Raw genomic sequence first — 72089 nt, 5'->3', positions numbered from 1 at the left:
GATATTTACTTCCAGAAAATATAAAATAGATAAAATTTTAGTTTATTATTTATTTTATCAAAAAATTTCAGAAAAATAGAGAAAATTTTGGGGGTGAAATATCTTGTCCAAACTTTGATTTATGATTTTGATCAATTTAGGGAACCAAATCAGACGTTCTAGTAATCAAAACAATCCTTGTTTCAAGCCCTATCCATTGATACCAAAATCAAGATCTGAGAGTAAGTTTTGTGAAAAATCGATTTTGGTGTTCTTGAGTTGAATTTAGCTTTTTAAATTTTGTTGATTGTTGGATGATTTTGAGTTTATAATAAGATTTAACATGATTGTTATTATCGATTTATGTTATTAAATCGTGTGTTTTAGTCCAGGAAGTATACCACTGAGTTCTTCATTTTTCGGATTTTAGATTCGACTTTTCTAGAATTATGATTAAAGGACTGTTGATTTTGATTATTTGTAATGGTTATGTTGATCTTAAGCTTCATTTTGCATTAAGAATCATTGAATTTGATGTTCAATCGGAGAAAATCGAGTTTTGGTCGGTTGTTCTTGAAATCAGTCGGAGTTATGGCTGGTTTTGATCGGAATAATCGATTCAGGTTGCGTTTGTTATCGTTATGACTTAATATGGATTGTAGGGTATGTGTTTGTCAGAATTGTGTTGGAAAAACGATGCAAGGAAGTCTTTTCAGGGTGAACTGAGATCACCATAGTCCGGTCTCGAGCCGCCCGCGTCGGTCAGACTCGCCGGAATCTGGGATTTTCCCAAAACCGGTCGGAGTTCATCCCGACCCGGTTCGTTCTTCCCCAACCCGTAAACAGGCCTGGTTTCAACCCGATTGAAACCCGAGTTTGATTTTCAGAAACCCTAACCCCCATTCCCAATTCTGTTTCTGCCATTTTCTTTTTATTTTTAATTCAAAATTCAAATTCTATTTTCAAAATACATTTCTTTTATTCCAAATATCATTTCTTTAAATTTCAAAAATCATTTAGTTGGTATTTTTAAATTATTTACTTAATTATCTTAAAGTCCAAAAAATTATTTTCTTTTAATATTTCCAAAAATCCAATTTGAATTAATTATTTTTAATTTATTTTAGTTAATTATTTATAAATTTAATTAATTGATTAAATCATTTAATCAATTAATTTTATTTATAAATAGTTAAATAAAATGTAAATTATTTATAATTAATTCAAATAATTCCTAAAAATTACTTGTAAGCTCTTAAAAATTATATTTTGGTATTTAAAAATTAATTAATATTATTATTAATTGATTTATTCCTATTTAATTCTTATTTTATTCGTAATAAATAAACTGTTCGTCCATTTAATACGAAACGAACGCGTATAGACTCAGAAAAATATACTGCTTTCATTAAAAATACTTTGGAGACCCAAAACCTTTTGTTCCGAAAGGTCGCTTATTTTGTAAATCGATTCTAAGTCGCGTAGTGACTGAAAAATCATATTTTTGACCCGATTTTAGTTTTAAACGTACCGAGTCGAATGTTTTGACGAGATAGGTCATATGTGATATGAATTATATGATACGTGGATTATGTATTTATAAGTATGTGAATTACGTGCGTACGTGGGTCAAGAATCCTGTATTCGACTGTTATAATTATGTGTGGGTTATCGTATGGGTAGACGATAGGGTTTTGACGCGTAGTTCGTTGAGTAATTATCGTTTAGACGATTAAAGTGTGATCTTTTAATTATGAATACGAGTCTTTAAAGATGATCAGGACCAGATGGAATGGATAAAGACTAGAGTTGAATAGTATGGAATAATGGGTTGCAGCACTGCATGAGCAGCAGATCAGAGACTTACCGAAGTAAAGGACGGTAGTGCTTTAAGATGCCAGACTGAGATAATCGCGTTTTTACGAGTGTGACTAACTGCTAAAAACCCAAAGGCAAGTATCCCTATCATCACTTATTGTTCAAGTGATATTTATTTTTAAATCTTCTTATGCAAGTATTGCTTTCCCTATTCTCAGTTCAGAATAGATAAATATTTTACGTATCACTGAATTAAATGATTCTGTTTATGCAAGCACTCTTCTGCTATTCTCTGTACAGAATAGCTAAGTGATTTTACTTATCAAATTACTGGATTTATAAATGTTTTGGATTTTGAGAAAGATGATTTTGTTGCGAGTATTTCTGCCCAAGTGAATGGGGGAATAAAATTATTTAGGATGTCGATTGATTCAGATCCTTTTTCAATAAAAAGGTGTTAAGATTGGAATGGTTACTGGTTACTGGTTACAGTGTAGGTGCTCGAGATATCGGTCCAGCTGTAATATCTTTCAAGGCGAGTATATGCCTTTTCTGGCACCCTATAGGTACCGTATGGCTGCGGGATACGGGTAGTACCTATATTTACGGTATGGCTGTGGGATACCGGTGTTATTTCACGACTGATCATCGGGAACAGCATGAAATATAATTGGTTCCAGTCTAAACTATTGTTTCTAAATTGTTTTGATACTCATAGAATAAATAATTTATCAACTGTAAATGTTTTGGATTAATGGTAAAATGCAGTTTTGATTCAGTTTCTGATTTATGGTGATACTTACTTTGTTGTTAAATATTAAAGGTGGTATTAGTATAGATGATTGATGTTGACTTCAGTATGGGATGTTGTGAGCATCAAAGTTCGTATTGTTATCTAATTTGATATGACAACAAAATGAGTATTAATATCAAGAGTTCGGTTTTGAGTAAAAGTTTATGATTCAATCCATAATCATTATTTCTTGTTATTGTTATTTACGATTTCCGTAAACACTGTTTTACGAGTTTTATTCTCGTCAAGATTCAAAGTATTGCTGAAGTATTTCGCTCCAAAATATCAAAAAGAGTTTTGAATACAGTGAGGAACAATTATCTGATTCTTTAAAAAAAAAATTGTTTCAGCAATTATGATTTTAAAATGTTCTGCTCTAATGCATATGTCAGTTTTATATCAAAATGACCCTATATATATGCTATAATGAACTTGCTGAGCATTTCTTTCGCTCATACTTGCCTGTTTTCAAATTTAACCTCCAGTGAGGATTAACTTGTGCCGTTTAGCCGCATAATTCAAGAAAGCAAAGAAGAAGCTTTTAAAAGGTGGTTGGTCCAGGGTTTGCGAACTAGTGTAAGTTTTATTGTGTAAAGTTGTTTAAATAGTTGTGTATTTTATTTGGGCCTAGTATACTTCATTTTGAAGTTATACTAGTGGATTTAGTTTTGAGTTAGAATTTATTGAAAAGAGTTTTAAAAGAAAGTGAAAAATTATTTATGGAATTTGGATATCTTGTTTCTAGAACTGTAACCTTAAAAGATCTTGGATTGGTTTGGGGTCATAGATTCTTAATATCTTCCGTTGGCATTTAATTATTGATTTAACAGGTTATTTTGGATTGAGATTTCATAGTGACGACCAAATCCTCTGACACCAGATTTGGGGGCGTTACACTACCTATATATTAGGGATCAATATCTATAGAGATAGATTAAAAAGATTAATCGACCTAGTCAGAGTACATACATTGATAAAATATTGCATCATTTTAGGATGCAGGAGATAAAGAAAGGATATGTTTCGATGTCTCATGGGATAGTGATCTCAAAAGATAATTGCCACCTAAATCATTAGATGATAAGGGCCATTTGAGAAAGCTTCATATGCTTTAGCAATTGGATCTATAAAGTGTACAATGATATGTATTTATCCTGATATTTCGTATGCTTTGAGTATAACGAGCAGATACCAGTCTAATCCAGGTGAGGGTCACTGGATAATTTTCAAGAATATTCTTAAGTACTTAAAGAGGACTAAAGATTTATTTTTGGTGTATGGAGAAGATAGGGAACTGGTTGCAAAGGGTTACACTAATACTAGTTTCTTAATTTAATTTATGGAGAGACAAGGGTGATTATGTGTCTATGTCTAGTTTGTGTTTTATCTAAATATAAGTTATGTTAGCTGGAATGGTTCACAGTAAGAACATTGATGATTCTATAATGGAAGCCGAATATATTGATACTTTTAAAACGGCCAAGAAGACTATTTAGGCATGTCCTTAAGCAATATCACCTTGTTAATGAGATTAATGATCAAGGAGATATAAATGTAAAGTGCATAGTAATGATAGTGTTGCAGACCCACTGACTAAGGCTTTGTCACAACAGAAGCACGATTGTCATACTAGTTCCATGATTATTAGATACATGGGTGATTGTCTCTAGTGCAAGTGAGAGATTGTTAGTGTTTGTGCCCTAGAGACAACACTATGATGTTTTAGTTTAAGACATTTGGATTATTAGTGTTTATGTTCTATCAATTATTCCCTTTATAATTTATTAATTCTTAATTTACTGCGATATAAATGTTAGATTAATAAAGATCCTTGGAATATGATATGCAATTTTATATCTTTAAGTACATGTCTTAGAAATGAGATTATGAGAATAGTATCAATATTCCTAAAGGTCCCTGGTCGAGTATTATTATTAGGGGACAATAATAATGCATTAAGACTGGTGTGTTTGTTGACTGATGATCACATCTCATTGATTCTGTTAAAAGTTATCCTTGACCGGGTAATGATAAAAGTGGACATTGGGTATATTATGAATCGTATGAGAAATATGAATGATCTAGATGGGATTTAACATCCTATTTTATGAGTGATATTATTGGCCTCTTGTGTGAGCTAGACTATGAAATGAGTGGCCACGCTAAAATGTTGATTTATATGATAGTCTACTCATTGATCAAGGAAACTTGGATTAAACTATGATGAGGATGACACATTACACGCCTCTAGTTTAATCTATAATATTTGGTTAAAGGGATTATATTACATTGTACATTATTCACGAAAGGTTAAGTCGATCACTGATTGAATTACTATTACTTGGGTAGCAATGATGTATTATTAGAGGCCGCTCATTGTTTACGATTTTAAATTAGATTTAAAATTCACTGCCAGCGTAATAATAACCTGTAGGGTCACCCACAAAGAATACTTGAAGGATTATTTAATTTAAATTGGATTTAAATTATATTAAGTAATTCGAATTATTTATAATATTAATTAAGTATGACTTAATTAATTAAATAAATATTGATATTCGAATTTACTAATATTAATTATGAAATTCATTTGTTAAATAATTAAGTGTGACTTAATTATTATACAAATAGAAATTTCGAATTAATAATAACTCCTAATTAGTTAAGAGTTATAATTCTTATTATACTCTCTATATAATATCTCTTGTGTGGCTGATTTTGTATGCAAGACTTTTACTAAAATCCTAGCCACCAAGGGAGAAGATGGAGAGAGCAAGAAGAAACGAGTTTATGCTAGTACACATTCAATCCTTGCGTCCAAGCATTCGTGTGGATACCGATAGAGCGTAGGTCGCGAGAGCGGGATATGTGGTGATTTAACAAGCTTTGGATCTCTATTAGTCAACCAATTTATAAAGCTTCTTAAGGTAAATAATCTGATCTACGAATTAAATATGTATTTTTCGCATGGATCCTGCGGTGGGTTTCAAAAATTATGATTTTTCACATTTTTAATTACTGTTTTCGTTGCGTTTATGTGCTCGAAACCCTTCAGTCATAACATTCATGTTGCATGGAATACAATCAAACTTGTCACAAAAAGAGTAGGGGTCATCTGATTGAGCTTCATTGTACTTGCATGTCCCATACTTGGGATCACTAACAATATTTTTACAAAGATGAGTTATGTGATTTATTGAGCCATATCTTTGACATTGCTTTTCTAGGGGCATCTGCAACATAAGCATAATTGTTGTTTTTGTCGCCTCCTATCTTTCTATTTATGTTCTTCTTTTTCTCTACCATGCTTTCAATTCTTGTTTTAGTTTCCGGTGTCTTGGTGACTGGACTAGTCTCAGACTTTTTCTAACTTTCAGTGTTGACAGTTGATTTGACATTTTTCTTTCCGTCATCTTCATCTGCAATCTCCTGCTTGATGATGAGCTCCTCTTCACTGAAATTCACCTCACATGCTTTGAACAAGGGTATATTTACTTTTTGAAGCACAACAGTAACTTCCTTGTTCACACTTTCTTTGCCTTTGTCAACTTAACTTTTCTTTTTAGATGAACCAGACTCATAGTCCAGACCAATTGCTATGTTAGCACAGGGTTTGTTCTTTTCATGATATTGGCCAACTAGATGAGAAGCATTTTTAAATGACTTAAGTTTAAGTTCATTTTTCTCAATTTTCTCTCTCAGTACAACCTCTATTTCCTCTGCACATTTTAGCTTATTTTTAAGATATTCATTTTTTTGCCTAACCTACTCTAGGCTCACAAGCTGCAGCTCTAGTTCTTATTTCTCAATTTCCAATTTTTCATTCACTTTTGATAGTATATTCATTTCCTCAGTTGCCGCCACCATGCTTGTGTGAATGTGAAACATTTTAATACTCATCTTTTCAACCGTTTCCTTATATTGCGAGATATTCAAATCAATGGTGGTTAGGATAGGTACCTCAGACTTTGATGTAGATGGTTCTCCTTCCTCCAAGGCCATGAGAGCATAGTTTCCATATTCTTCATTGTCATTTTCATCATCTATGTCTTCCCAAACTTTTTCCCTCAGTAATATAAGCTTTTCATTGTTGTTTCTTCAGATATGCTTCATACTTAGCCTCAAGCTCCAAGTATGCCTTATCTTTCTTTACCCTTTTTGGTTTTCTGCATTCTGTGGAAAAATGGCCAAGCTCATCACACTTAAAGCACCTAATCTTAAGTCTGTCCACAGATCATGATTTATAGCCACCTTTTCCAGTTGCACTTGTCTGAGTTTTTCCCTTTCAGTTGTTATTATAGGATGTTTGACCTTTATCTTTGAAAGATCTTGGCTTCTTGAATCTTAAATTTGAAAATTTTCTTGCCAAGTAAGCCATGGATTGGTCCATTTCATCCAATTTCTCAACAGTATAAAACTCTTCTTCTCCTACTTCCAGAATGACTTACTTTTGAGGTTCCTTGATCTTCTGCTCAACAGGTTGTACAACTTGAGTCTAAGATTCAGTTTCATCTTCAATTATTTTCTTATCATTAGTTATCAAGGCACTTAAAACATCCACAACATTTCCTTGACTCAATTTTAATGATTTTCTCTGCATCATCTCAAGCTCATAGGTTTTAAGAATACCATATAAAATCTTCAAAGTTATTCTCCCTAGATCTATCCCTTCTCTTATTACAGAGATCTTTTGTTCCAAATAGTCAGGAAGAGTGACCAAGAATTTTAGGTTGACCTCCCCAGCTTTATAGAACTTGTCATGCAGCTGCAAGTCATTTATAAATTTGTTGAACCTTTTAAAAATCTCAGTATTTCTTTCTTTAGGTTTAGCCATGAAACCCTCATATTGTAAGATCAAAATTCTTCTCTAGTTTGACCTCACTTCTTCATCCCCTTCACACAGAATCTCTATCTTCTCCCAGATCTGCTCGGCTAACTCACCGTTGATAATGTTGTTATACATGACATTATCAAGAGATTCAATTAGAATGAGTTGCAAGCTATTGTCAAGTGAAACTTTCTTATTTTTTGGCTCAGTGTATATAGATCGATCTTTAAGAGTATAGTGACTAGGAATGACTATATCACCTTTAGTTTCTTCAAGTACCCTTACCATAGGAATGAAGGGTCCATGCTTGAGAATTTCAATATATAGTGGATGAGCCATCCTGATGAAAAATATCATCTTCTTTTTCCATAGAGTGTAGTTCACTTTGTCAAAGACAAGGATCTTGATACTGCTAAGTTTTTGTGCATTCATACTTCTAAGATCTAATATGTTTACTTTCAGATTTTTCTTTGATACCACTTATTAGATATAAAATGCACACAGAGGGGGGTGAATGTGTTTTCTTGATTTGACTTACATAAAAACTATGTTTGAATGTTTTTAAGATAATCAAGTTAAAGATGTTTGGCTACTTGAACTCAACAAACTAAATATTTATAGTGATAATCAAATAATTGTAAAAACATAAACACAATTATCAAAACTTACTTGATTTATATTAAGATCAAATTAGTTGTGCTACAATCTTTGTTCTTGAATAATAAGAACACAACTACTTCTCTTGAAAGAATACAAGATTTCTAGATCTGTTTTGTTACACCTGAACTAAGGACCCCTGACATGCTTTATAAATCAACATGCACATTTTACAAAACTTGCACTAAAATAGACTAACATCTTTTCTAAAGTCTTTTTGCCTATATCCATTTTAAGTACGGAAAATCTGCACATAATCTTCTAGGACTGTGACCCTCCTTTATCCAGTTTATCTTGGCCCTTCATCTTGCACTCCTCAAGCTGCATTCTTAGACTTTCCAATTCAGCGATAAAACGGTTTGTTGACTGATAATCTTGAATCTTCAAGTTGGTTGCATTATGTTTGAGTTGTTATCGAGATCTTCATTACTGTATAGAGATGTCTCATTTGACATGTAGAATGACTTATCGAAATCTCTACTTCTCTACAAAAGTTATGACTTGTCGATATCTCTAGTTCTCTACATGTAGTTTGACTTGTCGACATCTCCAGTTCCCTATATGCGGTTTGACTTGTCGATATCTCCAATTCTCTACATGCAGTTTTGACTTATCAAGATCTCTGTTTCTCTACATGCAGTTTTGACTTGTCAATATCTCCACTTCTCTACATATACTTTTGACTTGTCGATATCTCCACTTCCCTACATATATTTTTGACTTCTCTACAAGTAGAATGACTTCTGTACAGGTATAATGACTTCTCTACAAGTATAATGACTTCTCTACAAGTAGAGTGACATCTGTACAAGTATAAAGATTTCTCTACAAGTAGAGTGACATCTTTACAAGTGTAATAATTTCTCTACAAGCTTATCTAACTTCTCGATAGACTTATCGATGTAACTTGGTATGTGACTTCTTGACATTTGACTTATAACATTATTCAACCCACAATATTATTCTTCACCAAGCAGTTTATCTTTATTCTGAGGCATGATCAGACTTGATCTTCTTCCAAAAATTTATTCATATATATTTGGTTGTTTACTGAAAAATACTTCATTCTAGTCTAATTAATAATTTTACAGACTCAAGAAACATCATTACAAAATACATAAAATTACAAGTCAACTAAATCTTGGGATTGTCAAAGTGACTTAGTCTTATTATGTAAAGGCATGTCTTGCACAACATATTTCGTTACCAAATTCTTATTTGGGAGTATTACCGAACACATGTTATGTTCTTAATCAAAGTTCATATCGAAATCTATTTATAAAAACCATCATAAAATGGCAACTCAAGCAACACAAGTTGTAGATCCTTCTCAAGATCCTACTTCATTGTATTATATTCATCCTTCCGATCATCTTAGAATGAATCTTGTGAATCTAAAATTTGATGAAAATAGTTATTCTGATTGGAAAACATCAATGATGTAAAGTCTTTCTGCTAAAAATAAACAAGGTTTTACAGATGAAACCATAGCAAAACCTGTTACTACTAACGGTGCTTATAAGGCATGGGAAAGGTGCAATTCAATGATGATTTCATGGTTATTATGAGTTTTTGATCCAACTATTGCTAGAAGTGTTCTATATTTCACATTTGTAAGAGAAATATGGTTGAATCTTGAGGAAAGGTATGGTCAAGCCTCGGGAACTATGATGTTTGCTTTGCAGCAGTCACTTCATAATATAAAACAGGGTCAAGATATTTATCTGGCTATTTTATAAAGATTATGATGCTCTGGGATAAGATAGATGCTATAGATCCCATTTCACCTTACTCTTGCACCAATTGTGCTTGTCAAATTACTTAGAAGTTGACAAAATCACAGAAAGATATGAGGTTGATTGAGTTTTTGAAGAAATTGGGAGATGGATTTGAGATTATTAGAAGCAGTATACTTCTGATGAAACCCTGGCCTACTATATCTCATTCTTATATTCTTATTATGTAAGAAGAGAGCCATAAGAAACTATATTTAGGTTCATCTTCTGGCACTTCTAATGAATCAATGGCATTTGATGTCAACAGAAGGAATTTTCAGGAGAGGAATTATCAGGATAAGAACAGGATTTACACACCACCAAGTTTCAGAACTGGTTTAAGTGGGACAAATGATTCTAGAAACAGAAATTCTTACTACTGTGAACATTGCAAAATTTTAGGGCATACTATTGAAAGATGTTACAAAATCCATGGTTATCCATAGGGTTTGAGGAAAGCTGTTGTAGTATAAATTAAGATGATGATCAGAACACTAGAAGTACTGATATTACAATGCCATTCACTCCATCAAAATACTAAAAACTCTTACAGTAACTTGGAAAGGATTGCCAGATTGAATCAACTAAAGATGAGAACATTGGAAAATCAGCACATGTTGCAGGTAAATTTTATTTTGTATCTTCTTCTGGATCAAATTGGATAATTGACAGTGGGGCAACAGATCATTTGTGTCATGATTTGTCACTTTTCTCACATTATGATGTCATTACCGATTCTAATAATTTCGTCACTATACCAAATGAAATTAAAGATAGGGTGTCACATAGTGGGACTGTCAAATTAACCTCATATATAGTTCTAAAAGATGTTTTGTTTGTACCAAAATTCAAGTTTAATTTTGGCTTCTATTCCCAATGATTGTTAGGATATTAATTGTCATATGGTTTTCACTAATAATGTTTGCTTCACTCAGAGTTCTTTAATGAAACCACAACTTCTTGGTAGTTACAAGGATGGTTTGTACTACATGAATGAAGGAACTAGATCAAGCTCTTGTCATATATCAAAAAAGTGTAGAGGATCATAAATTACTAAATCATATATTATCAAGACCAAGTTATGCCATCTTAGATTATGACATCTTCTTGTCAAGATGATATCTCATATTTCTAACGTGTTTGAAGCAAATAAATGTACATTGGATATTATCAGTCAGATTTGTCCTAGTGCTAAGCAGTCAAGGCTTTCCTACTGGTAGTAGTAGAACATTAATGCCATTTGAGCTTGTTCATATGAATACTTGGGGTCCATTTCAAACTGCTACTCATAAAGGTTGTAAACATTTCCTTACTCTAGTGGATGATTTTCAAGGATGACTTGGATTCATTTGTTGGTACATCTGAATGATGTTGTGCATATATTTCAAGATTTTTCTACTTATGTTGAAAATGAGTTTAATACTTCTATTAAAGGAATCAGAACTGATAATGCATTAGAATTTTGTGAAGGACGGTTAAAGGACAGTTATTTGCCTTTAAATATGAACCCATTGGATGTAAATGGGTCTTCAAAATCAAACTTAGAGCTGATGGTAGTATAGACAGGTACAAAGCAAGGTTGGTGGTCAAAGGGTATAATTAGAAATGGGGAACTGATTATTTAGAAACTTTTTTCCCAGTTGTTTGAATGGACACCATCAGGTGCTTACTTTCAGTTGCATCTTATAAAGGTTGAAAAGTTCATCAATTGGACGTGAACAATGCTTTTCTTCATTATGATTTAATTGAAAAGTTTATATGCAAGTACCAGTTGGTCTGCCTAATCCTTTTAACAAAGTTTGTAAACTTGTCAAACACCTTTATGGTTTGAAATAAGCTTCTAGACAATGGTTTTCCAAGTTGGTGGGGGCATTGTCGCATCAAGGATTTAAGTAGTCTAAAAAGGACTATTCATTATTTCTTAAACATAATGTTGGTAAAGTTACCATCTTAGCAGTATATGTGGATGACATTATAATGACTAGAGATGATGCAGATAAAATTTATGCTCTCAAGAAACACTTAGATGACATATATTCAGTATCAAAGATCTTGGGTTGTTGGTAATTGAGGTAGGTTGTGTTGAGCAAGGTATAACTCTCACTCAAAGTAAATCAACAAGAGAATTTATTAAAGATGATGGGATTGATGAGTTTAAGACAGTTGTTACACCTCTTCCCTCGAATATCAAACTGAAGGCAGACAAAGAAGACATTTTTAAAGACTCTAGCTTATACAGATGCCTCATTGGCAAGTTAAATTTTTTGACTTATACAAGACCATATTTGGCCTTTACATTACAGCATCTAAGTCAATATTTTCAGTAGCCAAGAGAACCACATTATAGAGCTTTGATCCATGTTTTAAAGTATGTAGCCTCAATCGTGGGATAAAGAACTATATTAAAGGGAAATGAGCAGTTAACCTTGCAAGCTTATTCCGATCCATATTGGGGATCTTGTCTTACTACAAGAAGATAAATTTTTGGATACATTTATTGCTAGATAATTCACCTTTTAGTTGGAAGTCAAAGAAGCAAAATATTGTATCTAAAAGTTCATCTGAAGTTGAGTATAGGGAAATGTCTGCTACAGTTGCTGAAGTAGCTTGGATGGTCAGGTTGTTAGAAGAATTATGAGTAAATCAACTTAAACCAGTGACTCTTCAATGTGACAATCAAAGTGTAATATATATTGCTAAAAAATCCAGTTCACCACAAGCATACCAAGCATATAGAGATAGACATCCATTTTACTAGAGATATGGTTTTAGAAGGGTTATTACATATCATATATCTTCCAACAGAGTCTCAAATTGCAGATGTGTTTGCAAGGTACCATCAATCAAGTTTAAAGAATTGCTTTACAAACTTGGCAGGACAAATTTCCATTCCAATTTGAGGGAGGTTGATAGAATTACTAGTGCAGAAGATAATAAGGAAACTGATAGTGCACCAGAGGAAAAATAAAGGAGAGCAGAACACAAGATTAAAGCCATGAGTTAGTTACAAAATAACAAAATCTGACAGCTCATAATGATAGCTAATCAATTGCTACATATAGGCCAATAGCTCATTCTTGTAATCTTACTCTCTAACATTCTAAAATGCTGAGTTCATCTCTCTCATTCTCTCTCTCTCTCTCAGTAGATAAAATGTAGATACAATAAACTGAGAACCAATCTATAGATAGTAGATACTTGTAGATTACTCAAATTGTTATAATGGTGTGTATCTAATTTAAAGATTGTAATAAAAAGTTCATGATTTTTTGATTCAATGATTGTAACAAGATTGGGGTAAGAGGACATTTTGATTCACTACCTTGGAAGAAACAAAGATAAATTATTGATCTTTTATAAAAGATTCATTTGGATTGTGTTGTTCTGTTCCATAAAATGGATGAAATGCATTCTGAAGTTTGAGAGATAAAGAAGCTCTTGATGAAATGGATGTCTGGTCTAGAGTCTTTGGTGAACACATTTCCACTTTCTCCGGTTTTGTCTACAGTTACAACTGCTAATGATGTTGCAGAAATTGAAGATGATGCGCAAAATGTCAACTATAATGAGATGGCATTCTGGGTGTGAAAGAATTTCCAGTTAGATTACTATCTTCATGTTATAAATACAAACCTGAAATCTAGTATGAATAAAAGACTTGCAAGGCGGAGTTTAAATTACGAGTTGCCGGTATTTATGCAAGGTAACGGTCAAAACAATGTGATAATAAATGAAATTGGAATGTGGCAGTCTAGGAAGCTAAACAGAGGGTTACTTGCAACATGTGTATATATATTGTAGGTTGGATATCAAAGAAGTGAAGACTTATATGTTTAAAGAGTGAAAATATGGTAGGCTACATACATCGAAAGCAAGGAATGGTTGAAAAGAAGGCACATGCATGTATGCAGTTGTTATTTAAAATAGCTAGTACATGGTGGAAATAAAAGTTGGTCAATAGTTGTAGGCTAGCTCGTAACGAATAATACAGTGATGTAAGGAATGATGTAAGTATAAGTTTTTTTATGCCTATAAATAAGGCTGCCCATATGTATTGCATAAAATCATCCAGTTAGAAAACACTGAGTGAAAGAAAATTGAGAGAAAGAGCTTCAGCTCTCTGTTAGAACAAAGAAAGGCTCTAGCCTGTTAGAAAGTTAAGAAGCTGTAGTTTTGTGTTTGTATTACAAAATAAAAACACAGTTGCTATTATATATATAGTTGAGGGTTTAAATTATATAAAAAAATTAGTAATATTTTTCGTAAAGCCCCTTCACGTTTTCAACAAGTAGCATCAGAGCTAAGGTTTCGTTCGTGAAAAATGGCAACGATGGTGCAACCAAATATTTTGAAATTGATGTGTAATATCTGGGATATATCGTGTAATTATTTTTATCAATAAATAAATATTATGTGTTTATTATATGAATTTTTGGTGAATTATCTGTTAAGTGGTATCTGTGTTTGGATGTTTAAATGTGATAATATTTGAGTATTTTAACTTTTATATGTCCACAATAAAGTATAGACAATTGTAGTATTTTTTTAATAATTTTTATGTTGTTATATGATTTTATAAAGGACTTATGGATTTAATAAATTATTTTCCCGAATAATTATGAACTATTTTGTATAATCGGGAACCAACCGACTTCAATCGTTTTTACGTTTTTACAACCCGGAAGTCTCGGGAAAACTCCTTTTTGACCTAATGGGAATATTCCGAGCATTTTCCATGTTTTGACTTTTTCAATCCGGAGTACGGTTTTCCGTGTGCGGGTTCCGGCGTAAAATTTTGATACAATCTTCGTTTCGGTAAATCGATAAAACCCGTATTTTCGAGAAACTTGATATTTTAATTAAACTATTATATTATCTTCTCATACTTCGTGTAACCAAAGCAATGAGACCAAGTCTGTATTTACAAAATGCTTAGTTTTGGATAATTATCCAAAAACCGGTACCGATTTGGATCTGTTTTATCAAATAAACATTATATTTTATATCTGATATGATCCAACGGGGTACCAATATTCCGTAAATATAAATAGCCCTTACCGTATTTAATTTTGTACGAATAATCATTTGCAAGCATTTATATATTTAAATTTTCAGAGAAAAACCCTAAATTAATAGTGTTCTTCGTAATCAAACCTAAATTTCAAGGAGTTATCGATATCCGATTTTGAAATTCAAGTAACCAAATTGAAGGTATTGAAAAGTACTTTCAGAATCTGTAAGCCATACAAGTGCAGAATCAACTGGTAATTTTCTATATTTTTATTTATTTTTGAATTATTTTGGATTTAATTATGAATTTTTGAGTTTGATGTTGTTTGTATGATTTGATGATTGCATGTTGTAGATAATTTGATTCTGATCATTTTGGTATGTCATAATAGTCAGTTGGAGTTCAATAACATGTTCAAAATTGAGTTTAATCTTCGAATTAAGAAATTATGGTTCATAATTCTTATGAATGTTTTCAATTGAAAATTGGGGGTTTTTGATCTAGGGATTATTAGATTGATTGATTGGTATGGATGTGTAGAGCTTGAAAAAAGGAATCGATTGATGGTGGTCTCATCTAGAAACGATACCGGAATCAATCTAGTCGGAGCCACGAAGAACTTGCCGTCCGGCGAGTTTTCTTCGAGTGTTTCCATCCAACTCAGGGGTTATTAGGTTGTTTTGATTGCATAAATAAATTCCTGGTGTTCTAGAGATGTGATCTGGAGGAGATGGTGGTGTGAGGATTCCGGGAACGTGTTCTCTGGCGAAGCCCGACTTTTTCCGGCGAAGCCCTGTATAATTTGCAGTTTAGTCCCTATAGTTTTGAAAACGATACAGTTAGGTCCATGTAGTTTCAGAAAATTACAAAAATAGGATTCCTGTTTTAAAATTATTTAAAAATCATATTTTCTATTTATTTTAATTTCAAAAATTTGTTTTTAATTATTAAAATTTCCAAAAATCATTATTTTTATTCCAAAAATTATTTTTAATTCAAAAATAAATATGAATTAAATAATTAATTAATTAATTTTAGTTTATAATTAATTAGTTAATTGGTCAAATAATTCAAATATTAATTGATTTAATTGATTATTAATTAATTTTATTTGATTATTTAATTAGATTTAATTATTTATTTTAATTTAAAAATTCGATAGAGAGTTTTGAGCTTTAAAAAATTATTTTAAATTATTTTAAAGACTCGATAATTATTATAAAATGATTTTAAAGTCAGATTCGGAACCCTATTAATTTTTTATAAATGACCCAACGACTCGTTTTAATTCCGAAAAATGTTTAAAATTTCTTATTAAATATCTGAACAATTATTTTAACCCCGAATCTTCTTTGAAGAGTATTTTTATCAAATATCTTACGTGCTATGTGCTATGTGCTATATGTGATCTGATGTACGATATGCGTATATGTGCATTGTTTAACTGTTTTTATCATAACTTTCAATCCGTAAGTCGGATTTGGGTGAAACGAAGGGTAGATAGAAGCTTATAACGAATAAAATAAAGTAAGAAAGAGTATTGATAGATACTTGTGATGTCTGAGCAGAGAAAGCGAAGCGTAGAAAAGGGAAGTAGATAGTCATTGATTAGAAGTCGGTGAACGAGAGCAAGTGAAGCGTTAGCAAGTCGAGATAAGGCAAGTATTCTCAAACCTTCTTGTGATATATTGCAAGTATTTCGAACCTTCTCAAGATATGTTATGTTTTATATTGCAAGTGCTTTGAAGTGTTAAACCCTAAACTCTGATTCCAGTTATTGATCTTTGAACCGTAAGCCCGATTCTTTGTGAACCACTGATTGTTGAATACCCAGATACGAACCACAGACATATGATACTTCTCCACAAATACATACGAACTAAATACCAATCACTGAACTGGAATTTTTTAACATATAAACCTTCTTACCTTGTATATCAGAAGACTAATCCTTATAACCACGAGACCTTGATTCTTCTATTATTTGATTCTTTTACCGGCTGATAGCAAATCTTTGTACTTACCTTGTTGTATCATCTTGGTGATTGCAAACCACCTTATGTTTGAAGACCAATGTTGTTTATAATTTTGTTTATTGATTTACTTTTTTATTCCGTTATTGTTATATAATTGGATTGTGTTATAAATGTGGACCAGATTCGTGGTCAGACCAGATTGGTAGTCATGTTAGGCCAATTTGTGCCTTGGATCCAGTATATAGAGCAGAGCTGTGTGCCTTGCTCACGGTTAGTGCGTGACTGATCAGCAACCTAAACTTTGTTTTTAAAATAAAAATATTGAATATCCAATTCTAATCATTGCTTATAAAGAAACTTGATAACCTAAATCATTTCACTTGATCATTGTTTAATCTCATTATTGTCACTGTGACTTGCTGAGCTAGTTAGCTCATTCGTACGATTTTGTTTATGTTCTTTTCCAGTTAAGAAGGAACCTGTTGGTAGCGAGGATCCCCAATCAAGTATACGATCTAGGATTCCAGGTCGAGCAGAATAAGCTAGCTGAAGACTTTTGTAATAGTTTAAGTTTGAAAGTTTGTAAGAATATTTAATATTCAGATGTAAGTTTAAGTAGATGGGATTTGGATAGTTTGTAATATAAGTAAGTTGTGGCTTGTGTGCATACTTTAACCTGTTGCGATCTGTGGATGAAGGTAAGTAGGGTTACTGCATATATTATTATTATTGTCATAAGCAGGTTTATATATTGTGTGTGTGTGTTGTGAACCCCAAACTTCTGACTCGAGTTTGGAGGGCGCCACATGATGGGTACAAATTACGGGAACTATAGTATTCAAATGAATGTGTTAATCAGTTCTTACGACAATCGGGATATTGTTGAAAGCGGGTATGACGAGCCCACAGATGCAGCCGCTGAAGTCGCCATTTCAAATACCGAGAAGATAGTGTTATAGAAGTCCCGGAAAAAGATAAAAAGGTGTTATACAAAATTTTTTAAGGTGTCGATGAATCCACCTTTGAAAAAATATCAGATGAAAAAATGGCGAAAGACGTGAGGGAGATTCTGCAGAAATAATTCCCGGGTGTCGAGAAATTAAAAATGGTGTGGCTCCAAGTTCTTCGTGGCGAGTTCGAAAATATGAAAATAAAAGGTTTAGAAAATATTGGCGAATATGTTACGCGTTTGAAAATGGTAACAAATTAAATGAAAAAATACGGTGAAAGTCTTGATGATCTTTGGGTCATGGAAAAATTGCTCCACTCGTTGACAAGAAAATTTGATTATGTTTTTACTTCTATCGAGGAATGAAAAGACTTGTCCATAATTTCGATTGATGAGTTCGTAGGTTCTCTTCAAGTCCATGAGCAACGAATGAACCAGTATGACGATGTAAACCATTTGAGAAAGGCGTTGCAAAGTAAGGTGTCCATTAGTGACAATTCTAGAAGTATTAGTTTTGCACGTGGCAGGGGTGGATTTAGAGGTGGCTACCGGGGTGGATGAGGACATGGAAGATAGTCTTTCAACAGAGGCCAGAATTCTAAAGGTTATCAATAATCTGGTCGTGGTCAAAATTTTAGAGGCCGGGGAAAAGGTATATTTCAACAAAGTGACAAATCTCAATTTCAATGTTATAATTATAATAAATTTGGTCACTTCAGTTACGAGTGTAGAACACCAAAAGTAGAAGAAAGGAGTCATTTTGCTGCAACAAAAGAAGATAAAGATGGTGGCACTGCTATGTTCCTCACTTACAAAGGAGAAGAGAAAAGCAAGAAGAATGTTTGGTATCTTAACTCAGGGGCCAAAAATTACATGACTAGTCATAAATATTTATTTACAAAGATAGATAAGACTATCAGCGGAGAAGTTACTTTTGGTGACTCTTCAAAGATTCCGGTCAAAGGGAAAGGTACAATTACGATTGTGTCAAAGAATGGTGAGAAAATGTACATAAATGATGTTTATTATATACCTTCTTTGAAAAGTAATATCATCAGTCTTGGACAACTTATAGAGAAAATATATAATATTCAGATGCAGGATAATTCTCTCATTATCAAAAATCAGGTTCAAGATTTAATTGCAGATATGGAGATGTCAAAGAATCACCTATTCACACTTAATATGCAGACGAAGGTGCAGAAGTTCTTAAAATCGGTCATAAAAAATGACTCGTGGTTATGGCATTTAAGGTATGGTCATCTTGGATTTTCTGGTTTAAAATTTTTGTTAAAGACAAAGATGGTGAACGGTTTTCCAGAAATCAACAAACCGGAAAATTTGTGTAAAGCTTGTGTCAAGGGGAAACAACACCGACAAAGTTCTTCGTTGGAAAATCATGGAGATCTAGGTGGTTGTTGGAGATACTTCACACAAATATTGCTGGTCCATTTGATGTTGCATCTCTTGGTGGTAACATGTATTGTTGGGAATATGTTGTGAACTTGATGATTTCATTAACAAAACACCTTAGTAGATTCAACTTAGTGTATTTTGTAGCACTCGACGGATAAGCAAATATAGTCCCGACGGATGACTCAATACAGTCCCGACGGATGATGATTTAACATTCATCGAGTGAGTAGCTTATGTAACAATAAGTCATGTAGCACATTTCTGCAAACACCTTTGTATAGATTCTGTAGTAGAATATAAGTCATGTTGACTTTAATTAAATATACAGAATAAGTTGATTAATTGTACATAGATGATGTCTTGTAATTCTGCATAAATGAAATGAAGTCAAGTGCCAAATAGCTACCCGACGGATAATCAACAATGCTACTCGACGGATGATCAACAAGGCAACCCGACGGATGATCATGTACCCGACGGATAATCAATTCAAACATCTGTTGACAGTGACAACACAGTCACATGCGTCGAGTGTATGCAAAAGGAATGTGGAAGCCTATTCAACTGGATTTTTGAGAACAAATAAGCATTGCCATTTCTATGCTATTATGAAGATATTCAAAGATGCTAGAATAGAGTAATGAAGTAGCATAGTATTAGACTTGATAGGTTTTGTTTTATTATCTTGTCTTATTATTGGGTAATCTTGGTGATATATAAACCAAGAGTAGCAATTAGAACAACAAAAAGACTAAGCAAATATTTTCTCAGAGATACAATTGTAAGTTGTATCCTTAGCATTTTTCTGTAAGTTTAGTTGTTCTTATTTGTAAGAAGCTGTGAGCTATTCAAGCTTCACATAGTTCTCTTGATATATATATATATATATATATATATATATATCTGGTGGATACATTTTAATCCACCGGAAAGTTTTAAAGACTTGTATTTTTATTACTTTGTGTTTTGATTCATATTTAACTTGTTATTCCGCACTTTGCAAATCAAAACACTGTCATATATATATATCTTAAGTTAGAACATTTTATAAGTCATAAAAAGTTTCAAGAATTCCATTCAACCCCCTTCTGTAATTCTTGTTGCATTGTTAGGGACTAACAGGTATTACCTAACATTTATTGATGATTTCAGCAGAAAAAGTTTGGTGTACTTATTAAAAGAAAAATTAAAGGCTCTTGATAAATTTAAAGAGTTCAAAGCATTGTTAAAAAAGCAAGGTGGCTAGTATCTGAAGATACTCAGATCAGACAGAGGAGGCGAGTATACTTCAAACTTGTTTAGAATTTTTTGCAGGGCACATGGCATCAATCATCAGTTGACAACGACTTATACTCCTCAATAAAATGGCGTTGCAGAAAGAAAGAATCGCACAATTCTTGATATGGCAAGAAGCATGGTGAAAGCAAAGCATTTGCCAAGAACATTTTCGGCTGAAGCCATTTTATGTGCAGTTTATTTGTTAAATCGCTGTCCAAAAAAATATCAGAAACAAAACTCCAAATGAAGCATAGAGTGGAAGCAAACCATCAGATTGGAAATCTCGAATTTTTTGGGTGTATTGCTTATGCCCATGTTCTTGATCAGAAAATGAACAAGCTGGATGATAAAGGAGAAAAATACATCTTTACTGGATATGACAAAAGGAGCAAGGCTTACAGACTCTATAATCCACTGACAAAGAATTTAATCATTTCTCGTGATGTTAAATTCGATGAATCAGATTAATGGAGATGAAGCGAGGAAGAAAGAAAAGTTGTTGCTTTATTTTTTAATGATGATAATGACGACGGTGACGACCCCAACAGTGAAGATGACAGAGATGATGATCCAACTCCTCCACAAAGTCTGAATCAACAAACTCATATATCGATTTCATCAATGGGAGAAAGCAGTAGTTCAGGGGGAGCACCGAGAAAATTGTGAAGTCTGGATAATATCTATGAAGTAACATGTCTGGTACAAACATCCTTTGATTATTCTTTATTTTGTTTGATGGCTGAATGTGATCCAGTTACATTTGAGGAAACTTCTGAAAAAAGCAAATGGAACAAAGCCATGGATAAAGAATTTGGCACAATTAAGAAGAATGATACTTGGGAGCTCACAAATCTTCCAGAAAGTCACAAATAAATTGGTGTCAAATAGGTCTACAAGACCAAGACAAATCAGGACGGTGAAGTGGAAAAATACAAGGCAAAGTTGGTGGCTAAAGGCTACAAGTAGAGATATGGCATTGACTATGATGAGGTATTCGCTCCAGTTACAAGAGTTGATACCATAAGACTTCTTACAACAATCGTAACTCAGAACCAGCGGATGATTTTTCAGATGGATGTCAAGTCAGCATTTCTGAATGGATATCTCGAAGAAGTCTATACTGAGCAACCTCCCGGATATATTCATAAAGGCCGGGAAAATAAAGTCTACAGACTGAATAAAGCCTTATATGGTTTTAAGCAAGCTCCGCGAGCATGGAATACAAGGGTTGATGAATACTTAATGGTATTGTGAAGAGTCCATACGAGCATGCTCTCCACACGAAAACAAATTCAGAAGGAGATATTAGGATTATTTGCTTATTTGTGGATGACATGATCTTTATCGGAAATAACCTTGATATATTCAATGATTTTAAGAAAGTTATGACTAACGAATTTGAGATGACAGATATTGGTCAAATGTCATACTTTCTTGGAGTCGAGATGAAGCAAAACAAAAACGGGATTTTTATGTCTTAAAAAAATATGTGGAGCAGATTTTAAAGAAGTTCAAAATGGAAGAATGCAAGCCAGTGAGCACGCCAGCAGAAGCAAGCATAAAGCTCCGAGTTGATTTAACGAGAGAGTAGGTAAATCTGACGTTGTTTAAAAGTTTGGTTGGAAGTCTAAGATACCTAACTTTCACTCGTCCCGATATTATATATGCAGTTGGATTGGTTAGTAGTTACATGTAGAAGCCGAAGCAAAATCACTTCATGATAGCTAAAAGAATTTTGAGGTATATAAAAGGTACGCTAGATCATGACTTATTTTACACGCATTCTCAAGATTCGAAATTAGTTGACTACTCAGACAGTGATTATGGCGGTGACTTAGATGACGGGAAAAGCACTTCGGGATATGCTTTTCATATCAGATCCGCAGTATTTTCGTGGTCATCAAAAAAGCAGCAGATAGTTGCCCTCTCAACATGTGAGGCGGAATACATGGCAGCAGCAGCATGCGCATGTCAGGCTATGCGGTTAGGCTACATATTGGGCGAGTTAATTCCTGCAAGGGAAGAACCGGTTACTATTTTCGTGGATAACAAATCTGCTATTTCACTTGCGAAAAATCAAGTATCACACAGTCGAAGCAAGCACATCAACATTAAATATAATTTTATTCGAGAACGGGTTAACAACAAAATTGTGGAGTTGATACGTTGCAGGACGGAAGAAAATTTAGCAGATATTTTCACGAAGCCGTTAAAGTCGGACGTGTTTTACAAAATGAAAAAAAACTCGGAATGCAAAATCGGGTTTGAGGGGGAGTGTAATAAATACAAACTCGAACTCTAGTATGAATAAAAGACTTGAAAGGTAAAGTTTAAACCATGGGTTGCCAGTATTCATGCAAGGTGACGGTCAAAATCGTGTGATAATAAATGAAATTGGAACGTGGTAGTCTGGGAAGCTAAACAGGGGGTTACTTGCAACATGTGTGTATAGATTGTAGGTTAGCTATTAAAGAAGTGAAGACTTATATGTTTAAAACCTGAAAATATGGTAGGCTATATACATCGGAAGTAAGAAATGGTTGAAAAGAAGGCACATGCATGTATGCGGTTGGTATTTACTAGGTGAAAATAGCTAGTACACGGTTGAAATAAAAGTGGGTCAATAGTTGTAGGCTAGTGGTAACAAATAATACAGTGATGTAAGGAATGATGTAAGTATAAGTTTTTTACGCCTATAAATAAGGTTGCTTATATGTATTATATGTATCGCATAAAATCATCCGGTTAGAAAACACCGAGTGAAAGAAAATTGAGAAAACGAGCTGAAGCTCTCTGTTAGAACAAAGAAAGGTTGTAGCGTGTTAAAAAGTAAAGATGCAGTAGTTTTGTGTTTGTATTACAAAATAAAAACCCAGTTGCTATTATATATATAGTTGTCTGTTTAAATTATATAAAGTTTTTTAGTTGTATTTTTCGTAAAGCACATTTATGTTTGAAACAATTAAGGGGATTTTAAGTTTGAATTTATTTTGGGAGAGGGAAGTAGACTAATTACCTATATTTTGGGACAAAGGTAGCAGTAAAATGATATTATCTATTTCTGTGGAGGAATTCAACGGAACAAATTTAAACATATTAATTACAAAAATTAAAAAACACCGGCAGGTCTAGTTGTTTTCCTAAAACCACTGCTTGTACTTCTTGGATACAACCCTTGAGACTTTCTTGTACCACTGAGTGTACTAGTACTCAACTCCTCTACCACGTCTTCATCGAATTTATAAGCCTTATCTTCATCAATCCTTCCCATTGCAACACTACAGCTTCTCGGCACTCCCCCTTTCAATGACTTTGCTTTACTTAAATTATTCCTTTCCATCAACTCTTTAAGCTTCTTCATTTGCTCCTCCTTCACGAGTTGTTTCAAATATAAATCTACATCTAAAGATCCCATTTTACTGCTAGCAGAATTAGCTCTAATGAGATCTCTTAAATCTTGATCAGTTTCCAAAGTAGAGGACCTTGTGGAGATAATGCTTGTACTTAAGCTCTTTGGCAAGCCTGAGGAGACTGTTTGTGCCGTTTTAACTGACCCCATCATGTTGCTGCTCCCATATTGAGGTTTTTGAGCAACATCCATCATGCTCTTTACATACATATCTTTACTTTTTTTCAAAAACCTAATAGGCATTGTGATGATCTTTATCAGCTTCTTCTGGTTGCTTGTTCTCATTAATTTTTCTCGAAATTTATCGATAACTGTTTTATCAAAGATTGTTGTGGAATTCAATGTGAGATAGAAGGTAAGTTTATTGACTCTGGACAGGAAGAATGAGAAAGGAAACAATTTATAGCATGAGGAAGGAGAAGGATCAGAGAACTTTCTTATTGTTATTCATCTGGTAATTAAAGCCCAAGTGGTGAAACTTGAAAGTTTATTGCTTAATCTTATATTAGCATGTTTTTAAAGTGGTGATTATTCAGTTGTAAAAGTTAAATGCCGGTCAAACCGCCTAACTTGAAAGTCTTGGGGATAGGAAATTACGGAGCAAATAGCTGAGATAGGATAATGTTAAGTTGTTAACTCCCCCGATATTTTATAAACTACATTAGTATATACTAGCTCTTTACCACTTACACGGGAAAATTCTTTAATAATTATTATTTTTCTAAAATATAAGATATATCTACATGTTTATAGTAAATCAGTTAGTGTTAAATTAGTTATATGATCGGTATCTTAAAATGATAATATTTTGTAATATTAATGATCTTTTTTATTTAATTATTCTTTTAAATATGAAATTTCGATATTTATTATATTGTCATGGGTTTATTTTTGTTATAGTCTAAATCTAATAATTTAATATGAAAGATGACAGACAAATTATATGTATATATATATTGTTACATGCATGCGTATTTTCTGTTTTATAATTTACTTTTCTGAATACGCAAATTATGTTTATTTTATAAATATCTATTCATATTAATTTGCATGTGTATATTTTGTAAATGTCATTTTAAATTCATTAACAAATTCTTTCATGTGTGATTAACAATCACTGTCATAGTAAATTTGTCATTTACGAAAACTCTAATTTGACTATGTTTATGTTTAGTTTTGCTCGAATAATACTTATAATATTTTACGGTATCGTTACCATTAAAAATAGTTTACATTTTTCGTACTCAAGTCGACTAACTCTAATAATATTTTTTCCTTAAATATAATTGGTATCATGAATATATTACCTCAAAATGATAAATTTTATACATTTTGTTATCGATTTATGTTAAAATTAAATATGATAAATATAATTAATGTAAAGTACTAAAGTCTCAATATAAATGATAAAATTGTAATGCTTATATATAATAAAGACTAATACATGTATATTAAATTCAATTCAGTTCCTATAAAAAAAATATAGTTAATACATATGCATTTAATAAAATGTCATTAATATATAATAATAATATAGGGCAATATAGTAATTTTAACATGAATAAAATGTCTAACAAACCTCATATATTATTTTATAAACGATTCACATGTGTATTCGTTCTAAATTCATTGACAAATTCCTTCACCTTACGATTAACAATCATTGTCATAATCAATTTTTCATTTACGAAAACTGAAGTACGTCTCTATTTATATTTAGTTTTGATCGAACGATGTTCTTATAATAATCTCAATTACCTCTACCATAAAAAATTAGTTTACATTTTTCGTGCTCAAGTCCAATAACTCTAATAGCGTTTTTTTCCTTGAATATAATCGGTGTAATGAATATCTCCCCTTAAAATAATAAATGTAAAATTAATATAAAGTACTAAATTATTAATATAAATAATGAAATTGTAATAATTGTATGTAATGATGACTAATTAATACATATATATAAATTAGATATAATTAATACATGCACATTAAATATAATATCTATAATATATAATAATATGGGGTTAGAATAGTAATTTCAGCATGAATAAAATGTCTCACAAACCCCCCCTATTTGCTCTATTATATATATAATATATAATAGATAATAGATGTCCCACCTGCAATAATCAATAGGAAAATGAACTGTGTCTTAATAATTGTTCAAATAAGTATTTTATCAACTATTTTAGAGCAACTTACAGTTCAAACATTTCTCGAGGACACCTTCCTTTGCCAAAACTATCGTCTTAAGTATAAAACATCAAACACAAAGTTAACCGCATGTAACCTTGATTACGAAGAAAGAAAAATGCAGTAGGACTAAAATTTGTTACAAAAATTTTACCTAATAATCTTACAAATGATAATTATGCACATAATAATATAGGATCCGTGTATATAAATATATGTTCATGAATTAAATTTTTACCATTTATCATGCATGTCACATTATTTTATGATTATTTAAAAAAACTTAGGCTGACATTACTCTTATAGAAAACGTTCGAGTTTTTGTTTTATAATTATCGTTAATGATTTTTTGTACACTTAACAATTACGCTGTACTACAAAATTTGAAAATGGAGAGAAGAAAAGAGAAGAGAAAGGAAAATTTTAAAATTTTATTTCCGAGGCGTGCTCCCGAATTTTTTGGCGAGAAAAGAAAAATGATCTGCAGAGAAAATTTCTTATAACTTTCCTCCAAAACTTTCTTCCCAAAAATGGAAAGATTTGAAAAGATTCTCTCATATTACCTTCTTTCTTTATCATTTTCTCTCTTTTTTACACAAACTCGGGAACAGAGATTAATTAATTTTCTTCTATTATTTCTCTTATTTTCTCTTCTCCTCCCATCTTTTTTCTATTCCAGCGTTAATTCATAAATTAATGTTCTTTTCAGTTTAAGTAGTGTGGTGAGTTGGATTTGGTATATACCTCCACCATTGCTAGATTTATGTATTAAACAGCTATATGTATTTATATATTAACAATGTACAATTTGGAAACATGTGTTCGTTAGATACAACCAAGTGACAAGCAATAAACTAATTATTAATTTAACACTTATGTTGGATAATATATACAGTCAGGGGTCGGCATGCAGGGGATAACAAACATTATTCCGGCACGGAATGAAGAACGGAGAGCGAATCTAACGAGTTTTTAAATTCATTTAAAATTTATAACTCAAATTTTGATCTCGTCAAATAAACAATGCCAAAAATTACACACACAAATTACACAAACACCTCTAACACAAACTATTCAGACTTTGCTAAATTTGAAGTAATTGATAATAAAAATATCATGGGGGGCAATAAACTTTGCACCTCTTTTTATCTTAACATTACCTGTTGTACTAATTTAGTCAGATTTGTTTTCTTTAATACAAATCCATGAGGAACAAACCAAAAACACAATTAACAAGTTTAGTAAACTTTCAGAGTTCCTGTATATATGCTTCTTTCTTTACAGCAAGCTGAGTAAAATTTAACATGTCTCTTGAAATTATTGTTCAATAATTATCCAACAACACAACATTAACTACATTACAAATACAAACCTTTCTAATCTTGATTAAAAACAAAAACATGCCTCAATCATCGATCAAACTTTTGATTACCATTAATTAGGGTTCATTTTTAAGGTCAACCCAAGAAATTAAAATCAAAATACAAGAGATTCATTTCTACTAGCAATTCCAACTGCATGGCTTCTACTTCTGGAAATCACTTGAGGCTTCTTCACACTATCTTCATCATCCACTGCCTCTTCTTCTTCTTCATCGAATTCGCAAGCCTTACCTTCATCGATTCTTCCCAATCCAACACTATGACTCCTCGGCACGCCTTTAGCCACTTTCGAATTAAAATTCGGATCAACTAAATGATCATTATAAAGCTTTTGCCTAGTCAACTTTTGTTCCTCAATGAGTTGTTTCAAGTAACCTTCAACATCCAAATTCATAGTATTGTTGTTGTGAGTAGTTGAACTTGCGCGAATGAGTTCGCGAAAGTCGTCATTTTCGTCGTAATTGGTGGATCTAGTAGTGGTCACGCTTGTGCTGAAACTCTTGGGCAAACCGGAGACGGCGGCTGGTCCGGTTTTTAGTGGTGCTTTTGTGCTGCTGCTGTTGCTGTAACGGGGTTTTTGAGCGAAATCCATCATGCTTCGAACGTACATATCTTTGCCTTTCTTTAATACCCTAGCAGGCATTGTTATGATCTTCATCAATTTGCTTTGGTTGCCTTTGGTCCTCATCTTGTGCTTTGCTAATAGTGTGAAGTGTGAAGTACTGTTAGCTAAAAACACTATACTTGTTCAATGGTTTTAAGAGAAGATCTAGATAGATTTTTGAGAGAGAGAGAGTATGGTATTTGCAGTATATAAGAAGTTAGAGAAGGATTGAGATGTACATAAGCATGGGAGTGAACATGTGGAGCTGGTCTATGGTCATATATAGAGCATAGCTCATCAAATAAGAAAATAAAACATTTTTAAGTCTCAATAATTGAGAATGATTTAATTATTTTTTTAGTATCGGTAGTTTGGAGGGACGAGATATATATAAAAAAGTGGGCCAAACTTCGGGAGAAAAATTATACTACCAAACAGAATTCAATAGTTAATTGCAATATTATTTATGCATTACTATTTTATCGTTAAGTTCACAAAATGAAAGAATATTAGGCATATTATATAGAAAACTAATACTAAATCAAGTAGTTGAAGCAAATAGGCCACAAAATGTATTCTTTCCTGCAAAGGTAATAAGAAACTATGATTCAGAAGTTTAAGAATGTGGTAATTTCTAGATCAGTGTATATTGTACATTAGTACAATTTACAACAAAACAACTTTTCTTCTACATATGTTTTGCATTATTTATGCATGCAATGATTGACTAATATAAAGAAAAGAATAAACAGGATTGATTGATTTACTATATAGTCCTGGCATCAAAGTCACACAGACAAAGAAGTCAGTATCATGGTCTGTTTTCACTTTCAGCTTTTCTGCTGTTTGATAAATCTCATACGCAACTGCTATCCTGCTGATGCTAATTTTTTTATACAGAATTATTTAATTTCAAATTCATTAATTTTACTGTGTCATTCCAATTTTGATTTTTGTATAACAAAATTTGTGTGGAAGGATTAAAAAGATTGCACTAACAGACGTGAATATATTAGAATGGATAATGGGTTAAGATTGATACAGGGGTGTACAATTAAAGGCCCAACAAACTTATCTCCCCCTAAACTGAAGAAGCCCATGCAAAGACCAACATGCGTAGCAATTTCTCCTCCATTCATTGTAGGAACGTTCATTTGAAATCAGCACACGCACATAAAGAAAATAGATAACAAAGAAGCTCTATCCTCACATTATCCAAATCTCATAGTAAAAGAATTAATAAACTGTTTACGAAGAATATGATGAGAATAATAGTAACATTATTAATGGCAGTGATGATGTACACGTCTCAGGCGGGGATGATGAGCAACATACACCCTCTGATATTGGTGCCTGGGAACGGCGGGAACCAGCTAGAGGCACGGTTCACGTCGGAGTACAAAGCGACGAGCTTGTTCTGCACGCGATGGAACCCGGTGGTGAAGAAGAAAGGAGGGTGGTTCAGGCTGTGGTTTGAGTTGAATGTTCTGTTGGCTCCCTTTACTCGGTGCTTTGCTGAGAGAATGACGCTTTATTATGATCCTGAGGTTGATGATTACTTCAATGCCCCTGGTATTGAGACTAGAGTTCCTGATTTTGGCTCCATTCAGTCCCTCCTTTACCTTGATCCTAATCTCAAGTGAGTCCCCTTGTCTCTGCTTTTCTTATGCTCTATCAATAACAATTTCTGTAACTAGACACAGTTTAGTCAATTTTTTTCTTGTAAAACTAGCACTAAGATTGCACTAATATCTACAATCAAGCACGCTATTGATAATATTATTTGCAACAATTGCCCTTAACTGCTAGAATATAGTAAAGTTCTATTAAGAGAACGTTCATCTTCATCTTCATCTTTTTAAGTAAACATTGAAAGGTATTAGTAAACTTGTATACGGCTACGTTAGTAGCGATAAAAAATGTTTAAAACGTATTAAAAGTGTGACATCTATCAAATCTACTGAAATCATTCCTAATAATAAATCATTATTAATAATTATAAATCATAACAATACATGATATAAACGTTTAAATGTATGAAAAGGTTGACATTATCAAATTTATATATATCATTCACAATAATACAAGTAATAAGTAAATTTGTTATATAGTAACGTATGTAACAATGATAAGAAACGTTCCAACGTATGAAAAACGTCACGGATCTACATATATTTCTTAGTAATAGTAAATAAATTTGAACGATACGGTTACGTCCATAACAGTATACGGTTAGAAATGTATATAAAGCGTGACATTATCAAATCTACATATATCGTTCATAATAATAAATAAATAAATTTGTACTCTACGGCTACATCCGCCATAATACACGATAAAAAAGACTTAAACGCATGAAATTATAGGAACTACACATATCATCAATGAAAATAATAGGAAAGTAGTATATATGCACAATTTTCTGCATATCAGCTTCTTATTTTCTTAGTTTTGTTCCTGTTGCTTCTTTTGCAGAGAAATTTGTCTATGTGCGAACCTAAGTTCTTTTCAACTGTTTACAGCCATAAATACAAGTTTTTTTTAATAATCTGAATGTCATATGGGAGGAGCCATCACTTGGTAACTTCACTCATTGAGAATGTCCATCACAGCTCTCTGTTTTTACAGGCACATTTCATCATATATGGCACCCTTGGTTGAATCACTAGAACATCTGGGATATGCAGAAGGCTTTACCCTTTTCGGAGCTCCATACGATTTTCGATATGGTTTAGCAGCCCAAGGTCACCCTTCCAAAGTTGGATCCAAATTCCTTGATGACCTAAAGAATTTGATTGAACAAGCAAGCTCTACTAACGGCGGAAAGCCAGTAATTCTCGTTTCCCATAGCTTAGGCGGCTTATTTGTACTTCAACTCCTCAACCGAAACTCACTTTCCTGGCGCCAAAAATATATTAAACACTTTGTAGCACTTGCTGCACCTTGGGGTGGCACAGTCCAAGAAATGCTCACATTTGCATCAGGTAACTCACTCGGGGTTCCATTAGTCGATCCCTTGCTAGTTAGAGCAGAGCAAAGAAGTTCAGAGAGCAATTTATGGCTAATGCCATCACCTAATACTTATAATAGTAAACCACTTGTAATCACCCCAAGCGCTACATATTCAGCTTACGACATTGCTCAATTCCTTGTTGACATTGGATTTTCTGAAGGTGTTGTACCTTACAATACACGAATTTTACCTCTAGTCAATAATTTGGTGGCACCTGAAGTAGACATTACATGTATATTCGGGAGTGGAGTTAAAACAGCAGAGACATTGTTTTACGGAGAGAATGGATTTGACAAACAACCAGAAATTTTGTATGGAGACGGTGATGGTACTGTGAATATGATAAGTTTGATGGCGCTAACAAATGAATGGGCTGGTAAGCAAAATCAGTCAGTTAAGGTGATTAAAATACCTGATGTTTCTCATACATCAATATTGGAAGCGGACGTCGCACTGGATGAAATAGTTAGAGTAATTAAGTCCATCAATTCTGTAATTAGTAGTTTAGCTTATTCTTAATATCCCAGAATCATGGCACTGTTTAAGGTACATGGTTTAAATTTTGTCTAATGAACTGAAAACAGTTTGAAATTCACTTCGGCTCCTTAAGTATATAAATTTGTACAAATTGTCTGATTCACTTCTCCTTTTGCTCAGAACTGAGTAAAGGTTATATAATGCAGTAAGATGCTAAAATTCAATCAAACATAATCAACGTGTCCTGTTCTTTGAACAGCCTGAAGAAGACATCGATAAGAAAGATGAGACCAAAATATAATATCCCCACTTTCGACAACAAAATAAAAAAGACAGTATAAAAATGTGCTATAATAAGAATCGAAACATATACAAAGTTATTACTGGTTTGGAATGTTGGATTAAAACTATAAGATCGAAAGCTTAAATATAGATTTGGTCGGCTTGATACCAACTTCACTCACTTGAATTCAGATAGTAAATCAAGCTTTTATCCTTTTTCCCAGTAATAGTCAATTAGAAGTTACAATGGCATCATAAGAAGTATATATCCTTTAATATGCTACTATTGCAGAATGGCTCACTTTCTTTTAGATCAAGCAAGTTAAAGATAATAATGTCAAATTCACAAGGAAAAAAGATAGGTTAATGTATCAGAGTAAACAAGATATAAGGACATTGGCTTAATTAATGTCATGCTAGAATTTGATATGAAACGTGATGCATATCTGTTAGTAAAAAATAGTGCCAACAGCTATAATTACCCTCGGATATTCAGTACTACTTGGTAAGCAATGTTTGACAGCTTCTGAAATCAGAATAACTATTTATACCTTCGATGCTTATACGACAATAGTACAACTGCAATGCGACAATATTTTGTAAAGAAGCGGATCCAAGTGAAGACACTGCAACTCTGCAAGCTACATTCTGTGTTAGCTTTAACTTTTATGTTGAAAATTGTATACAAATTATGATATTTATATCTCTACGTATAAATATATCGTGCTTCTGTCAAATAAATCGAATGTGGTGACTTCTTTTGTCAATATTTGCAGGGACATGGCACGAAAAAATGTATCAAGAACTCCCCACATAAGACCTCCATTCACTATTGGTGATGTTAGGAAAGCAATTCCCCCACATTGTTTTGAGCGTTCTGTTCTTCGCTCTTTCTCATATGTTTTCTTTGATGTCGTCATGTCTTTTTCTCTTTACTGCATCTTCACAGCATATATCATGACAGAATCATCTCGATTGTATTTTCTTGTATACATGATTGTTTATTCGCTACTTCAAGGCTGTGTCTTCTCTCGAATTTGGATCATAGGCCATGAATGCGGTCACAGTGCTTTCAGTAACTACAAATGGCTAAATGACACAGTCGGATTTATTTTCCACTCCTTCCTCTTGTTTCCTTACTTTTCGTGGAAGTACACTCACCATCGTCACCACTCCAAAACTGGTTATTTGCAACAAGAAGAATTCAACGGTCCAATACTCAAGTCTCAGGTTTCCTTAATGTTTAAACACCTGATATCAAATCCTGCAGCAAGATTCTTGGTTACTTCTATAGTTGTAGCTTTTGGTGTGCCTCTATACTTGCTTGTCAACTTCCGTGGTCGAGCTTATAATCGATTTGCTTCCCATTTCGATCCTTTCAGTCCAATGTTTTCACATAACCAACGTGCTCAAATCTTTCTTTCTGATGCTGCATGTCTTGCCATGGGCTATGGACTTTACAAACTTGTTTTGATAAAAGGACTAGCATGGGTTGCTTGTGTTTACGGAGGACCATACCTAGTTCAGACTTCTCTGCTTATTGTAGCGGCTACACTTCATCACACTCACCCTTTTGTACCTTACTATGATTCCAAAGAGTGGAATTGGTTAAGAGGATCTTTAAGTACCGTTGATAGAGATTACGGAATCCTCAACACTATGTTTTATCAAGCGACTAATGCACATGTAGCTCACCATCTCTTCCCAACAATCCCACATTACCATGCACAGGAAGCTACCAGAGCAATTAAGCCTATACTGGGGGAGTACTATCGGTATGATGATACCCCCATGTATATATCACTGTGGAGTGCATTTAAAGAATGTGTTTACGTTGAGGAAGATGAAGGTGAACAAAACAAAGGGATATATTGGTACAATAATAAGTTCTGATCTGGTTAGAAGAGGCACTCTTAAAAGAATGTGAAACAAGCTGGCAATGCCGACGTCTGGTGTGTTATGTAATAATCCAATTAACATTGGATTTTTAGGAAATAAGAACAAACTCCGAAAGAAAAGTTTATCCTTCTGGATAAAATATCTACTGGATCAAGGAATCTTATGTATCATCATAGAATTGATGTATAATCTTGTAACGCTAAATTTATTGTGATACGACATCCCGGATGAAGGCTATTACTCATAGCCTTAAGCATATATTGATAATAAAGTTGGCATGGAATGATGTTCTTGAACTCTTGTTCTCGTACATTTCTTAGTGAGAATTGCAGGCTATTTGTAGGCGGTCCTTTTTATAGCTTTTCATTAGTTTTGTATTTAAGTAATTACATCATAATGTTTTGCTTTTGCATGCTTGTATAAGTTTTAAAGATCAAGTTCAGCAGACACAACACAACTCAGGTCCTCTTTCTTTTAGAGGTACCCAACTAAATCTTACTCATTCTGCTTGTCCCATTTAATGTGATCTCCTTTTCTTTTTTTGGATGTTCCAAAAAGAATTATTCTTCCATTTATAACATTCATTTAAGATTATCACAACCACACATTCATATAATATACTTATTTTAACACTCACTATCTCATTTGTGCGGTTCATATTAAAGTCAACATTTAATTTCTTAAAAAGCGTGTTAGTCAAACCAAGTGATATAAAATGGGAGTGAGGGAGTATTATATATTCTAACTTTACATAGTAATAATTTTCTCGAATCAAAACGGGATAGCAAACTTGTCTGGTACTACTTGGCAATCCAATATTTGAACTCTCAAGGGAATACAGTTCCATAGTTTCACTTGGTATGACGTCCTTTACATATTCCAAGATTTTCTTTTCACCTTTAGCCTTTAGGTTGCTCTGCACACTAGAATTATGGATATGAGTAGAATTGGTATTCTTGGTACCAACATTTGTTGCCCTTTGTAATGCATGCCTCTGCAGAATCGCATGACCACCTAATTTTCTCATGCACATTCTCCCCCACCACCAGGTTGATTCATTTAGTACATGCTTCTTCGGGTCTTGATCCCTCCCAGACTTAACAGATTACTTTAACCCTGATATCTCTTTCTGTTTTTTCTACATTTGGAGGGAATGAAATGGCAGGATGAAGAAGCAAAATGGAACCACTCACAGAATTGAGGAGCTGGCAGAAGCTAGAAAGCAAGTTGTGAGATGCAAAGTCAATAGCAGTAAACTGTTTCTTAGACTAATTAGTGACTTGTCTCCCGTGTTTTTTATGTACTAATTTTAAATAAGATTTTTTGTTTAACTTTGTTCAACTGTTCAAGGTAACCATTATTAGATTTTTTTGTTTAATTTTAAGGCCAGTTCCTCACATGGGCTTTTAAATTGGGCCACTGGTACTTGTTAACAGAAATAAAGACCTGCAGAAGGCCCATAGCATGCCTCACTGAGAAATAAACTACTCTTTTTTTTTTTTTAATATTGTAATAGAAATCTTGATAACCTCGTGCTAATTCCCTCTACCTAATTAATTTATAACCTATTGTATAAAAAGATTAACAACATAAATAGTAGAGCATTAAAAGTTTGGCTTTTAAAAGTATGATATATGTTTTCTACAAGTCAAAGTAATAAATATTAAAATAACTACACAATTAATATTTTTCAATAAACATAGAGTTCAATTTATTGAATTACTTGTTTTTTTGGGTGCTATTATTGAATTACTTGTGTACAATATACAGGCTGCATATATGTATGCAAGAAATCTAGGGAGCTTTTATTTAATTCAGAAAGTCTAAAAAAACATTTGTGGCTAAAATATATATTTTGAAACTACTAAAAATGATAATATGTAACTGCAAACCTAAAATAATATATTTAGATATCTGCTAACGGATTGACTAAAAGAGATTTGGGTGTTGCTTAAGAAGTGGAGGAGACTTGGGGTTGTTGCTTGACCTGTTGACTCTTTCACCTCTTCTGTAGGTTGTTATCCAATCAAACACATCTACATGGACTGTAACTATTCGTATGAAGATTGATAACAAGATGCATGAATAGTGTCCAATGATTTAATCATCAAACTTGAAGAAAGATCCCATAATTTCTTTTGCTGGTCTGGGAACAGGAAGCTGAGAAATCCGGACAATGCTATCATCACTCACACTGCATGAATGCTTGCAAGACAAAACAGACGCACTGCTATTTCTCTTCTTGTGTAATCTTCTAGTTCTACTACTACTACTACTACCATTTATGCACTTTCTATATGCTATTAGGAAAGGATCATCCTCCTCCTTATAACCATATACTTTTGAACCACTTCTTGATATTGGAGATTGAAAAGCACATGGAGGTAGAGGAATATTTTGCAAATTCACCGGACTTTCCCTTCCACTCTCCGGTTGTAGATAAGGCGGCGGTGGCAACTTCTTTTTGCCACCGCGCTTTCCTTTGTCGTCATCGTAGTCCTCTTGGTTCATAATTTCCTTTCGGATTCCGGGCTTGTTTTCCCATGCAAAGGGAACTTGTCCTTTTGAGTAAACCTTGTTGCTGCTCATTTTTGTAATAGAAATGTACCTTTTTGTAAAACTTTACTAGAATGAAAGAGTTTGAAATAGTTAGGTTGTGTACTTGGTGGGGATTTTATATTGGAGTTGCCATGTTGCTTACGCAGTCTAATGGATAGATTAACTGAAGAGAAATTAATAAAATTGTGAAAAAGTTGAACGGGGTAATTAGGCTTTTAAACAAAATTAAACAGCAGACTTGAGCAAAGTAGACCCAAATCTTGTAGTAAACGCCAGAAAAGTATGCAAATTAAGGCGTTAAGAGCTAAAATACAAATTCAGAAAGCTTGACGAAAGGTAACATTTATATTTAATCATTGAGTTATACGCATACCTAATTTCGTATGCATGTTTTCTACGTATAATATATATCTAATCTATTATTGAATTTTCTCAAGTAAATAACATTATAATTTAATATCAACAATAACAAATCATTCAAAATATGTCAAAACTAATAATAAACACAATCTCCTATTACTAAACTATGTGCAGAGTTCACTGTATTCCAATTTGATAATTTTATCATACTTCTGGAATTCGAGTTTTTTAAACATGGCGTTTTACTAAACTTGGTAGTGTTCGAGTTTCATAGACAATGGCCAACAAACACAGCAGCCTACTGAGGAGAAACTAGTTACAATAAGAATACAACATGGCTGCAATGCAAAATAATCAAACAGGATGGTTACAATTAAACATTTGTGAAAATAAGACATCTTTCATCGTTTTGTGATATGGTGTTGATGGCCATGATATATGAAATGTTGACTTCAACAGTAGTAATATATATACATCATCAGCCGACATCAGGATTGGAAATTCTTTCCACATAAAACTCAACCTTAACAACTAAACCTGTAGGAAGCTAACATCGAAACTTCTGAGCGTCATTAGAAGCAACAAACATGGTAACAGATATAATGCAAGTTTTGAAAGTTTTATTCTATATTTACTTCCCGGTGTATGTTTTGAACTTTTTAGTACAGGGTTGATGAAATGGCAACAAACTAAACACATTACTTTGTGCAACTGTAGACCATTAGAACTGTACACACTTCCTGTGGTTAATTATGAAAATGTAAGTATAAAAATCAATTAAGATGCATGTTTCTGCTCACATCAGATGTGATCTAGCTCTAACCCATGATCTAAATAGGGAGGAAAGCATATGAAAGAGAAATTAAGTGACTAAATTATTTCTTAATAGAAAACACACGCAAGACGGTAAGATTGACTTCACTTTTTACTACAATCTGGGATTAAGATGTACACAATCTGTAATTGAAGTCCCAATTTGGAATTAAGCAAGTAACTGAAAAATTACCAGGATCAACTTACTATGGTGCTCCCAGTAGCTTGAAATGTCAGAAGTTCATCTTGCTATTTGTCCAAGGACAGAACTGCGGATCATCTCTCGAGCACTAGCAATTTGTACATATTACTTGCTTATATTCGCGTATGATGTACATGATCGATCTTTATGTTGGTTCAATTTAGCTATAGATGACTAAAATTTCCACAATAAGTAGGACTCAGGGTCAGCAATTGTGTAGCTAAAATGTGGGTTTTATAACTAAGGGTGTAGCAAAAATGTGGGTTTTATAACTAAGGGTGCAGGTGCTAGGCACATACAGAAACTAATCAAATACAAGCATATATGGTAATTGCACCATAATGTATGTTGTTACATCTAGTCATGTACATGTAAATATTGGTTACAAGAGAGCATAATCAGCTTACTAAAATATCTGCAGCTTCGTCACCATCTTCGTATCAATGACGTGAGCAACTGCAAACATAAAAAATGTGAATCCATCAGAGGAAACTATGCAAGTTTGTGAATTAATTATATGTACTATTTTAATATTTGGGCATCCCTTGTCACATTCACGCACAAATCACATTCTTCTGATGCAAAAGGAATCTTGGTTTAATGTTCCCAGTAAAATTAGCTAGTAGAAATTCAAAGAAAGGGCAATGTGATGTTAGAATAGAACCATATTATATGCACAAGGTCAAAGTGGATTTGCATTGCTTCGAGTGTTCATAAAAAAATGTTATTGACTGTCTCCGATTACATGTATCCTTTGAAAATTACCAACTGCAGAAGTGAGACAAGAAACACGGATGATTCATGCCTAACCCTGGTCTCCCATGTATCCCAACTTTTTCTGCCTATTATACAAATATATAAGTATAACTTTAAAATCCTCACAAAATTCTAAAAAGTTTCTTAGCAATTGAACTAACAAACTCTGATTTGACTGACCCCTATACTTAGCAGGAGTCTTAAGCTTTGTATACAACTTTTTTTAATTTCTAGGGTTTTTGACAGTAGAGGTAAAAGGGAGATAGTGCAACATGTGAACTGATTATGTTCATGACTTGAGTTTTGTGAAAATTATCTTTCTCATCCGAAGATTATAATACAATACCTCAAAAAGTTCAAACGGACTGCCACGCTTGTATACATCATTTTTCTTGCGCTGATCATTAGGAAAAATGCTATACAATAAAGTCCGCCATCCAATGAGTAATACAGAAGTGCTCCCCATCGTAACTAAGATAAAATTTGTTGGTGGTATATGACCTGCTCCCAATGCTCTGATTACTATCCCCAACTGAAAAGGCAACAAATGAAAGAATTTATTAATTTTCAAGAATTTTATCAAAGCAAAAGAGATAAAACCAATACTTAACAATATTAAGACATGTGAAGTTTGTGTGAAAACCCAGTATAAAATTCAAATTTAAAGAAAAAAATGTCCTGCCAAAGATCAAATACTACTTTGGCGTTCTCCAGAAGTCAGCTACAATTCAAATCATTTGCCAAGTCAGAAGTCAGCTATTATTGATGGTCATTGCATCGCACTTATGTTTTATGTGGAACAAAGATAGGCATTCAATCCAAGTATTATATAAATCAAGACACATAAAATTAGAAACCAATTTAACCATCATCTTTAAAAGATTCAGAATGTCAGATCTCACCTAAACAATAGTTCATTTTATGCCCCATTTAGATATGATTTTTATGTCACTACTAATCACGGTTGTGCACAATTTTCAAATGGCCTTTCATAGTTTTGGTATCGATTTCTCTGAACCGTCCTCTATGTGATGACCATAATTTTCTGTTAGCAGTCTGCACAACGGACCCTTGCAGATTCATGATTCTTCCCATATCTGGTGCTGAAGAGCATACCAGAGGACATTTGCAGTAGGAGTAAACTAAGCACAAATATTTACATGAACTCTATAATGGAAAATAATCTAAACACAAATCTTTAGATGAACTCTATAATGGACAACTTTGTTTCAAGTACAAATTTGTTCTGGACAGTGAACGACCTTACAGCTTACTGTGGCTAATTCTCGGAAACTTTGCCTCTTTTGTGTGTTTGGATTTTTGCGAGCAAAAAATTGAGCAGGAGGGGTACCTTTTTCTAGGATACGTGAGTATAGTAGAGTGTAGTAGTATGTGCAGTATAGTATATGTGATGTGATGTGCAAGTAGTATATGTCATTAAGGGTAATTTTGTCTTTGCCATTATGTGTTGTACTTGTCTACAATGAATATATGAAAATGGCTTTTGCCACCAACTCTCTCTCTCTTTAAAACATATCTTCTTTCTCAAGTTTCTCTTATCATCCTGATCTATATGAACTCTGCTTCTCATCTCCATTTCTGCTGATTTCTTCTCTAGTTCTCTATTATCTACCTGTTATCTTACTTATAAACTCAGAAAACACCAAAAATAGGTCAAAACTCACTAGTTCCTAACAAATTGGTATCAGAGCTCTTATAAACAATCAACCACTATTTCGATTGAGTTGTTTTCTTTTAAATGAGCTGAGCGGTTGTGTAATCTCCGTAACTGCATTAGTAGATTGAAAGTTATGGTCAGAACAGTTCGGGTACTCTATTTTGTTAGATGTTCTTATCAGATTTGTGATTGTGAAATTGTTTCTGGGAATTTTGAAGCATGGTTGTTCACTTGTTCTTAACTCGTTTACAGTAGTTGGTAGTTTTTACAGCTTTTATTATCAAAAAAAATCACAAACGAAATTGTTGTAGTGTGTTCTCCTAAGTTACCCGGACCCTTCAATTTTGCCCTCATACCCGTGTCCATCGGACATGACATGGGTGTGGGTATGGGATCTGAGTCGGGTCCTTCAGATGGAAACCGGACACTTTGACCTTATTAAATATAGTTCAATATGATTTACAAGGTCTCACAACAACTTAATCCTCTTAATTCATTCTAGATTCATTCTAGGGAGGGATGTCAATGGATTACTATTTTCATGTTATCCTTTTGATTTATGTTATAAATATGACATAAACAATTATGTATATGTTTACTTTATGGGGTAAAAGACAAGAATTTACAAATGTAATGTATAAAAACTAGGTATAATTTCGCTTATGTGAAGGTTATATGCCGAATCCCCGCACCCGTGTCCAATTTTGAATCCATATCCAAGGATCCTAATTTTTTAAAAACTAAGAGTCTGACACTTGGATCCACACCCGTATCCAACACCCGAATCCGAGTAACTTAGGTGTTCTCTATTGATTGATGTGTGACTCAGGTGGTTGTGTCATTGACTCGGTAAGTTGGAGTAAGAACTGTGTGAATTTGTTATTGTAGTAAGTCTACTTGTGAGGAATTGTATTCTGAGTTGGTTTGATAGTTGGAGTAGTTGTGAACTGGACTGATTTTGGAAAAATAATATTGAAATTTTGTACCGACTAAATAGCGCACTTGAGATGTTTAATTAATTGTCTTAGTTGAATAACTGTGAATTCACATGAACTGTGAATTCATGTGAATTCATTTAGTATCTGGGAGTAAAGGTACTCTAGTGTATTAGTGAGATTGAATTCAAAATGAGGCAATTAATATACTAGAGTACCTTCAATTCCAGATACTAAATGAATTCAAAGTTACTTCGCCAAGGCAATTAATCAAACACCTCAATGAATTCATTTAGTATCCGTGAGTAAAAGTACTATAGTGTATTAGTGAGATTGAATTCAAAATGAGGCAATTAATACACTAGAGTACCTTTACCCCCAGATACTAAATAAATTCAAAGTTACTTCGCTAAGGCAATTAATCAAATACCTCAATGAATTCATTTAGTATATGCGAGTAAAGGTACTTTAGTGTAATAGTGAGATTGAATTCGAAATGAGGCAATTAATACACTAAAGTACCTTTACTCCCAGATACTAAATGATTTCAGAGTTACTTCACCAAGGCAATTAATCAAACACCTCAAGTGCACTATTTAGTCACTACAAAATTTCGACACTATTTCTCCAAAATCACTCTGGTTAATAATTACTCCAACTATCAACCAACTCAGAATACAGTTACTCACAAGTAGACTTACTACAATAACAAATTCACACAATTCTTACTCCAACTTACTGAGTCAATTATACAGCACTAAGTCACACATTAATCAACTGGGAACACAATAAAGCTGTAAAAACTACTAACTACTGTGGACGAGCTAGGAACAACTATGCTTCACTTCAAATTCATATAAACAACCTCACAATCACAAATCTGATAAGAACAACTCAAAAACAAAGTACATGAACTGTTATGACCACAACTTTCAATCTACTAATGCGATTACTAAGATTCAACAACCTCAGCTCGTTTATATCAGCACAACTCAATCGAAGAAGTGGTTGATCGTTTATAAGAGCTCTGATACCAATTTTTCAGGAACTGGTGAGTTTTGACTTAGTTTTGTTACTATTTTTGGTGTTTTTTGAGTTTATAAGTAAGATAACAGCTAGAAAACAGATAATTAGAGAAGAAATTAGCAGAAATGGAGATGAAAAGCGGAGTTCAAATAGATCAAAGTTAGATTAGAAGAAAAACTTGAGAAAAAAGATAGGTTTATTAGAGAGTGATAGTTGGTGGAAAAAGCCATTTTCATACATTCATTCATAATGCAAATACAACAGTTCTCTTGCTTATATAGACCAGTACAACACATAACAACAAAGACAAAATTACCCTTAATGACATATACTACTATACTACTTGCACAGCACATATGCTATCACATATACTATACTGCACTTAACACATACTACTACACTCTACTATACTCAGCTATCCTAACAACTACCAACAAGGTACATTCCCAAGAAGCAAATGCAACAAATAGGTAAATGAGTAATCTAGGCCTTACGATGGATGTGACAATTAGTTGAAACATACAGGATAAGCAACAAGTAGATGCCATCGTTATGTGATGCCAGGCCTCTCACCGAGGCCAAGGTTAAATTGAGTTAAAAAGCAAGGAATAAATTTTTTGAAGTGAGGTGCATGACTTAATAAATAACTACACAATTAAAAAACCATATATAGATTTTATAAACTAAAACATGTTTTATGGACGAAAGTTTCCTAGATAATAATTAATGCAGGCAGTCCCACAGATTTTTAATCTTTGATGGAGTAAGTACTAAATGTTGATAATAACCCTAGAAACACTTAGAACCTCCGGAATTCAACTATTTCACAGGGTACAAACATCAACAAAATTTTAAAGGGAAACACTAGGGATGGCAGTCGGGTCAGATCGGATCGGATATTGCAGAATCCATATCCAAACCCGAAAATTTTATCTATACCCGAACCCGACCCGAACTCGAAAAATACCCGAAAATGAATATCCGAACCCGATCCATCGGATTTCGGATCGGATTCAGGTATACCCGAAACCCGAAATTTTTTGAATTGAATATTCATACCCGAACCCGAAACCCGAACCCGAAATCTGAAAATTTGTATAATTATTGATATTTCAAGTGCTTGGGATCGAACACGCGACTTGTAGAGAAAGAGTTTTAACGTGTCATCTACAACCACTACACCACATCATTAATTATGTTATTATATGTATAGCTAATATTTAAAAAATTAACTCAATTAATAGCCAGTTTTTTAGATTTATTACTAAAATATGTTTTGTTAACCTTATAAACCTTATCACCCGTTTAAATGATTGAATAATTCTATTTAATTAAACTTTATAATTAGTTATTTTTTAACATAAATATAAAAATATATGTTCTAAAAATTATATAATAATATGTATAATGTATATTATTAATATATATATATATATATATTATAATATTATAATGTGTAATATATAAAATTCTAACAATATATTGTTAGATATATTTGATAATTTCATGGCTAATATGATTTATGTTTAGTTTTCAGATCTTACTTAAACAGGATAAATCAGTACTTACTGGAAGTCAGGACTTAAGGATATCAGTACTTATATTATCAGGAGATAATCATCAGAAGATGGATATCAGAAGTTAAGTACTGAAGGACGTTCAGATAAGGACAGCAGCTGATTGAAGGAAAGAAGATCGAGATAAACATAAGAAGAGATATGCATGAAGAAAGAATTCTATGAAGAATAGAATACTTGGAAGAAGAGATATCTGATTGATATATTTTAGGAAGCAGAATTATATTCCATATCAATTAGCAATTATCTTGTAACTGTGTAGTATATAAACACAGACATAGGGTTTATACTATAAGTGTTATCATATTCGAGAAGATTATTTATTGTAACCCTAGCAGCTCTCGTGATATTTGTTCATCACTGAGAGGTAACAGTTCCATACTGTAACAGAGTTTATTGTTTCAATAAAGTTTGTTTTCTGTTACTTGAGTTATTAAAGTTCGATTTGATTGGACTATACACTGTAGAAGACCTAACAAGTGGTATCAGAGCCTGTCTGTTAACACACAAACAGTTTAAGATCCAAACACAATCATGTCTGATACAGAAACTCCAACTAAGCCCACCAAAACTGAAGAACCTCCAAAGACACAAATTCAAAGTCGATATGAGACCATCAGAGTTCCCATATTGAGACCATCTGAATATCCCATATGGAAGGTGATGATGACCATGTTTCTGGAAGCAACAGATCCAGAATATCTTGATAGAATCAAGGGCCTCACAAACCAACCAAGCTCGTGGTTGCAGTTGCAGGTGAAGCAGCAAAGACTGTACCAAAGGAGAAGAGTGATTAAACTGCTGAAGATATCGCATCAATTGCTAAGGATGCTAAGGTACGACACTTACTGCATAGTGTCATTGATAATGTAATGTCAAACAGGGTTATAAACTGCAAGACTGCAAAGGAGATATGGGATGCCCTGGAAAAAAGGTGTCAGGGAACTGATACGATTAAAAAGAACAGGAAGACAATACTCACTCAAGAGTATGAACACTTTGACTCAAAGGCTAATGAGTTATTGACTGATTTATATGATAGATTTGTCAAACTCTTCAATGATCTGTCACTGGTTGATAAGGAATATGATCTTGAAGATTCAAACCTTCAATTCCTGTTAGCTCTCCCTGAATGCTGGGATTTGAAGGCAACAACAATAAGTGACAACTACAATCTTGATGAAACAACTCTTGATGAAATTTATGGAATGCTCAAGACTCATGAACTTGAGATGGAACAAAGAAGCAAGAGGAAAGGTGGAAAATCAAGGACAGTTGCTCTTAAGTCTGAAGAAGAATGCCCTAAGACAGCTACCTCAAGGAAAGACAGGGATAAAGCTCTCTTCATAAAGTATGATACTGAGTCATCAAGTTCTGAAAGTGATGATGACTCAGAATCTGAAAGCCTGCCTGAGACGGATGTTGATGAAGAGATGATGAAGCTGTGTGCTCTTATGGTGAAGGGAAAGAAGTTTTGCAGGAAAGGCACAAGTTCTGATAAGAAGAATTTCAGAAGATCTGATAGCAGAGAAGGAAAGTCTGACAGAGGAGATTATACAAATGTCAAATGCTACAACTGTGGTGAAAAAGGCCACATATCTCCTGATTGCAAGAAAGTGAAGAGTGACAAAGACAAAGCTTTTGTCACAAAGAAGAAAAGCTGAACAGACACCTCAGATTCTGAAAGTGAGGAGAATTATGCCTTGATGGCAAATGCTGATAAGGCAAGTGCTGAAAGCAGTTCTGAAGCTGCTGAATCAAAGGTACCTCAAACTACTTATACATTTCATACTGATGATATTAATGAGTTGAGAAGATATCTGAAAACCATGTTTGTTAGTTATAGAGATCAAACTTTAACATGTGAAAGATTAACTTCTGAAAATCTTGCTTTTAAGAAAAGAAATGATTTCTTAGAAAAAGAGTTAGTTATGTTCCATCAAACTCAGAAAGATAGAGATGATGCCTTTTATGTGAGGGATGAAGTGCTAAAAATGAATGAATCTCTAAAAACTGAGTTAGAAAAGGAAAGAGAGGTTATCAGGACTTGGACTAACTCTGGCAGAAAAACTCAGAATTTGTTAAGTAGTGAAAACTGGAAAGAGGGCTTAGGTTATGGAGAGGATAAGAAAGATAAAGGAACTGAAGATATTAAGCCTGTAGTTGTTAAACAAAAGCCAAAGTTAAAACCTGTTAAATTTGTAGCTGTAAAGTCTGATAATGAAAAATCAGAAGTTAAAAAGGAATTAACTTCTGACAAACTAAAACAGGAAAAGACAGGTGATGTAAACATAGGCTTAATGACTAAGAAGCAGCTTAAGCATAAGCTGAAAGATGTTAAGAATGCAAACAAGGTAAAATCACCTAGGAAAAATAGGAATGGAAAGGAAGGTGTGAATAAAAGCAATGATTATAAGCATGTTCCTAAAGCTCCTAATAAAACGTGTCATAACTGTGGAAGTTCTAACCATTTGGCTTCTTTTTGCAGGAAAAATAAGAACATAAACTCCTTACCTTCAAAGTCAAGAGTTAAGAGTCAGTCTGTTAGATATAAGCCACAAAATCCTTGTTTTCATTATGGTAGTTTATGGCATTTCATTTATAATTGTAAGGAATATCATAATTTGTATTATGATTATTATCAAATAAAACCTTCTTTAAAGAAAGTTTCCATTGTTCCTTCTAGTGTAAGTTCTGATTAAAAGTCTGATAATATAAATTCTGATAAGAAAAATGGCAATATCAATCTTGGGAATGTAATCATTAAAGAAGTAGCTCTGGTCTCAGGACTTAAACACAATCTGCTGAGTACAAGTCAAATCTGTGACAGATGTTATCATGTTGATTTCTTCGAAGAACACTGTGAAGTTATAAGTACATCTATAGGCAAAGTTGTTCTGAAAGGATACAGGCGTGGTAACATTTATGAAGCTAAGCTTTCAACAAGTACTGATGGTTCTGCAATCTGTCTGATGAGTAGAGCATCAATTGAAGAAAGCTGGAATTGGCACAAGAAACTCTTTCATTTAAATTTCAACAATATAAATGAACTATTCAAGAAAGATCTTGTGAGAGAACTGCCAAAGTCAGTATTTGCTCCTGATGGCCTTTGTGATTCTTGTCAGAAGGCTAAATAAAGAAAATCCTCATTTAAGAGCAAGACTGAATCATCAATTCTTGAGCTTTATCACCTACTACATGTTGATCTATTTGGTCAAATAAATGTCATGTCTATTGCAAAGAAAAAATATGCTTTGGTCATAGTGGATGAGTTCACCAGATACACATGGGTGTATTTCTTGCACACAAAAAGTGAAACTGCATCTATCTTGATTGATCATGTCAAGCAACTGGATAAATTGGTCAAAGATTCTGTAAAAACGATAAGGAGTGATAATGGTACTGAATTCAAGAATTTGATAATGGAAGAGTTCTGCAAAAACCATGGAATCAAACAGTAATTTTCTGCTCCTGGAACTCCACAGCAAAATGAAGTTGTTGAAAGGAAGAATAGAACTCTCATTGAAGCTGCACGTACAATGCTTGATGAAGCAAAGCTTCCAACCTATTTCTGGGCTGAAGCTGTGCAGACTGTTTGTTTTACTTAAAATGCAACACTCATTAACAAGCAAGGAAAGACACCATATGAGATGGTGAAGAAAAAGAAGCCAAATCTGAAGTATTTTCATGTATTTGGATGCAAGTGTTTTGTTCTTAAAACTCATCCTGAACAGCTATCTAAATTTGATTTAAAAGCTGATGAAGGAATCTTTGTTGGATATACACTTTCCACAAAAGCCTTCAGAGTCTATAACTTGAGAACAGTGGTCATGGAATCTATCAATGTCTCTTTTGATGACAAGAAGATTACTGGACTTGAAGATTTTATTGATCATGATCAGTTGAGATTTGAAAATGAAGACTCAAATTTTGATACTGATAATCTTGACAATCTAAGTCCTGATACTGCAAACTCTGATGGATTAAACTCTGATGTTATTGAAACTGTGGTGACTACGCCAAAGGAAGATGCACCTATGCAGGGGGCATACTCAAGATCTTACCACATCTCAAGAAGCATCAGAATATACATCTGGCTCTTCAAGTTCTGATTCGTCAAGTTCTGATAAGCAAAGTTCTGATAGTTCTGAAAATCTAAATTCTGAAGAATCCAACTCAGAGAGCATAGTTTCAGGGGGAGCATCAGAAAATGAAAATAAAAACAGCATGGATCATGGGGGAGCATCCAGTTCTGAAGAAAACCTTCCATCTGCAAGGAAGTGGACTAAATCACATACACCTGATTTGATAATTGGAAATCCTGATTCAGGTGTCAGAACTAGAACAGCTATTTCAAATGAATATCTTTACAATTCGTTTCTTTCTCAGACTGAGCCAAAGAAATTGGAAGAAACTCTTCAAGATGCCGATTGGGTGCAAGTAATGCAGGAAGAGTTAAATGAATTTGAAAGAAACAATGTCTGGACCCTAGTACCAAAACCAAAGAACAGATCTGTTGTTGGTACAAAATGGGTATTCAGAAACAAAACTGATAGTGATGGCATAATTACAAGGAATAAGGCAAGGCTGGTTGTAAAAGAATACTCTCAACAGGAGGGAAATGATTATGATGAAACATTTGCACCAGTTGCTAGATTGGAAGGCATAAGGATATTTTTGGCTTATGCTGCTCACAAAAAGTTTACTGTCTTTCAAATAGATGTAAAAAGTGCTGTTCTCAATGGAGAATTGGAGGAAGAAGTATATGTTGAACAACCTCCAGGCTTTGTAGATTCCAAATATGCAGATTATGTCTACAGGCTTGATAAAGCACTTTATGGACTTAAGCAAGCTCTAAGAGCATGGTATGAGACTTTAACTCAGTTTGTTCTGGAAAGTGGATTTAACAGAGTAACTATAGACAAAACACTGTTCTACCTCAACCATTTGGTCCAGATATATGTTGATAATATCAGTTTTGGTTCTACAAATGACAGACTTTGCAAGAAGTTTGCCAAACTGATGCAGTCAAGATATCAAATGAGTATGATGGGGGGACTTAGCTATTTTCTGGGCCTTCAAGTCAAGCAGAATGAAAAAAACACTTTTATTTGTCAAACTAAGTACACCAGAAACTTGCTGAAGAAATTTGTAATGCAAGATTGTTCAAGTGTATCCACTCCCATGGCCACTGCAACAAAACTGGACAAGGATACTGGTAAATCAGTAGATATTACTGATTACAGAGGTATGATTGGCTCTCTACTCTATCTAACTGCTAGTAGACCTGATTTCATGTATGCTACCTGTCTTTGTGCAAGATTTCAAGCAGATCCAAGAGAACCTCACTTAACAGCTGTGAAAAGAATATTCAAGTATCTTAAAGGAACAGCTGATCTGGGATTGTGGTATCCCAGAGAATCAGATTTTAAACTAATAGGTTACTCAGATGCAGATTTTGCAGGTTGCAAAATTGAACACGAGCGAAATTGGGTACGCATTGACCCAGCCTTCAACTTTTTCGAGCCAACAAGTTCTGACATTTTGGCGGATTGGGCACTTTGATAATGGTGGTCCAAATGGTACTCCAAGTATTGTTTTCGAAGTGGATGATTCTACACATGTGGTAACTCCTGGTAAATTCGCAAGGCCCTACATTTACCAGAAAGCTGTACTTTTTCAACCCCGGAGGAATCAACTCTTCAAGAGTTAATGGTCAGTTTGGGGTATGAGCAGAGTTTGGCTAAGCTTGGGCAGTTGAAACGGACTCATATCAGAAAGGAATGGAGTTTCTTCTTCGACTGCATCACTAAAGCTTTTGGGAATAAGTGTTCCAACTTTGATGCAATCCCTATAATGAGTCAGCACATCGGGTATTTAATCATTAACTAAACTCATTTCGATTTTACAAATGCTGTGATAGGTTTTATTGGGGATAGGATGACAGAGGATAGGAATGTAGTTTACTTTACTAGATTCTGTCAGCTTATATATAGTTTATGTTGTGCTGATGAACCCCAACCTGCCAGTACCTTAACTCTACCCTTCAAAATTGCAAAACAAGGCTTTAATGACTTGGTAAATGTTGATCTTAAGAAAAGGGTGGTTAGACCTTTACAGATTCCTCAGTCTGTAAAACAGATCTTGGTAAATGCTGATCTTGAAACCTATAATCTGTTTATTCTGATGTCCAACCTACCACAACATCCCAAACACCACAACAACCATCAGAACATACAACTCATACTACTCAACCATCCCTCAGAACATATCTCAAATCATCTCTCCACTTCACAGACAGCTCAACCTTCATCATCAGCACCTACTGTGAAGCCTTCATCTTCCAAGCCTAAGAGGACAAAGACTGTTCCTCAAACACCTCAAAAGAGAAGGAGAATTGTTTTAAAAGATGAGTCTAATAGTGAGGAACATGTTTCTACTTCAGAACCTGTTGTAAAAGAAGCTGAGAAAGTTCTTTCTCAGAATGATTCCGGAATTGGGGGATCTAAGCTTCTCAAAAGGCTTAGAAGAATGACTTCTACTGCACCTCCCAAGGAATCCCCATCTTCAAAGAGATACAAGAAACAGAATGCAAAAAGGCCAGTTTCAGATGATGAGGAAGCAGCCGCTAAGGAAGGAGATCAGGAATCTCTGATCTCCCAAGAACCAGAATCTGCTAAAGCCACTGCTTCTCCATTAACTCCAACTCAGGAAGCTGCTACTGATAAGGCCAACACACCATTTGTGTCTCCTGTTCACAAGACTGTATCTCCTGTTGATCCAGACACAAGTACTGAAATTGATATTCAAAACATGGTTGTGCCTGAGGTACTTTACTTAGAAGCTCCAACAACACCTAATCCATCAACAACACCTGTTACTGATGCTGCTCAAACTCCAGAACTATCTACTACACATTTTCTGCATCTAGATGCTGATGATCAGAATATAGGTGAACATCAGGATATGGCCGTTGATCAGAACTTGGAACTAGATCAGCAATTAGAGGATGATGTTGAAGCCTCAATTGCTTCTCATACTGTTGTTTTATCAGAAGATACTGATTCTGTAAGTTCTGATGCTACAAATGCTGGAGATACTGGTGATGCTGCTCCAAATGCAGATACTGATGAAGCAGGTCCTCCAGGACATGCACCTCAACAAACTGTTCTTAAATCTGAACTAGTTAAGAAGTTTGTCATCAGAGAAGCACCAGTGCCTTGGAGTGAAACTCCTGCAGGACAGGAGTGGACTAAGGAATGGAACTCAGTTACCTGTGTTCCATCTGCAAAGAATCTTGCTGAGCACTTGACTAAAGCTGATGAGATGCTAATTACTGATGATTTCAAAACACAGGTTAGAGTCACTGCATTGAGTACTAAACATCTACAAGGTCTCCATTCAACTACTCATGCAGAGTTACATAAGATTCAGGAAAAATTAATGAAGCAAGAACAAGTTTAGAAGATTGATAAGAAAAAATTCTTCCAACCCACCTTTGACAAAGTTGCTTATATTGAGAAGACTCAAGAGAAACAACAAGCTCAGATTGATGATATTCTGAAAAATCAACTTAATGAAATCCAAGCCTCAGTGAAATTGCTTGTCTCTCTTCTATTACCTGCTGATGCCAAAAAGGGGGAGAAAGTAATTAAGTCCAAATGCAAAACTGATAAGACACTGAAGGGGAAGGATGATGAAAAAGATGACCATGGAAACCCTGGAATGGGTAGAGGTCATAGTCAAGGTAGAGGTTTCTCATCAAGAAAAACTGAAATTACAAGTCACAGGACAAGTTCTGATACTGGAAAAAGAATCACTGCTGCTACTGATAAAATGATAAGTTCTGATGAACTTTTAGATCTTGATGAAGAAATGTCAAGACAGTTATTTCTTCAAGAAAATCCAGGAATGGACTTGGAGAGTTTAATGGAAGAAGTCAGACTTAAATCAGAAAAAGTCAAGTCTAAATCTGAAGCTTCTGGTAAAAAGAAACTTCCAAAACTCAAAGGCATTGTGATAAAAGAAAGGACAAATACTGAAGCAACCATGGCTAAATCACAACCGCAGATAGATCCAAGGTCCAATGGTAAAGAAAAAGTTGGTGAACCTATCAAGGTTTATGTGCTTCCTGTGAATGAAGAAATTACTGATGAAGATGCAGATCTTGCTCTAACTTCAAGAAAAGTTTTTAAGACAACCTCTGACATGGCTTAAATTGTTCAGAGTCAAGAGATAGTAAGTTCTGATATTTCAAAGAAGCAGGTAACCTCTGACATAGCTCAAGTTAACTTGATATCAGAAGATAAATCAAAGACACTCCTACCACGATTCACTAAAGCAAAACATACTCAACCTTTGAAGACTGCTGCAAGTGGTTTTGAAGCAAGAGTGGTTACTAGAAATGAAGCAAGAGATAAAACTGGATTGGGAAGTGCTGATGAAAGAAGAATACAGAACACTACCAATGATCCAACTTCCTTGAGTGAACCAGGTATTGGAGCAACTCCTGAAAGATTGAATAAACTGGAATCTGTATAAATGGTTTACCATACCTACTTGAAAGAACACATCTTGTTATACTTCATGACAGATGGTAAGATTTATCATATAAGGGAAAATGTCATTCCATTGAAGTATTTTGAAGAACTGGAGCATGTATTATTCTTACTTCAAGTGAATGACAGAATAACTGAAAGTGCTGCAAACTATTTGAAGAATCAGATTCAGAGACAGAAAAGGCTTTATTCTGTTAAGTCTGACAGCACATATCTTCCAAAGTACAGAGATCACAAGGGTGATATAGTTAAAATGAAGCCCAGCACTGCTAAGATTATAACTACCTTTCTGGGTTACAGGGCTGTGGAATTCAATCTTGAGTCTGATAAGGCATATTTGATCAAACTGGATCAGGATATAAGAAAAGCTAGAATTAATGATTTCAGGGCTGCAATCTTTCAAATTGGTGAAGATACTGCAGAACTTAAAGATGCTAAAAGGAGGATGATTGATGAACTCAGATATGTTGAGAGATGTTTGTTGAAAAACTATCTCAGAACAACTCCTGACATCAGAGAGATCAGAAGATGAAGCCAAGTCAAGATTTACAACTGCTTAAATTCTGATATGAGTACAGACTGAAGTTGTTATCAGAAGTTAAAGACTGGTAAAGTTTTAAGGACTGTAAGTTGTAGTTATCTAGTCTAATTCTCATGCATTTGTACTTAATGTTTTTGACATCATCAAATATCTGTTAAACTTGTATATTATGCTAATTTACAAGTTGGGGGAGATTGTTAGATATATTTGATAATGTCATGGCTAATATGATTTATGTTTAGTTTCAGATCTTACTTAAACAGGATAAATCAGTACTTACTGAAAGTCAGGACTTAAGGATATCAGTACTTATATTATCAGGGGATAATCATCAGAAGATGGATATCAGAACATAAGTACTGAAGGACGTTCAGATAAGGACAGCAGCTGATTGAAGGAAAGAAGATTGAGATAAACATAAGAAGAGATATGCATGAAAAAGGAATTCTATAAAGAATAGAATATTTGAAGAAAAGATATCTGATTGATATATTTTAGGAAGCAGAATTATATTCCATATCAATTAGCAATTATTAATCTTGTAACTGTGTAGTATATAAACACAGACATAGGGTTTACACTATAAGTGTTATCATATTCGAGAAGATTATTTATTGTAACCCTAGCAGCTCTCGTGATATTTGTTCATCACTGAGAGGTAACAGTTCCATACTGTAACAGAGTTTATTATTTCAATAAAGTTTGTTTTCTGTTACTTGAGTTATTAAAGTTCGATTTGATTGGACTATACACTGTATTCACCCCCTCTACAGTGTGTGTGTGACCTAACATATATATATATAATAATTCGGGTTTTTTCGGATTTCGGGTTCAGATCGAGTTTGGATAGATCGAGTTTGGATAGAGTTTCGGATTTCGGATCGGGTTTCGGATCGGTATACCTAATATCCAAATCCAAATCCAAAAATTTTCGGGTTTAAAAATTAAATCCAAATCCTAAAAATCGGGTTTGGTAAATCCAAAATTTCGGGTTTCGGATCGGTATCCGTCGGATCGGATTATTTTGCCATCCCTAGGAAACACCACTCCTATGAACTACTTTATTGAAAAACAATAGTGAAAGCATCACGAGCCAGTCACTACTCACTGTCAAACCAATTCATGATGTAAAAGGTCAAGAATATCCATCAAGGTGGTAATGTTAAAAATAAAGTAATCTTAAATGCCAAAGATTAATGCTCGTATACAAAAATCAGTACTTGAATGTAAAGACGGCGCAGTAAACATTGCTCCTAGCCACACAACTCGTGGTCTCATGCAGTCAGATGCATCTCACTCAAGGCAAGGCACCACAGTTCCAAAATTGTGAGTTGTTACTAGGCGGTGCCTTTCACAGCATTAATGGGTACTGGGTGCCTTATTAATCGTGAGTATTACTATTAGTGTCACTGTATAATATAAGCCGACTCACAATACAAGTTTATACATGCACATAACGAAATTGTTTGTGTTTCCACAATTCTTTCATGGGCAAAAGACGCCAAAGGCAAGAAAGGAGGAGTCATGACCTAGGTGAGCCACTTATAAGTTAATATTCCATGAAGCATTAACATTATAAAAATACACAATGATCTGCATAAATTATGTTTTTGTATCCCCAACCCGCAACTTGTACAAGCGAAAAGTACACTCAAGCGGTCAAGCAAAAAGAATAAGATAATACAAATGAGATAAAAGCAACATCCAGGTTTCATTTGTTTCTCAACATTTATCAGGGAAGACAATTAATAAAACTAAATGTAGTTTCATACCTATGTTTTCCTGTGATTAAGGGTTAAGAACAAACAAGATGGAAGAAGAAAAAAATACTTGCTACAAAGCAATTTGAAATTCTTTTTAATTATTTGATAAACCCCCAAGATAATCAATGAGATTCCAACAATCAACTTATGCATCATATGTCAGCTCATTGCTTCCAGGTGCCCCAACATTTTACCAAGCCCAAAAGAAAATGTTTATCCATTAACATTTATTCATGTCCTTAATGAAATCACCTGCTTCTATTTAGAGGAAGAATTCCTAAACTATACAGAATCCTGAGCAGCTCAGCAAAACTAAACCATCCCCAAAATGACAATATCTGTTGTCTTAATTACTGTTTGGAACATCATTAGCGATGTTACTTTTCTTTGACTGATCATTTTTTATTTTATTTTTGTTTCCCACCACAAATTTGTATAAAAAGACTAGAACTATACTGTATCTAAGAAAAAACCTACAAAGAGTCAGTGAACTTACTGGGATACCAACAATCCAGGACTTGGCAGCAGCTACCACAGCTTGGGAAAGACCATTAACCCCTCGCCCATCCTCCCCATAGCCCCCAAGAAAATAAGCACTCAGAACCCATCCTGCCAAAATCCAATTTTATGACATTTTCACACTCTTTAATATAATAACAAATAGCCAAACAAAAACAAATCCACTGAAAATCCATACAAATAGGTAAACAATATTACCAGCGATGAAAGGGTCAGCAGTCCGAAGAGTTTCAATGTCAACGACAGAGAAACCATGACTAAACCTTCCAATTGCAGAGAACAAAAGCAAAGCCAGTACATCTCCACCAGCAAGCAAGGCCACACGTCTGCAACCACAAACAAACCAGTGCCATACAATTAATCTATATACACCAACACACATGTACATTCAAATTGAAAATTTAACAGTATTATCCAACTTACCAAGAAAACGCGCACACACCATTGGAAAATGAAATTTGAACATTTCCATCTAATATAACAATTTTTTTTTATAAAATTAAACAAACAAGTACACATTTTTAGTACTTGTTTAACGCTAATCGCGTTGTTAAAGAGGACTCCTACCCTTTGCACCCGCAAAGAAAACAATATTAGACCTTAACTACTAAACCATCTACCAATCCTCGAGAAACAACATAAAAACTCAAAATCCAATATTTTCATCTAAATTTCAATAAATTAACCGGGGACCACACCGAAATCACAAAATGTAAATTCCAAGTTAAAGTTCTTCCAACCTTTAGCATTCATAAAACACAAATACCAACTCAAAATCCAATATTTTTTACTCATACTTCAAAATTATAAAAGAAATGCACAAGCACACACTTATATTACTAGTATCATAAATTACCAAATTATTCATTCAACAAGCTAAACCGTTAATAGAATATCCATATATCGAGGTTCTACTATAGGTTAGTTCCAACCTTTAGCATTCACAAAACACAAACCCAAACTCAAAATCCAAGATTTTCATCTCATACTCTAAAAACACAAAATCCAACACAACCCCACAAACTTAAAATAATTACAGTTCCCAATTAAACCTTGGCCTAAGAAAACATAAATAAAAGGAGAGGAGTAAATTATAATTACCCCCATTTATCAATCCGAGCAGAAAGGCTGGGTTTTTCAAACTGAATGACACCTTCAAGAGGAACAGAGTCTTGAGAAACAAGAGTGATGGGGGGTGAAGAAGATTCACCAGTTTTATTTAAAGCAGGCGCATTGTTGTTGTTGTTATTATCAGTTGCTTGGGAAGTAACAGAGAAAAGGGGTGAGTTGCGAGTGCGAATAGAGAAATGAGGGGGTCTTCTAGTGGAAAATAAAGGTGGGTTGGGGAGAGAGTGCTTTAATGGTGATGAGCATCTGGTAATTGTGGAGGAAGATAGTGTTGCAGCTGGTGTTTGGCTTACCAGATACATTTTTATTGGTCAATCTCTCTCGTAGCTTCTGTCTTTCTTTCTCATTTATATACACACGGGGACAATATATTTTTTTCTTGCTAACCTATTACTCCTCCCCGTTCATTTTTTTTGTTAATTACTATTTACTAGCTTAAAATCCGTGTCTCTAATAATATTTTATATTTTTATTTATATTAAAACAGTATATTGTTTTTTTTTTGTTTTAAACAAGTGTTTAATTTTAAATGTAGACTGTGGTATTTAAATCTAAATTTTTTGACTGTTTATATTTTTAGTACTAAAATCAAATTATTATATGATCATTTGATTAAAAAGATCTAGCAGTTGTAATTAATAAAGATATTAAAAAGAGAGCATAACTAAGCCAAGAGTTTGAACAAAATTACCGTTTATTATAATTTAGTTTAGGTAGTATATATAAATAATATAAATGTTTGTTGTTGGCGAAATTTCGCGGATAATTTTAGTAGTACATAAATAATAATATAAATGTTTGTTGTTAGTGATATTCGAATCCTGAGTAGTGTATTCTTTTAAATTTAGATCGAATGGCCATGATCATTTGATTAAGAAGAACCGACGGTCGTTATCGAAAGGATAACCAAACCAACCAAAATTGGGGTATACCAAATTATATCCCATTCCGGTTATTATAATATAGTATAGATATATGGGTCTTGTTCACGTGTCAGGGAACTATTAACCAGCACATCACTTCCTGGCCATTGGATTCCCTATCCGCGCTTTTTTCCGCGGAACTAGATCATTTCCACGTATATTTTCCGCAGAGCCGGAAATGAAAAAAATACTCTTATAAGGATACCGCGCTTATTTTGCGCGAAAGGCCTGTAGAACGAATAAACCACAATTCGACATGTTTCTGCTTACAGTTATACATACAAACGGGTAAAGAAGGCGATTCAAGGCGATTTTAGGGCGATTTCTCGCGTTCCATGGACGTTTCTGCATAAGGTCTTGTTCTTGGTTCCTTATCTATTCGTAATTTATTATTCTTGTATATAATCGGGTTTTTAGGGTTCCAAATCGACCCGATTTGGTTTAGGGTTAGGTTTGTTCTTCAACACGATTCGGTGATGATGATCGTGTTGTTGTCGTTGATAATCTGTGTGCTTGTACTTGAATTTGTATTATATATGTTTTTAATCATGTATTATTTGTTAATTAGGATCCTGATTTATGTATTTTTCCGTGGATTTGAATGATATATGTTAGTAATCCGTGTTTAATTTGATTAGAACAGGATCCTAGTACTATGTTTCGCACAGCTACAAACGTCATGACCTTTTATGTTGTTCTTCGAGAATTAGGTCGAAGTTCGTTGTTTATGCGATTAGTTTGATATCATCCTATGAATATTTATTGTTTTGTGAGTGAAACTAATTGAATTGTTAGATTTTGTTAGATTTTGTTAGATTGACTTGAATTATCAACGGATGTGTTATTAGAATTGAATTTAGGGAGGTTGGGAGTTTTTTGAATGGATGTGTTAGTGGATTATAAACGAAAACTAAGATAATTATTATTTTTTAATTCTTGTGAAAGCAGGTTCCATTGCTGAATTTTTCGTGAATTGTTAGTGATTGTGTTATTCTTTCGGGAGATGAACGTTATATGATTGAGAATTATTGGGTATTGTCGTTGGGATAGCTTATAACATACAAATTTGTTGATTATATGGTTTACGTTTAGTTTATTGAATTGTTTTCATGTTTATTATTTCAGGATGGATAACATATTGTCGGGTCTAGTTAGTCATGACATTATCTTTGATAACGAGTATCATGTGAGTTTCGATGTTTGGGAGGGACATGAGCGGGGTCCTTTGGAGTGTTATTGTGGGAACAAGAACATGCGTAGGTGGGTTTTGTCTGATGCACAGAAGGACGTGTTGCATAGTGATAGGAATATGTTGTGAACTTGATGATAAAATAAAACAAAACACCTTAGTAGATTTAACTTAGTGAATTTTGTAGCACCCGACGGATGATCAATTATAGTCCTGACGGATGATTCAATATAGTCCTGACGGATGACTAATTGATATCCATCGGGTGAGTAGCTTATGTAACAATAAGTAATGTAGCACATTTCTGCAAACAAGCACATTTCTGCAAATAACTTTGTGTAGATTCTGTAGTAGCATATGAGTCATGTTGAGTACTAATAGATATGCATTTTAGGTTGATTAATTGTAAATATTAGATATCTTATAATTCTGCATAAATGAAATGGAGTCAAGTGTCAAATAGCTACCCGACGGATGATCAACAAAGCTACCCGACGGATGATCAACAAGGCTACCCGACGGATGACAAGCATGTTCCCGATGGGTGATCAATTCAAATATCAGTTGACAGTGACAACACAGTCACATGCGTTGGGTGTTTGCAAAAGGAATGTGGCAGCCTGTTTAGCAGGGTTTTAAGAACAAAGAAGCATTACCATTTCCATGCTTTTATGAAGATATTCAAAGATGCTGGAATAAAGTAGTGAAGCAGCATGGAGTAAGACTTGATAGGTTTTGTTTTATTATCCTACCTTATCACCATGTAAACTTGGTGATATATAAACTAAGTGTAGTTAGTAGAATAAACAACTAAGCAAACACATTTTAGAAGAGAAATTGAAAAGGTTATAACTATTAACAATTTTTCAGTAGTTTGTTTGTTCACTTGTAAAAAGCAGCTGTGAGCTATTCAAGCTTCACAGGGTTCTCTCGATATATATATATATATATATATATATATATGGTGGATACATTCAAATCCACCAGAAAGTTTTAAAGTCTTGTGTTTTTGTCACTTGTGTTTTGATTTATACAATTTTCTTATTCCGCACTTTGCAAATCAAACACTTATATATTATTGAGTTAGAACAGTTTTTAAAAAATCTCAAAAAGAAGCCAGAATTACATTCAACCCCCCCCCCCTTCTGTAATTCTTGTTGTATTGTTAGGGAATAACAATTGGTATCAGAGCAAGCTCTTGAAGTACAAAGAGTTTAAAGATCACAACAAACAGCAAGATGAACAAGAATGATGTTGGAGTTAAGATTCCATTTCTGGACAAAGACAATTATCACCACTGGAAGGTGAAGATGCACCTATATCTTCTTTCTCAAGATGAGGCCTATGTGGATTGTATAGAGAGAGGTCCTCATGTATCAATGAGAGCTGCAACAGGGAATGAACCATCTGTTCCCAAGCATAGGCATGGATGGTCAGATCCTGATATTGAACAAGTCAGGAAAGACAAGAAGGCCATGAATATACTGTTCAATGGAGTTGATGGTGATATGTTTGATAACATCATTAACTGCAAAACAGCCAAGGAGTTTTGGGACACAATTCAGACTATCTGTGATGGTACTGAACAAGTAAGGGAGAATAAGATGCAGCTGTTAATTCAGCAATATAAGCACTTTCATTGTGAAGATGGTGAGTCTCTCACTGACATTTTGAGTAGATTTCAAAAACTACTAAATGCTCTGAAGTTGCATGGAAGAGTCTATCAGACAAAAGACTCCAATCTCAAGTTCCTTAGATCTCTTCCAAAGGAATGGACACCAATGACAGTCTCCTTGAGAAACTCTCAAGATTACAAGGAGTTTACTTTGGAGAGACTGTATGGCATCCTGAAAACTTATGAGCTTGAAATAGAGCAAGATGAGAGGATGGAGAAAGGAAGGAAGAAATGAGAGTTCATAGCACTGGTTGCTGAGTTAGAGAAAGAGAAAGAGATGAAGGTAGAAGCTGTTGAGTCTACTTTAAAGGCCTGTGAGAACAAGGGTAAGGGGCTGGTAGCTAAAAATGAAGATAATTTGAGCCAAGATGACATGGATGATATTGATGAACATTTAGCTTTTCTCTCCAGAAGATTTGCCAAGCTCAAGTTCAAAAAGAACTTTGGAGCAGCTAAGCCAAATAGAAACATGGTGGATAAATCTAAATTCAAATGTTTCAAATGTGGCTTGGCAGGGCACTTTGCCAGTGAGTGTAGAAAGTCAGATTCCAGTATAAAGAAGTTTGAGCCTGTTGATTATAAACAGAAGTATTTTGAGTTGCTCAAGCAAAAGGAAAGGGCTTTCATTACACAGGAAAATGATTGGGCAGCTGATGGTTTGGATGAAGATGAGGATGTCAGCTATGTCAATCTAGCCCTAATGGCCAAGTCTGATGAAACAGAAACAAGTTTTTCAAGTAATCAGGTAATCACCACTAACCTAGAACATTTATCTAAAGCTGAGTGTAATGATGCCATAAATGACATGTCCACAGAATTATATCATTTGCGTGTTACACTTAAGTCTCTCACCAAAGAAAATGCTAAAATCAAATAAAACAATTTGTTTTTAAGTGAAAGGAATAATGTGCTAGAATCTCAATTTATTGAATTTGAGAAATTGAGTGTAAGATTGCTAACGATGAATTAACTGAATCCTTGAAGAAAGAAGAGATTTTGAAGAAGCAACTTGAATGAGAACAAGAGGTGATTAAGGCATGGAAATCATCCAGAGATGTTCATGCTCAAATCACTAAAGTTCAAGGTATTGAGTTCTTTTGTGATGCAGCCTGGAAAAAAAATAAGGAGAAACTGGAATCCAGTTTGGTTGAAGGATTGCTAACAGATGGACTCAACGGATGATGAGAGTCATCCGTCGGATAATCAAAAGGATTATCCGTCGAGTGACATAAATCCTCATCCGTTGGCTGTGAGCAAACCTGTGAGCAAAGCCAAACTTGCCAAGTTAAATGAGAAATATGGATCAGTTTCCAAAAACTTTGTTTCAGGAGAATCAAGTCAAGTGAAGAAGGAGAAGAAAGTGAATGTTGGTCACATGTCCATCAAGAAATTGAATGACAGATTAGAAATGATAGAGGTTAAAACAAAAATTAAAAAGAAAAACAATAGAAATGGGAAAGTAGGGATTAACAAATATAACAACTACACACCTGATAAATATGCTCCAAAAAAAATATGTGTTAAGTGTGGTAGTGTTAATCATTTGTTTATTAACTGCAAACTTGCCATGCCTGCTCCTATATCTGTAACCTCTCCTTTTCCCACCATGAATGTCATGCCTTATGTGTCTGTGAATGCTATGTCTGCTCAGAATATGAATGCACAATTTGCTAATATACCATTTGCACCTAATCCTTATTATACTGCATTTAGCATGCCACAAATGCCATTTAGCATGTCTTACTGGAATAACATGTTTGCAAACAGCATGCCTTTTCCTGTTAATCAAAATGTGCATGATAATTCTGTTTTAATGACTGGTTTCAAAGGTCCAACTCAAATGACTAAGGATGAATCAGAAATTCTCAAGTCAAATGAGATGAAACCTAAGAAACCAAAGAAGAAAGCTAACAAGGCAGGACCCAAGAAAACTTGGGTACCAAAATTAACTTGATTTGGTTTTGATGTGTGTAAGGAAACAGAAAGAATCTTTGGTACCTGGATAGTGGTTGTTCAAGGCACATGACTGGAGATTCTACCCTGCTCACAGAGTTCAAGGAGAGAGTTGGCCCAAGTATTACCTTTGGAGATGACAACAAGGGTTATACTAAGGGATATGGCTTGATTTCAAAAGAAAATGTCATCATTGAGGAGGTTTCCCTAGTGAATGGTCTCAAGCATAATTTGTTGAGTATCAGCCAGCTTTGTGATAAGGGCAATTCAATAACCTTCAACTCAAAAGCCTGTATTGTGACAAACAAAAGGAGCAACAAAGTGGTTCTCACTGGTGTGAGAAGAGGAAATATGTATCTAGCTGACTTTAACTCATCAAATGCAGAATCTGTTACTTTTCTTCTCAGTCAAGCAAGTCAAGATGAAAGTTGGCTATGGAACAAGAAGCTATTCCATCTAAACTTCAAGACCATGAATGAGCTTGTCAAGAAAGAACTGGTTAGAGGAATTCCTCAAGTAAAGTTTTCTAAGGATGGACTGTGCGATGCCTTCCAAAAGGGAAAACATATTAAAGCATCATTCCGAAAGAAGCTTGATTCAACAATTGAAGAACCTTTGCAATTGTTTCACATGGATTTGTTTGGACCAGTCAATGTGTTGTCCATCTCAAGGAAAAGATTTTGCCTAGTAATTGTAGATGATTTCTCAAAGTTCTCTTGGACATATTTCCTAAAGTCTAAAGATGAGGCTAGTGAAATCATGTTAGAAATATGTGTATTAGTTTGATGATAAGTTAAACAAAACACTTAAGTAGAAATCTAGTGTTTGTAGCCTCAACGGATAAGACCATTCTGGCTATCCGTTGATGGAGTAGCTTTACTTAGAAATAAGTTTAGTATTATAACACATTTCAGTTTCTGTATTTAAGTTATAATTCTTAGATGTTGTGGGAAATTATAAGTCATGTTGACTACTAGTGGATATGCAAATAGGAGGGCTAATTATAAATATTTCATGCCTTGTAATTTTGTATAAATGAAGTAGTATCAACTGATAGATTAAAGGCCTTCAACGGATGAGAAACAAAGCTTCAACGGATGTCTCTAAAGCTTCAACGGATAACATCCATCAATGGATGAATGCATCAACGGATAAAGCTTCAACTGCTAATGCATCAACGGATAAAGCTTCAACTGATAAAGCATTAACGGATAAAGCCATCAACGGATGAAAGCTTCAACGGATACTAAGTTCAATAGCAGTTGACAGTGACAATTTATAAGCTGACAGGGGCACATGGATTGATAGAGACAATTGGAATGTGGTAGCCTCTTAGAGGAATCAAGAAAATGCAGCATTTCCATTCTGGTGCAAACAAGGAAGTATTCAAAGATTCACAGATTATCCTAGATTGCATTGGATAGAGAAATGAAGAAGAAACATGTGAAGAACTTTTTTAATTATATTTTTACTTTTGTCTTCACTTGTAAACTTGGTGATATATAAACCAAGTTGCAGCTAGTAATTAGAGTGTGAATTTTTCCAGAGCTGTTTAGAAAAATCCAGAGAGAAAATCATCTAGTTTGTACTAGGACGCAGCTGTGATCAATTCTTTGAATCACAGATTTTCTGAAATACACATCTCTGGTGGAACAACAAATCCACCAGAAGAGTTTTTAAAGCCTTTGTGTTCTTTACATTTGTGTCTTGAATATATATCTGTCTGCACCTGCTCAAAGCAATTCACACACAACTGTTCATCAAAACACTTAGCCTTTGAAACTGCTCAAAACTTGAAAAAGTTTTGAGATTTACATTCAACCCCCCTTCTGTAAATCTCATTGTTAGTTCCTTGGGAATAACAATTGGTATCAGAGCAAGCTCTTAACTTACAAAGAGTTTAAAGATCTATTCTACTAACATCATGAGTAAGAAGGATATTGGTGTAAAGATTCCAATCCTGGAAAGAGATAATTATCATCACTGGAAAGTGAAGATGCATCTACATCTTCTCTCTCAAGATGAAAGTTACATCAACTGCATTGAAAATGGTCCTCACATCCCCCACAAGGTGGCCACAGCTGCAACTGCCATAGTTGCTGTTGGACAGTCTATTCCCAAGCCAAAAGCAGAATGGACTGATGAAGATATTGAAGAGGTTCACAAGGACAAGAAAGCCATAAACATTCTGTTTAATGGCCTAGATCAAGATATGTTTGATAATGTCATTAACAGCCAAACTGATAAGGAAATTTAGGATATTGTGCAACTTATCAATGAAGGTACTGAACAAGTTAGAGAAAACAAAATGCAGCTTTTTATTCAACAGTATGAATACTTTCATTTTGAAGAAGGAGAATCACTGAATGATACCTTCAATAGATTTCAGAAACTGTTGAATGGATTGAAGCTGTATGGCAGAGTGTACCAAGTCAAAGATTCCAACTTAAAATTTCTGAGGTCTCTACCAAAGGAATGGAAACCTATGACTGTTTCACTAAGGAATTCTCAAGATTATAAGGACTTCACACTTGAAAGATTATATGGAATTTTGAAGACCTATCAACTTGAGATGGAGCAAGATGAGCTGTTGGAAAAGGGAAAGAGAAAAGGTGGATCAGTTGCACTTGTAGCTGACAATGAGAAGACTGAAGCCAGGAATGAAGAAAAGACAATGCCAAGACTCAAAATTGGCACAAGCAAATCAGAATCAAGCAAGGGAAAGGAGCAAGTAGCCGAGGTTGAAGATAATTCCAGTCAAGATGACTCTGATGATGTTGATGAACATCTGGCTTTTCTGTCCAGGAGGTTTGCAAAGATGAAATTCAAGAAAAATGCTAGATTCACTAAGCCAAACAAGAACATGGTGGATAAATCTAAGTTCAAATGTTATAACTGTGGCATAAGTGGGCACTTTGCAAATGAGTGCAGAAAGCCAACTTCTGAAAAGAAGAGATTTGAGCACGTGGATTACAAAAAGAAATATTTCGATTTGCTCAAACAAAAGGAAAAAGCTTTTCTGACTCAGGATGACTGGGCAGCGGATGGAGTCAATGAAGACGATGATATGGAATATGTCAACCTAGCCCTGATGGCTAATTCTGATGAAAATGAAACTAATTCATCAAGCAACCAGGTAATTACTATTGACCTCTCTCAACTTTCTAAAAATGAATGCAATGAAGCTATAAATGATATGTCCAATGAATTATATCATTTACGTGTTTCCCTTAAATCACTAGCTAAAGAGAACACAAGAATTAAAGAGAATAATTTGTTTATAAGTGATAGGAATGATGTGTTAGAGGGTAAGGTAATTGAGCTTGAAAAGATTAAAATCAAATGCTTATCTGTTGAGAGTGAACTAGAAGAATCTGTTAAGAAAGTAGAAATTCTTTCTAAACAATTAGAACGTGAGCAAGATGTAATCAAGGCCTGGAAAACATCTAGGGATGTTAGTGCTCAGATTGTCAAGGTTCAGGGAATTGAATCACTCTGTGAGAATGCCTGGAAGAAAAACAAAAAGGAAGTAGAATTAATTGATGGATTATCAACGGATGTGGAATCAACGGATGATGAAAGTTATCCGTTGAAGGAAGAAAAGGAGCATCCGTTGAAGGCTCATCAATTAAAACAGGCAAGTGATTCTAAAAAGAACAATTTGAAAAATCTCAATAAGAAGTTTGGTTCAACTTTCAAGAACTTTGTCAGAGAAGAAGCTAGCACATCCAAAGATGCCAGTAAGGTGAATATAGGACACATGACTTTAGACCAGTTGAAAAATAGGCTTAAGTTGGTTGAGGATAAAAAGGAAACTAAAAGGAAATCTAATAGAAATGGGAAGGTAGGGATTAACAAACACAACAATTACACACCTGATAAGTATGCTCCTAGAAAAAGTTGTATGCATTGTAAAAGTGTTAATTATTTATCTGCTAACTGCAAGTCTGTTAAGAATGCTCCCATGCCTTTAACTCCTTCCATGCCTAACATGTCTATGTCACCTCTGCATGTTATGCCTGTTATGTCTCAACAGAATCCTCATGCACATTTTGCAAACATGCCATATGTCAATAATCCTTATTTTGCTGCATTCAGTATGCCTCAAATGCCATACAACATGCCTATGTGGAATAATATGTTTGTAAAATCTGTGCCTTATCAAATTCAACCAAATGTGCTAAATGATTCTGTAACTAACCCTACACTTCAACCAACTACATCTGAGACCAAGGTTGACCCAAAGTTACCTAAGTCAAAAGATGCAGGAAGTATGAAGTCTAGGAAAAAGACTAACAAGGCTGGACCCAAGGAAACTTGGGTACCAAAATCAACTTGATTTGGTTTTTTTGTGTGCAGGGAAAAAGAAGGAATCTATGGTACTTGGATAGTGGTTGTTCAAGGCACATGACAGGAAATTTCACCCTGCTCACAGAGTTCAAGGAGAGAGTTGGACCTAGAATAATCTTTGAAGATGATAGCAAAGGGTTCACTATGGGATATGGCTTGATTTCAAAAGAAAATGTCATCATTGATGAAGTTGCATTAATTGATGGTCTCAAACACAATCTATTGAGCATCAGTCAACTATGTGACAGAGGGAATACTGTTTTCTTCAATTCTGAAGCCTGTGTTGTCACAAGTAAGAAGGACAACAAAGTGGTTCTAACTGGAGTTAGAAAAGGGAATGTGTACTTGGTTGACTTCAACTCTACAGATGCAGAATCAATTACTTGTCTTTTCAGCAAAGTAAGTCCAGATGAAAGTTGGATATGGCACAAGAAGCTATCCCATTTGAATTTCAAGATAATGAATGATCTAGTCAAAAAAGACTTAGTTAGAGGAATGCCTCTAGTGGAATTCTCAAGGGATGGACTGTGTGATGTTTGTCAGAAAGGAAAGCAAAAGAGAGCATCATTCAGTAAGAAGCTTGAATCAGCAATTGATGAACCATTACAACTGCTACACATGGATCTTTTTGGACCAGTCAATGTATTGTCAATTTCAAGGAAAAGATATTGCCTAGTGATTGTAGATGATTTCTCAAAGTTTTCATGGACCTACTTTATTGGATCAAAGGATAAAGCTAGTGAAATCATTATCAATCACATCAGCAAGTCAACAATCATCCAGATTTCAAAGTAAGGAATATCAGGAGTGACAATGGAACTGAGTTCAGGAATTCTACCATGAGGTTGTTCTGTGAAGAAAATGGGATCATGCATGAGTTCTCAGCTCCAAGGACTCCACAACAGAATGGTGTGGTGGAAAGGAAGAACAGATCACTAATTGAAGCTGCAAGAACAATGCTTGAAGAGTCAAAACTCCCAACATATTTTTGGGCTGAGGCTATTAACTGTGTATGTTACACTCATAATATTTCTCTAATCAATCAGGAAAAAGGCATGACTCCCTATCAATTGTTCAAGAGAAGAAAACCAACCTTAAACTTTCTTCATGTCTTTGGTTGTAAATGCTACATTCTAAGGAATCAACCTGATCACAAAGGGAAGTTTGATGCAAATGCTGATGAAGGGATATTTGTTGGTTATTCTGCTGGAAAATCATATAGGGTCTACAATCTAAGAACCAACATTGTTATGGAATCTGTGCATGTTGTGTTTGATGATAAAAAGATTGATGGACTAACAGATGAGGGACATCATGAAGGACTCAAATTTAACAATATTGAGATATATTGTGATGATAGTGAAGATGAGAATGATGGAGAAGGCACCTTGAAAAGGATTCAAAATCTGCCTTTGGATAATACATAAAATGTTGCATCAGTTGAAAGTCATGCAACATCCGTTGATAGAAGTAATGCAACATCTGTTGAAAGACAAAGTGCATCATCCGTTGAAGTACATAATGAAGCATCCGTTGATCATAGTCTATCAACGGATAATCAATTTACTTAATCAGTTGATAGAACTCCCAGTTCCTTTCAAAGGATCAGTAACTCAGGGGGAGTTTCAACCAATCAACACTCTATCTCACATCATGACAATACTGAGGCAACCTCACCTAGAGCTAATCTACCACCTCAAAGGAAATGGACCAAGAATCATCCTTTTGAATTGATCATTGGTGATGCAACATCTAAGGTGCAGACTAGAAAGGCTACTCAAGATGAATGTCTATATAGTAGTTTTCTATCACAGGAGGAACCTAAGAGAGTGAAGAAGCTCTATTGGATCCAGATTAAATTTTAGCAATGCAAGAGGAGCTAAACCAATTTGAGAGGAACAAGGTATGGAAGCTGGTACCCAAGCCAAAGAACAAGAGCTCTATTGACACAAAATGGGTATTCATAAACAAGATGAATGAAAATGGCATTGTCATAAGGAATAAAGCTAGATTGGTTGCCAAGGGCTATTCTCAACAAGAGGGAATAGATTTTGATGAGACATTTGCTCCAGTTGCAAGACTTGAAGCCATCAGAATCTTTCTAGCCTATGCAGCCCATGCCAATTTCAAAGTCTATCGAATGGATGTCAAGAGTGCATTTCTGAATGGAGAATTGGAGGAAGAAGTTTATGTAAGCCAACATCCGGGATTTGAAGATCCAAATTTTCCAGACTATGTGTATTATCTGTTGAAAGCACTCTATGGACTAAAGCAAGCACCTAGAGCCTGGTATGAGACTTTGTCAAAATTTCTCCTAGATAATTACTTCACAAGAGGTATTGTTGACAAAACTCTTTTCTTTAAAAATTTTAATGGCTCTACAATACTTGTTCAAATCTATGTAGATGATATTATATTTGGTTCTACAGATGATAAGCTTTGTAAAAAGTTTGCTAAGTTAATGCAAAGTAAATATGAAATGAGCATGATGGGAGAGCTAACTTATTTTCTTGGTTTACAAGTTAAACAAGTTAGTGGTGGAATTTTCATTAGTCAAACTAAATATATTTATGATCTTTTAAAGAAGTTTGACTTAATGGATTGTTCATCTGCAAAGACTCCCATAGCCACTGCCACCAAGCTTGAATTAAACAAGGCTGAAAAGTCTGTGGACATTACAAGTTATAGAGGCATGGTTGGCTCACTTCTATATTTAACTGCTAGTAGACCTGATATAATGTTTTCTACATGTCTCTATGCTAGATTTCAAGCTGACCCTAAAGAATCTCACTTAATAGCTATTAAAAGAATTTTCAGATATCTCAAAGGGACTCCAAATCTAGGAATTTGGTACCCTAGAGAGTCTGGTTTTGATCTAATTGGCTACTCAGATGCAGATTATGCAGGTTGCAAAATAGACAGGAAAAGTACAACTGGCACCTGCCAATTTCTAGGGAATAAGCTTGTGTCATGATTCAGCAAGAAGCAAAATTATGTTTCTACATCAACAGCTGAAGCTGAGTACATTGCTACTGGTAGTTGTTGTGCACAGATACCGTGGATGAGGAATCAACTATTTGACTATGGGCTAAATGTTGACAAAATTCCAATATTCTGTGACAAAACAAGTGCCATTGCCATTACTGAAAATCCAGTACAGCACTCAAGAACCAAGCACATTGACATCAAGTACCACTTCATAAGGGAACATGTGATGAATGGTACAGTGGAACTTCATTTTGTTCCAAGTGAAAAGCAGATTGCAGATATATTTACCAAGCCACTTGATGAATCAACATTCACAAGATTAGTAAGTGAGCTAGGTATGCTTAATTATTCATAAATTTATGTCCTTATTATAATTTATTTTGTAGCCTGAAATGAATTTGTTGCAAGAACAAAGTTGGCTTTAAGTAAAGTTTATTCTATCAATGGATATTCCCTATCCGTTGAAAGCTAAAATTGTTCTATCAACGGATGTTCATTATCCGTTGAAAGACAAATACATTTTTGGTAATATTATCCTTCAACGGATTAAACCGTGTTAATCTTCAATGGATAACTGTTTACCTCATCCGTTGAAGTGTCACATCAGTTGTTTTAAGTAAGTCACAGCCGTTGATTCTTTTACTTAACCATTGATATATATATATATATATATATACACAGTTATATGTATTTATATTAAAGACAGTTTTTAGAATTCATACGGTTTTATTTATTCTCAAACGGCTGTAATTTACTTAAAAATATTGTTTAATCATTCTCCTTATATTTTAATTTGAGAAAGTATAAAAGCCCTTTGAATTCTTATTTTCACTTTACGCTTTCTTGCAATTTTTCAAAAGCTTTTACTCTCTTTCTCTCCCAAAACTCTCAACTTTTCTTTGCAACCCCTACCCACTATAATGGCACCAGTAGTAAAGATAATGTCCCAGTCTGGATTTGTCTATGAGAAAAACAATTTTGTAGCTTTGGTGAAAAAGAATGAAGCCCACTCAGATTATCACAAGATGATGGAATTCATCAGAAACTGTAAACTAAGCTATACAATGCTGGAAGCCCCAACTATTTACTATGAGGTAATTGAGGAGATTTGGACAACTGCAGAGTTCAACCCTACTGATATGACCATCACTTTCTCTCTAAAAGGTAAAGATTACTGTATTAACTGTGATGATATACAGTCATGTTTCAAACTACTTGAGAACAATGCCATGACACCACACACTGATAATGATGTATCTAGCATGTTAGATTCCATAGGCTATTCTTTTGATTCTGCTAGTTTAGGGAGTATTAGAAGAAAAGGCCTTAGGAAAGAATGTGGTTTTCTTGGTGATGCCTTTATCAAGGTTTTCTCTGGGAAAATTAGTAATTTTGATGCAATAACTTCGTCTCTTGTTAATATACTCTATATGCTCATTTCTGATAGGTATTTTAATTTTAGCAACTATGTTATGCTAGAATTGGGTACCAGATTAGGTAACAAAGCTAATAGACCTCATAACATCTACTATGCTAGATTCTTTATGTTATTGGCTAACCATATTGCTGAAGGTTTGGTCATAACTGATGAGAGTAATAAACTCAAGTGCTGGGCATAAGAGAAAAGGGTCCTTGCAGACCTTTTGAGAATTAACCTCAACAATCAGGTGCCATTGGTATATTTACCAATAATGAATGCACCTCAGGTAAGTGAAGTAAATACTTCTTCAACTCCTACTACTTCCAACCCCATTATTTCTTTGCCTTCAAGTGTGGCCATATAATCTGTGTCTTTGTCCCAACAGATTCCTACCAAGGCCACCAAACCTAAAGTTTCAAAACCAAAATCAAAGAAAGCCACCTCTGTTGTTTCTCAAAAGACAACAGTTGTAACAACTACCATAAACCCTGAGGGGAGTGAACAGGGTGTGAGTGGTGAGGGGAGGGTGAATATCAAGAAACCCCCCAGGATAAGGTAGGAGAGGTGAGTGGTATCCCAGCTAGTCAAGCCACAGTTTCTCAAAAGACTGTGGTAGTTGAAAAGGATTCAAACTCATCCCTAGTTGCATCCTCCCAAAAGGGTACAACTATTGAAAATAGTCCCCAACCAGGGACACAGAACAAAAGAGGGAGGGACACTGAAGCCACACACTCACATGTAAAGGCCTTTACAAGAAGAAAGAGGGTCAAAACCTTAGTTTCCATACAGGGTGCACACACTGCACAGATATACCCACATGTATCTATGCCTTCTCAAATTCAGCTTGATGTGACTCCAACAAATGTGGAGTCACAACCCCATTCTCTCAAAATTGACACACATCAATCACCAAATTCTCCATCACCATCTCTGGATGTGGACATGATATTCACATCAATTTCTGATTCTCCCTCTTTACAACTCAGGGAGGAGCCCCACTCAAATACTGGTGATCATCATCTTTTAGATGATTTATTGGATCATCAACCAATTCTTTCCGACTTAGTTGAAGAATCTGTGTCACCTAAATTAAAATCAATCCACACAGATTTAACAATTTTGTCACTTTCAATTTCTACTTCTTTTCCTTCTTCAACGGATATTCCTCATCCGTTGACAAGTGGTTGTTCTACGACGAATAAGCTTAACAACAGTTATCCGTTGATACCATCAGTTTCTACTTCAACGGATACTCCATATCCGTTGATAGTCTCTACACAAACAACTGACTCAATTCCAAGTGTAGAAGACATGGTTACTGTACAATCACTTCTAGGATTGAGGGAAGGGAGTGAAAATTTGAGTGAGAGGTTGGGTTGCTCCCAGGCAAAAGGAGAGCTTGAGAGTCTAAATATGTATGCTATTTCTTCCAGCATG

The 72089-nt window shown here is 34.3% G+C and overlaps 5 protein-coding genes across 5 annotated transcripts; 2 read left to right on the top strand and 3 right to left on the bottom strand.

Moving 5' to 3' along the window:
• Positions 1-23589: 23589 nt before the first annotated feature.
• On the bottom strand, positions 23590-24132 carry LOC141719772 (uncharacterized). Its single transcript, XM_074522143.1, has one exon. It carries the CDS (start codon positions 24130-24132, stop codon positions 23590-23592), a length of 543 nt encoding a protein of 180 aa, XP_074378244.1.
• Positions 24133-27558: 3426 nt separating this feature from the next.
• LOC141719771 (uncharacterized) lies at positions 27559-28107 on the bottom strand. Its single transcript, XM_074522142.1, has one exon. The coding sequence runs from the start codon at positions 28105-28107 to the stop codon at positions 27559-27561; it is 549 nt and encodes a 182-aa protein (XP_074378243.1).
• A 1103-nt stretch (positions 28108-29210) lies between these two features.
• LOC141721125 (lecithin-cholesterol acyltransferase-like 1) lies at positions 29211-31708 on the top strand. The gene is made up of 2 exons (XM_074523883.1): positions 29211-29707; positions 30697-31708. The coding sequence occupies exons 1-2, from the start codon at positions 29328-29330 to the stop codon at positions 31598-31600; spliced, it is 1284 nt and encodes a 427-aa protein (XP_074379984.1). The 5' UTR covers positions 29211-29327; the 3' UTR covers positions 31601-31708.
• Positions 31709-32620: 912 nt separating this feature from the next.
• Positions 32621-33733, top strand: LOC141719769 (delta(12)-fatty-acid desaturase FAD2-like). The gene has a single exon (XM_074522141.1). It carries the CDS (start codon positions 32621-32623, stop codon positions 33731-33733), a length of 1113 nt encoding a protein of 370 aa, XP_074378242.1.
• Positions 33734-37922: 4189 nt separating this feature from the next.
• LOC141721124 (uncharacterized) lies at positions 37923-56495 on the bottom strand. Its single transcript, XM_074523882.1, has 5 exons — positions 56128-56495; positions 55225-55352; positions 55004-55116; positions 38776-38961; positions 37923-38129 (listed from the first exon to the last, which is right to left on the bottom strand). The coding sequence occupies exons 1-5, from the start codon at positions 56454-56456 to the stop codon at positions 38100-38102; spliced, it is 786 nt and encodes a 261-aa protein (XP_074379983.1). The 5' UTR covers positions 56457-56495; the 3' UTR covers positions 37923-38099.
• Positions 56496-72089: the final 15594 nt, after the last annotated feature.

Source organism: Apium graveolens, chromosome 4, assembly GCF_009905375.1.
Source record: "Apium graveolens cultivar Ventura chromosome 4, ASM990537v1, whole genome shotgun sequence".
NCBI classification, from domain to species: Eukaryota; Viridiplantae; Streptophyta; class Magnoliopsida; order Apiales; family Apiaceae; genus Apium; species Apium graveolens.
This window is presented reverse-complemented; position numbering and strand designations above follow the sequence as displayed.

What these genes read in the sequence shown, in the direction of transcription:
- LOC141719772 (XM_074522143.1), bottom strand. Translation starts at nt 24,132, where the DNA reads ATGCCTATTAGGTTTTTGAAAAAAAGTAAAGATATGTATGTAAAGAGC.
- LOC141719771 (XM_074522142.1), bottom strand. Translation starts at nt 28,107, where the DNA reads ATGCCTGCTAGGGTATTAAAGAAAGGCAAAGATATGTACGTTCGAAGC.
- LOC141721125 (XM_074523883.1), top strand. Translation starts at nt 29,328, where the DNA reads ATGATGAGAATAATAGTAACATTATTAATGGCAGTGATGATGTACACG. An exon ending in TACCTTGATCCTAATCTCAA is followed by an intron (nt 29,708 to 30,696) that starts GTGAGTCCCCTT and finishes CTGTTTTTACAG; the next exon opens with GCACATTTCATCATATATGG.
- LOC141719769 (XM_074522141.1), top strand. Translation starts at nt 32,621, where the DNA reads ATGGCACGAAAAAATGTATCAAGAACTCCCCACATAAGACCTCCATTC.
- LOC141721124 (XM_074523882.1), bottom strand. Translation starts at nt 56,456, where the DNA reads ATGTATCTGGTAAGCCAAACACCAGCTGCAACACTATCTTCCTCCACA. An exon ending in GCTCGGATTGATAAATGGGG is followed by an intron (nt 55,353 to 56,127) that starts GTAATTATAATT and finishes TTGTGGTTGCAG; the next exon opens with ACGTGTGGCCTTGCTTGCTG. An exon ending in CCTGGATTGTTGGTATCCCA is followed by an intron (nt 38,962 to 55,003) that starts GTAAGTTCACTG and finishes TTGCCTTTTCAG; the next exon opens with TTGGGGATAGTAATCAGAGC.